Genomic DNA, 63,538 nt, shown 5'->3' on the forward strand with positions numbered 1-63,538 from the left:
GCCACTGTAAGATCCCCAGTTTGCGGGTTTGTAATAGCAGTAACAAATCTTTGGGATGTCCCCTTTATAACCATTGTTGCCAACAAGCGACAGGTCTTATTTCCCTACTGAAAATATTTGAATTTAGAAAATACTAAGTCTCGCTTGGCTTGAGATAGCAGGAAATCGTTTAAAATTTGGTTTGGCCTGTGTGTAATGGTTTAAGGAATCATCTGTCTGAGAGGGAAGATTATCCTGCAGAGCCCTAGATAAGGAGTCAGGCAAGGTTTTGTATTTAGCATTTGACTGTCTTTTCTATCTAGAACTAAATCAATTATATGGCCTCTAAGATCTGCATTAGAAGCACCCCAAAACAGAGTGGGTCTGTCCCAGGAGTCAAGATTGTCATCTAGATAATTCATCCATTTCTGTATAAGAAATTCACAAAATTTGCCATATTGATAGAGATAGCTCGTAAAGCACGAAAATCGAATTCCACCGGACTGTATGGATCTGACTAATGACAAAGATACCAGGGCATGGTCAGAGACCCAGATATTATGAATATCTGCCTTTTGGATATGGGCAACCAACGAATCATTGATTACAATAGCATCTATACGTGACCAGGCGTGATGTACCCCTGAATAAAAATTAAAAGTCTTATCTGTGGGGTTCAAAAGATGCCAAACATCTGTGAGCTGGAGAGTGGATTTAAGAGACTTAGCTTGTCTCCAAGAAGTATCCAAGATCGGGTGGGGCGGCTGCCTATTCAAGAAGAGGGTCATTTACTGAATTAAAGTCCCCGCCTACTATAAGGGGAAAATTGGAGCGTTGTGCCAATAAGTGAGTGAGATCTTGCAGAAATTCAGTGGTAGCATTATCAGGGGCATAAACATTAACTAGAGTATAATTAGCTCCCCATATTTCCACATCCAGAATTATGTACTGTCCATTGGGCCATTGGGGTCAGTCACAGTCTGCAAATCAGTATAGTGCAGGTCTTTGTGAAACTAAATGTCCACACCACGAGCTTTCCTCTGAAAATCGGCAGAGATGCATTGTCCCAACCAAGGAGCCCTAAGTGAAGATCCACTGCCCAAGGCCCAGTGAGTTTCTTGGAGAAATATAATTTGAGGTCGAAAACATTTTAAATGGGTGACCACTCGTTTGCGTTTAAAAGGAGAATTCCAGGAGACCAACTTAAAGTGTGCATCTGTGGAGGTAGCATCTGCGGGTGATGACATCATATGATTGTCAGCCAAAACCTATGCGAGGGTAAGAACAGAAAACTAGAATACACATTTGAATTGCCAACCCCCCATACCAGCGAGTAGGGGGAATTGGGCAAAAAGAGTCAGTATAAAAAAATCTCATGAGACCCAAATAGAAAGGGGGGGAGAGGAGTTATGGAGAGGAGTGAGCATTACACATAAGGAGAGAGGAGTGAGCATTACACATAAGAAAAAAAACACATATTGCTTTAAACCACTTTATCTATATTTTCCTAACCATAATAAAAACCAGGCGAGCACCATTTTTTTTTCATAAATTTTTTATTGAGACAATATGCATTTATAATACAAGACATATTTTTGTGTCTTACAACATTCAATGTAAAATCTTACATAACAAATATAATTCCAAAACAATTTCCATTTGTATAATTTACAATTACACATTTTAAAATATTTCTTTCAAATTGATAAACAAATCTTCAGCTTTGTCTTTTGCATTTATATTTTATTATAATAAACTAGTACAACATTATTGATCTGGAGAGAGAAACAACCAAACCATCTTCTCAAATAATATTAATAGGAGGATCATCTACCACTAATCTTGTGAGATACCATGTGGTATTTTTAAAACTAAAGTGTATTTGTTTTCTTGTGGTAACTGAAAGTGTGTCTATATATATTTCCCATAATGTAAAGAAACGTTCCACCGTTTTTTCTTTTTGTATCATGGTCTCTATCCAATCCATTTTAAAAATAAAATATAATTTTGTCATGAATAGAGACCATTGGGGAGGTGAGCTATCCAACCATCCCTGTAGTATGGTTTTCCTACCTGTCGCACTCATAATCAATGGTGATTTCTTGCTATCTGAGGTTATACGTTGTTCTGGGTCAAAAACCCCCAATATCGCCCACTCAGGAGTAAAAGGGACATAATTTATAAAATTTGTCTCTACATATCTTCTTATCTGATGCCAATTTTTTTTTACTATTGGGCACGCCCATAGACAATGAAATATGTCTGCTTCTTCCTGTTGGCATCGTGGGCATAAATGATTATCGGATGATCCCATTTTGAAACGTCTAATTGGGGATAAATAGACATTGTGATAAATATTTATAAAGAATTCAGTATACATACTGGCTGGCAAAGTTCTGGCGAGCACCATTTTAATCAATGGTGATTGCTGAGAATAATATAACAGAAAATAAAATACAAAAATTCATCCAGAGTGACTCTTTATAGAGAAACATAGCCATCAAAGTTACATTGTGTTGAAACGTAAACAGTAAGCAGTAGAAATCAACGATGTGGTGATCTACCATGACCCTAGCATGCAGGTAACGTGTGTTTGAGCCTGAGTAGAATCAGTGAAGAAAAATGTACGACCATTATCCTGGATCCTAAGTTTAACCGGATACATTAGGGCATATCTTGTATTGCTATCATGTAGTAATTTACACACATTTGAAAACTGCCTACTTTTTTGGGATACTGAAGCTGAAAAATCCTGGACGATTAAGACATGTGTACCATCAACAGTAAAATGAGGAAGTTTACGGTAAGCACATAATACATGTTCCTTCATACAGAAATAAAGAAATGTTGCTATGACCTGTCGAAGCTGGATTATTGGCTGAGACAAGATCAGTTTAAAATTGAATCACAGCGACACCATCTTGCGACTGGCCGCAAGATGCCATTTTGCAAATGGCCGCCTAAGCACCATTTTAGATAAACTACATGTGGCGATAATACTATTAGTATCATGCGATTGCATCTGTGACCATCGCCATAAGTTACAGCGATTCACCAAAAGCCCATTTCATGACTTTACGTAGTTTCGGTGCTCTGGATATAATTCCTTTGCACCGAAACTACGTCATGACTTTACGTAGTTTCGGTGCTCTGGATAAAAGCCCATTTCATGACTTTACGTAGTTTCGGTGCTCGAATACACACCTTACATTAGCAGGCTTCCTGCAATAAAATTCCTTCAAAGCCAAGAGTGTTATCTTAGGTTTGGGTCTTGTAGCTGGGCTAATTTGCATTCACACAAGAGTCTGGGAGAACAAAGGATTTTACTTTTGAGCCTGGGAAAGGTTGGGGGCTGCTGAGAGAAAGGGGTGTGTGTAGAACTATAGGGCTCAGCATTCCACACTGCTAGGTGCTAGGTGTTCACTTAGTTTAAGTAAGATTTAAATGCACCATTTCTCATACACACATTAATATGCACAATTGCGCTGGTAACTAGTCGCATATTAGCGAATGCATAAGATCCTATATGAAAACGCTGTTTAGTAGCTAAATGCGCATGCATCTGTCCCCAGTTAATTAGCGTCTTTATATCAAACCCCGTATACTCACACATTACATATTCACATACAAGGTTCCATAAGCTCTAAGGTATAAGATTTAAGTTTGTTCATTTAGTATAAATGCTGTGAAATAAAGATTATTTGGTAACTAGGGTTTTATACATGCTAAGTAAGCCGTGTTTGGTTTTGTACTGATGCGTACTCTTTCAACAGAATTCCGGTATTATCAGTGTGGAGATCGCATCATGCATTCTCGACTTATGGACCACAAGCAACAAAATGTATATGATATGAATAACTGTTAGGATGTTACATGGGGCGGGAAGCCCAAGACCCCCAGTTGTTAGAGGCTAGGTTGGGTCTATTTGAATCAGCCTGTTAAACGCTCTGTAACAGATGTTTACCCCTTGGGAACCAATGGCATTAGCAACAAACGTCTCTATTGTTTTGTCTATTCCTGGGGGGTATAAATATGTGTGCTCCAACACTGGGTTTTAGTCTTCTTGCTGAATGCTGATTGACAAAGGGGTTTCTTGCTGATGCCTAACATCTGGTCCGGAAGCGCTGCGTATGTATACTGTACTTGGGTCTGTATAATTCCTTTGCGCCAAATTGTGTCTGGATCAATAGCGTGTAACTGACTGTACTTTTACATGAATAATACTTGTGCTTTGGAACCACAGATTCCAGGTCTTAAGTCTTTATTTACTGTATGACTGCATACGCAAATTAGCGTCATTCTTAGAGGTTTATAGGTAGGATATTAGAAGGTATATGCAGGGGTATAGCGAGGTTCTAATTCAGTATCGTTAGACCAGTCTAGGTTTAGTAGCTGCATCTGGTTGGTCTGGGCCAATACAGTGTGCTCGTTCAATATGAGGGAGTAATGAGGCGGCAGAGATATTTAAAGCTCCGATGACAGCAGTAGAGAGGAACGACAATAATTGTGATTCTCAGATATTTTCAGGTATGCCTAAGAAACGGAGGTTACTCCTCCTATGTCTTTTTTCTAAGTCATCAATTTCAGCTTGTAAAGCCTGAATAGAGGCCGTCTGGTCATCAGATGAATTTTGAAGAATATGAACCTGGTCCTCTGAGTCACTAACTCTCTGTTCCAGGGAATTTAATCTAGAAGAATTAGTATAAATTTTGGCTAAAGCCACATCAACATGGTTTGAATATTCTCAAGATTCTTCTCAATCTGCGGCATAATAATCTTGGAGATTTCTTGTGCCATTTCAGGAAGGACCAGGAGGAGCCTCCTCAATCTGGGTGTCCACCTCCGAGGTGTTTACTGATGAAGGACAAGGAGGAGAAGGGGGTTAGATTTCCCCGCTGGTTTGTTAGCTCTACTCATTCTAGTAGCAGCAGAGGATTGCGATGATCTGTTGGACAAATTCTTATGGACGTATTTGTCCATACCCCTATTTCCATACCTCCAGGGAAAGTAAGGCTATTGCAGTGAATTACTGTATACAAGAGAGAAATTACCCTTTGTTGGAGAATACGGCTATTTTTTAGAGTGTAACAAAGAAATACTGTGGAGCTACTCAAAATATAGAAAAAATGCTACATTTTGAAAATATTGCTAGTACCTCAAAAAATGGCAGAGCCAGTACACTTCATATACAAAATTATATTGGACACAGATAAATCTGGTTACAGGCATATCAGATAATAGAAAACAATGAATGCAATTCAACTCAATAAAAAAATAGCAATTATCACCAAGATGCCACCTATCACCACTAGGTGGGGATATTAGGCAACCAACAAGAAAAATATATGGCACTCAAACAGGTAATTATAAAGAAGAACACTACAGTATATGCAAAACTAAAATATGTAATGCATGTCACTAAACATTAAACTAATATAATCTCTATTAACAAAAAAAAGGAATTGCACCTCTTTGTGGACAACAATATATGGGAAGCAGTCAGGAAGCCGACAGACGAAATCCCGACCGCCGTCTTCCCGACTGTCTAATCCAGGCAAGGCACTAATGACTTACGCTGGGAGCCTGACCGAATGAAGATAAGCCGGGCGCCAGGAGCAGACACCCCCGGGGGGGAGGGTTAGGCTTTAGGGCTCCCGGGGTGACTTAGGGTTAGGCACCCCCCGGGAGAGTTAGGTTTAGGCTAGGGGAAGGCGTGGTTATGGTTAGGCACCCCCGGGGGATGTTAGGGTTAGGCACCCCCGGGGGGAGGTTAGGTTAGGCACCCCCCCGGGAGACTTAGGTTTAGGCTGCGGGGACGGGGTGGGTTAGGTTTGGGCACTTAGAGAGGGGTTAGGGTTAGGCACTGGGGGAAGTTAGGTTTAGGCACCCCTAAGGGAAGGTTAGGGTTACTTACCTTTAGAAGCAGTCGGTATTTCCTCCCCTGCCATGCTAGCGTTGTCGGGATTACATACCGATTCCCAATATATAAGCATAAGCTTTCAACTGGCAGTAACACTAATAATATATTAGTTGCAATATATTACAATTATTAAGATAAATGCAACCTCCACCACCATATGGGAAGTAGTAGTATGTGGACACCTGGCAGGAGCAGAAGGGCTGAGGGACATCAGGAACAGTTCTCGTGAGTGTGGTGAGAAGTATTCACAGGTGTAGTTCTTTAACCACTTAACTGATGATTTTTTTTCCCAAAAACCGTTCAGAAATTGCCCTTTTTTTAAATTTAATTAGGTGTAAAAAGTACTTTTTAAAGTATATTTAAATATTTTATTTAAAAAAATATATACCTAGGGCAGTGGTCAGGGAACAGGGGTAAATTACCCCATTTGGGGTAAAAATGAAATTCCTGGGGGTAATGCACGGACAGCTGGGCATGCATATGAATCATCCAGGAATGGAGGTCACTGGCGCCATGTGCAGCGGGTGCGCCGCTGCACCCGGCATCAGTGACCTTCAGCCCGAAACCGCAGGGAGACTCTAAGCCGGACGCCCAGTGAGATGTTATTACCAGCTAGCGCCCGCTGCTCCTTCCCTGCAGCGCCGTGTTAGCCGGAGGCTGGAGTTCTCTTCTGAACTCCAGCTTCTGGCTCTCTCCATCCATGACGTCTCTCCCATAGTTCCGAGGAGCAAGCGGGCGGACAGGAATGCAGCGGATGCAGGAGCGGGGATTAAGGTAAATGTTTTTTTTGTTTTTTTTTAACAAGCGGCACTACAGGGGCATAACTATGGGGGCACTGCTACAGGGGCATAACTATGAGGGCACTGCTACAGGGGCATAACTATGAGGGCACTGCTACAGGGGCATAACAATGGGGGCACTGCTACAGGGGCATAACTATGGGGGCACTGCTACAGGGGCATTATATGGGGGCACTACTATAGGATTTCCTTCCTTTCAAATCAAGGGGGTAAAAGGTAAAAATATTTTGGGGTAAAAAGTAAAAAAGTTCCCTGACCCCTGACCTAGGGGATCTTTTGCATACCCTCCAACCCCTCTGTCCATAGTCCCCCTTTGTAATTTACTGTCCCACCCCACATGACGGAGTGGGAACAGAGCAGCAGCCACGGCTGTTGCAAATGTAAGTGACAGCCGCACCGGGGGAATGAGGCGGTGGGGGTGCCGCCAGGATAGAACAGGCAGCTGCGCTGGGAGAGGGGTCATGTAGGCTGCCCGATCACTACTGGCCACAGTGATTGGGAAACAGCTGCAGCCACGCAGCTGCTGCTTCGATTGAAGACACAACTGCCTGCGCCTGTGCACGGAGGTGGTTCCGCTGGGTGTCCGAGCACTGTAACCAGCAGTGATCGGGACATATAGGAGGGGAAGCCGCAGGTATGGGATCAGCAGGTCCCTCTGACATAGGCGGCTGTGAGAAGATTATCTTCCTGTAGCCACCTAGTGGGCGTTTCTGACTGGTCATCACCATGGCGACCATGTCAGTTCTAGATAAGGCTGGTGTGGGTGTTAAGGTGCCCACACACATAGTGACTTTTTACACGATTTATACTCACGAGCACGATGCCGATGCGCGTCCCCGCTAGTCGTATATCGCATCTTCTGATCTGCCGTGCTGTATGGCAGATTAGCCAACCATGAACCCGATGGACGCCGATCGTGAGGATTTTTTTCCTCACGATGAATCGTACGATTCATCACACAATGCGGAATTTGACTGACAGAAGCCTGGACACGCCCCATCGCCATCTTGTGCAGCATCGTGTATGGAGTAAGACAGTCGCACTTTGGGAGCCTGCACACTGAAGTCTTGTTTTGTTGTATATTTGGCGAGTATTTGAACAGTTTGCAACCACTCTGACCACCAATATGTGCTCCCCACTGCCCACCAATGTGTGCCCCCAGGCAATAAATGCATGACCCAGCCACCGCCCGCCGTATTGAGGCGGGCGGTGGCTGGGTCATGCATTAAGCTCCCCCACTGCCCACCAATGTGTGCCCCCAGGTAATAAATGCATGACCCAGCCACCGCCCGCCGTATTGAGGCAGGCGGTGGCTGGGTCATGCATTAAGCTCCCCACTGCTTACCAATGTGTGCCCCCAGGTAATAAATGCATGACCCAGCCACCGCCCGCCGTATTGAGGCGGGCGGTGGCTGGGTCATGCATTAAGCTCCCCCACTGCCTACCAATGTGTGCCCCCAGGTAATAAATGCATGACCCAGCCACCGCCCGCCGTATTGAGGTGGGCGGTGGCTGGGTCATGCATTAAGCTCCCCCACTGCCCACCAATGTGTGTAATACCTCAAATAAATAAATAAACACATTTTTTACTAAAAAAAACACCATACATTACATTTAAAAACACACATTATTTAAAGCTGGGGGTCTTCTACCTTTCGGTCTCCAGCTGTTGTGGAACTACAGATCCCAGGATGACCTGCCACCCACCTTTGAAACTGGTTTTAGGGCATCCTGGGATCTGTAGTTCTACCACAACGACAGGCCCAAAGGTGGAAAACCCATACTGTCAAACAAAGAAAAACATTACATTACCAAGCAATAAACACATAACATTCCTGTAAAAGAAAACATGATTAGAATACCATAACAAACCTTTAAAAACCTGTAAAAAATAAAATATGAAAACATTAAAAATGTGAACTATAACAACATTACATTTTAGAAAACTATATACACAAATATTAAAATGTCCTTTTTTTTCTTATTCATAGATAATGTCCATGGATTCAGAACGTGAATTCGTTACAGGATTCATTGAAATCCTGCACTCGAAAGACTGTCTGTGGAAGATCAGTTCTCGGACGTACCACAATAAGTCGCAGAAGTTGGCCACACTCGAGGAACTGTTGGTGTATACCAAAAAATACATATCTGATGCAGACCTGAAAACTGTACGGCAAAAGATACAAAATCTCAGGACAGTATACATCAAAGAAAAAAAGAAGGTGGATGACTCCAAAAAATCAGGAGCGGCTACAGATGAAATATATACTCCTGCGCTGTGGTACTACCAAATTATGTCATTCATCAGTGAACAAGAGCCTCAAAGGGAATCAATCATCTTGATGTCTGAGCGTGAGGGAGATGAGGAGGTTGCAGAAGTCTTGGTAAGTAGTGACACAAGTTTAAACCAAAATCCTTAATGTTTTTGTTGTTAAATCCCAAATGTCCAATTTAGTCAGTAGTTCACAGACAGTCCTCCTGCCATGGTACAGCACCTGGTCCATTGAAATAGGCCATGTACTCCTCCCTCACTTCTTTGGCACGTGCGGTGGATGTTGTTGTAGTTGTTGGTGCAGACACAGATGTCAAATGTCCAACGTCCTCCAGGGGTCCTACATCTTCTGGTCTAGCTGGGGCTGGTCCTCGTTGAGATTTTCTTCGCAGAAAGTTGTGCAGCACACAGCACGCCATCACGACCCAGTCTATCTTCTCCACATGTAGATTGATGGTGGTGTGGAAAATGCGGAAGCGGTTGCTCATTATTCCAAACGCATTTTCCACAATGCGCCGTGCCCGGGATAGACGGTAGTTGTTTATCCTTTTCTCTCTGGTCAGGCCCCTGTGTGCAAATGGCTTCATCACATGTTCATGTAATGCAAAAGCCTCATCTGCAACAATAATTTAGGCCGTGCTTTGTCTCGTCCAGTGAGGGCAGGTTGAGGGTTTTGTTGGCGAGTCTCTGGTAGAAAGCCGTCTTTTTGAAGGACCCAGCCTTCCGAAGCACGGCCATTCTTGCCGACATCCACAAACAGAAATTCGTAGTTGGCATTCACCACTGCCATGAGAACGATGCTTAAGAATCCTTTGTAGTTGTAGTAATATGATCCGGTGTTGGCAGGTGGGTTGATGCGGATGTGTTTCCCATCGATGGCTCCTCCGCAGTTAGGGAAATTCCAACGTTGTTCAAAATTTTCCGCGATGCTGGTCCACTCCTCCACGGTGTTAGGAAACTGTAAAAATAGTAAAAAAGATGTTAAAACATGACTATAATATTTTTTATATCTTTTATTCCTATATATAGGCTCCCACCCAAGACCCTGATTTAACATCAACACCGGACCTCAGTCTGCTCGGTGGCGACAGTGATCCGGAGAATAGCACACAAGTGGAAAGTCAAGTTCCACCTGGACCCTCATCTTCGCAACAACCCCAAAAAAAGAAAAAAAAAGGCAGAAAGGAGAATTTTACAGAATGAGAGGACCATTTTTTACAAAACGCAGAACGGCTGCTGCAGAAACCCCCAGATGCAATTGATGATTTCACAGCTCATGTGAACAGCACATTGAGAAATCTGGATGCAGATATCCAAAGAAATTTTTTAAGGTTAAACTACGACCTCTTGAGTCGCTGTATGAGCAAAAATATCTCAAATTCGACATACATTGCAGATCCAATGCTATTTTCCCCTGCCCCAAATAGGTATGTCCGCCCCCCCCCTGCCCAGTTAGATATTACTCCCCCACCAAGCACCCCAAGCACCAGCACCACCTTGTATAATGCTCTGCTGGATGCAGCAGATGAGTCGCCCCAATATACACAGATGTACATTTTTTCTATATTGTAATATCACCAAATTTTATGAATTCCAATAGGTGCTTGCTGCATGGGATAGGGTGGTGATGACGCCATTTGAACAAGATCACTACGCACATGGCACAAGTACACATAGCTGGAAGCCGGGGCCACAATGTGTACTTGTGCCATGTGTGTATTGGCCTGTTCAAACTGGCGTCTGACCCACCCTATCACATACAGCTGGCTACCTATTGGGATTCATAAAATTTGGTGATATTTAATTTAGTTGTTTATTTGTCTTGCTTTTAATGTCACCAAATTTTATGAATTCCAATCGGTGCTTGCTGCATGGGATAGGGTGGTGATGACGCCATTTGAACAAGGTCACTACGCACATGGCACAAGTACACATAGCTGGAAGCCGGGGCCACAATGTGTACTTGTGCCATGTGTGTATTGGCCTGTTCAAACTGGCGTCTGACCCACCCTATCACATACAGCCGGCTACCTATTTGGATTCATAAAATTTGGTTATAATGTTCTTTTGTAAAGTTGTAATAAAAAAGTATTTTGCACACACTTTAGTGCACACTTTCAGTTGCCTGCAGGTCAGTGCACATTGGCCCTCATTCAGACCCACTCGCAAGCGGCTGTCCGCTCGCAAGTGGGTCGATGTTGTGGACTGCGCATGCGCACGACAGCGGGAGCTCCATCGTGCGCATGCGCCAGACGCGACGAGCGAAGGATTTTCCTTCGCTCGTTGTTTCTGATCAAAGGGGGCGTGCTGTCGATGTTGATTGACAGCACGCCCCCTTTGGTGGGCGTGCCGGGGGCGTGTCTCCCTGACGGGGGCGTTCCCACGGGAACGCCTACCGTCAGAAGCCGGCCCACTGACATCACTAGTGATGTCAGTGGGAGTGATTTTGGCTCTGATAGAGCCAAAATCACTCCGAGCCTTGTGGTCGAAAACCCCGACCACAGGCTTTTGCACGCAGTTTCGATGGTCGCGATGGTCAAGACCATCGCGGCCATCAAACTGCACGCTCGTATAGGCTGTGGGTGGTGACCCACAGCTATACGAGCGTCCAGGAGGACGCTCCATTCTCATGGAGGGCGGCCCTCATTCAGAGCGTGCGCTCTGCTCAGAGCGTACGGCTCTGAATGAGGGCCTTTGTACTTAATGAAGGCTATTTTTTTTCTTTGTTTTAGAAAAAAATAAAAAATAAATTTTTCTTTACTCAAGAAACCAATGTGTGGTGTTTTTTTTTAACTTACCTTGCAATAGTGGTACTGTAGCACTTGTACGATGGCTTTGCAGGTCACCGGAATGATGACGCCCAAGGACTGAGGTGAGATGAGTGTCCCAAACTTTAGGTCTTCCAGTGACCTTCCTGTAGCCAGATATCTCAGGGTAGCCACCAGTCTGTCTTCAGCAGGGATTGCCCTCCGCCACCTTGTGTCCTGTCTCTTGATGTGGGGGGTCACCAGATGCAGCAATTCTTGGAAGCTGGCGTCATCCATGCGCAGGTAGTTCCGATAGTCCTCCGGGTTGTTCTCCTTGATCTCTATCAGCAGGGACATGTGAGAGCGGGTATCCCTTTGTAGCAGCCACTCCTTGGTCCAGCATGCTCTCGTCCTTCTTCGCTGGGCCCTCTTCCTAATCTCCCGGACCCCGGCTTCAGCGGCCAACACTTTATACTGATTGGGATGCATCAGTAGAGAATTCAGGAACAGGATAGAATGCAGGTAGGTAGCACACACTTGCAGGTAGTATAAACTTTGTATAAGGCAAGCCAAATACAAAGAGCACAGTAGCAATGTACAGGATTCAGCAGGAATACACCTAGCCTCCAGTGGCGTAACTATAAATTTTGCTCCCCCATGCCAAAAAAGTTTCAGGCGCCCCCCCCCCCTCCCCCCCAGCCCACAGATCAAACACACCCAAAGACAATGTTTAAGGTGTGTGGCCACATGATACAGCAACGTGCCTTACACATTATGACACACTAAGTAATGCCACTTATTATCCGGTGTGCCACACCGGAATGCCCCTTACAACACATTATGCCACACCGGAATGCCCCTTACAACACATTATGCCACACGGCAATGCCCCTTACACATGCCACACAATAATGCCACGTATAACACATAATGACATACAGTAAGGCCCTTATAACAAATTTATGCCATGCTGTCATGCCCCTATTTCACATTATGCCACACTGTAATGCCACATACAACACATTATGCCACACAGTAATGCCACATACAACACATTATGCCACACAGTAATGCCCCTTACACAATTATGCCACACAGTAATGCCCCTAATAGCACATTGTGCACACAGTAATGCCAAATACACATTATGCCAAACAGTAATGCCCACTACATCCCACCCTGACAGATCTGCTTCACCAACCCTCCTCTCCGCTAAAGCCAGTCTGTCACCTCAGCTCAAGACAGGTTGCACAGTTAGTGCCCCTTATACAGTGCCCCCTGTAGTTGTACCCCAAAATGCATTGCCCCCTATACTAGTGCCCCTTATGCAATGCCCTGTGTAATAGTGGACCCTTATGCAATGTCCCCTGTAGTAGTGCCCATTATGCAAGGCCGCCTGTAGTTATGCCATTAAAGTAGTGCCCCCTGTAGTTGTGCCCCATATGCAATACCCCCTATACTAGTGCCCCTTATGCAATGCCCCCTGTAATAGTGCCCCTTATGCAATGCCCCCTATAGTAGTGCCCATTATGCAGGGCCCCCTGTAGTTGTGCCATTAAAGTAGTACCCCCTGTAGTTGTGCCCCATATGCAATGCCCCCTATACTAGTGCCCCTTATGCAATGCCCCCTGTAATAGTGACAAATTATGCAGGGCCCCCTGTAATTGTGCCCATTAAAGTAGTGCACCCTGTAGTTGTGCCCATATGCAGTGCCCCCTGTAGTTGTGCCCCTTCTAGTAGTGCCCCATGTAGTTGTGCCCATTTTAGTAGTGCCTCCTGTAGTTGTGCCCAGTAGTTGCCCCCTGTAGTTGCCCCAGTAGTGAGCCCCCTGTGGTTGCCCCCAGTAGTGAGCCCCCTGTAGTTGCCCCCAGTAGCTGTCCCCTGTAGTTGCCCCCAGTAGTGAGCCCCCTGTGGTTGCCCCCAGTAGTGAGCCCCCTGTAGTTGCCCCCAGTAGTGAGCCCCCTGTGGTTGCCCCCAGTAGTGAGCCCCCTGTAGTTGCCCCAGTATTGAGCCCCCTGTGGTTGCCCCCAGTACTGAGCCCCCAGTAGTGAGCCCCCAGTAGTTGCACCTAGTTGCCCCCTGTAGTTAGCCCCCCCGCGCGTGCGCACACACACACACAAAAAAAATACCACTTACCTTTATCCCGTCCATCCCCGGCGTCCGCTCCTCGGCACTATGGGAGTGACGTCATGACGTCACTCCCATAGTGCTCTGCGGGACCCGGAAGACGGAGCTCACTCCTGAGCTCCGTCCCTGGTGTCTGCTCCTCTGCACTATGGGAGTGACGTCATGACGTCACTCCCATAGTGCCCTGCGGGACCCGGAAGACGGAGGGAGCTCCGTCCTCCGGCTGCCGCTGGGGGTCTGAATAGGAGCCGGGCGCCCGCTGGTAACACACTCAGCGGGCGCCCGGCAGATGGAGGGTGCAGGGGGTGTGACCACACCCCCTGCACCCTCCTTAGTGACGGGAGTTCCGCCACTGAGTGGCGTAACCACTGCCCCCGTCGCCCCCAAGCTACCCAGCGCCTCCAAGCCACTGCGGGGGCTGCGGGGGCAGTAGTTACGCCACTGCTAGCCTCAACTAGTAGCAGAGCAGAATGTACACAGAGTTTAGGGTGCCTGCATTTTTTATACTTCCAAGCTAGCCCCTCCCATTGTTATGACTATTTAAATTTCCCTCCAATAGTCAAGAGCCTGTTTTTTGTTTTTTTTTAACTCACGATTTGTTATGTCCAATCTCACGATGCGTACGATCCGATAGATCGTGAGATCGTAAGACAGATTGGGTGTCTTTTTTCCCAAATCGTGATCACGACGGCAAGGGAGCTCCCGTGAAAGTTCATGAGGAAATTGGCCATAAAATCGTATCGTGAGCACATCGGTATATGTGTGGGCACCTTTACTGTTACACCCATGTCAGGCAAGTGGTTAAGCGTCTCAAGTGCCCAAGTGTTCCTTATGTTTTAAAGCTCAATTCAAGCTGGGCTAGGACTATGTATAGAAAAAGGAGAGGAATGGGAGGGGTAACGGCCTCTGTTTCCCAAAATGCCCATTATAACACATTATGCCACACGCAGTAATGCCCTGTATAACACATTATGCCACATGCAGTAATGCCCTGTATAACACATTAAGCCACATGCAGTAATGGTCTTTATAACACATTATGCCACATGCAGTAATGCCCTGTATAACACAATATGCCATACACAGTAAGAACCTGTATAACACATTATGCCACACGCAGTAATGTCCTGTATAATACCTTTTGCCACACACAGATATTCCCTTTATAATACAGTATCCCCAATTCAAATTACACCACACATTAGTCCCTTATTCATGTTATGACACACAGTAGTGCCCCTTTTACACAAAGCCAAAATTAGTGCCCCTTATACACAAGGCCCACAGTAGTAGTGCCCCTAATACAATGCCCACAGTAGTGGTGCCCCTTATAGAATGCTCACAGCAGTGGTACCCCTTACACAATGGCCCCGGTAGTGGTGTCCCCCATGCAGTGCCCTGATTAGTAGTGCCTGCAGTGGTAATGCCCCCAGTGTTAATGCCCCCAATAGTAGTGCCCACAGTAGTAATGCCCCTTATAGTAGTGCCCAAAGTGGTAATGCCCCCTATAGTAGTGCCCACAGTTGTAATGCCCCCATTAGTAATGCCCCCTATAGTAGTGCTTCCAGTAGTAATGCCCCCTTTATTAATGCCCCCCTATAGCCATGCCCCCAGTAGTAATGCCCCCCTATAGCCATGCCCCCCAGTAGTAATGCCCCCCTATAGCCATGCCCCCAATACTAATGCCCCCAATAGTAATGCCCCCTATAGCCATGCCCCAGGAGTAATGCCCCCTTTAGCCATGCCCCCAGTAGTAATGCCCCTATAGTAATCACCCCATAGCCACCCTATAGCCCTGCCTCCTATAGCCATGCCCCCAGTAGTAATGCCCCCCTATAGCCATACCCCTGTAGTAATGCCCCCTATAGCCATGCCCCGTAGTAATGCCCCTATAGCCATGCCCCCATGCCTCCCTTCTGAAAAAAAAATAAAAATACAATTAAAATGCAAAACACAATACTTACCTTAGGCCCGCTCCTGTGTCCGCTGCCATCCGGTCCGACCGCGGCTCCACCACGGATCTACGGGAGAGACGTCATGACGTGTGGCCGCTGATGGGCGGGGGAGTAGAGAGGCCAGAATCTCTGTAGGCTGACTGAGATTTCCTGGCCTTTTTACTCATCTGCGGCGGCCGGCTTGTGTAACCTTATGGTCACTCACTCGGCCAAAGGGATCGCTGATGATTGATGCTGCGTCCTTGGACACAGTTCAGATCAGTAATGCTTGCAGGTGGCGTGACACCTCCTGCTGCATTACCATATTACAGCTGCTAACTTCTTAGCAATTGTGATAGCATATCCGTCCGCAGCTGAATCATTCCTGTTCAGTTTGGGAGCTATACTGATTTCTGTTCTGTAAGTCAATCTGCTCCTGATATACCCCATTCTAAACGGTATGAGAATACACCTGCCTGCACTGCCATTTACTCCTAAATTGCATAGTTATACTTGAGGACAGGGTCCAGTCTTCAACCCAGGCAACGCCGGGTATCCCAGCTAGTACAGAATACAGTAAACTAACAAGCGGCTTTTTCTCTTATGTATAATTTGTTTTTTACAAACATCCAGAATCTGTAACTTTCTAAACAAAGCCTGCACTGCCACCTATGGGTGTACAGCTGTAACTGTGCATGTCTAACCGAACAGCTGGGAGGGAGGGACATACAGGAAGCAATGTAGCAGGATGGTAAATGAAACTAAAGTCTGGTATAAAAGCAACAGCTCACACTCCGCTTTCCTGGCAACTTGAAACCTCCACACGGACCCTGCTCCTGTACAAGCTTTGGATAAGGACAGATTGGAGTTTTTGAAATCTACAATATCTTAGGTTAGTGCTGTATCCAGTTGATTGACTTTAGAGGACTATGGCCCTCATTCAGAGCCGCACGTTAACAACAGTACGCTCGTTGCGTTCCGATGTTGACTAACCACACATGCGTCGGTGTTACACTGCGCATGTGCGTACGGCAGATTGCGAGTTTTTTTTCTCTCGTTCCTAAAATAGCGTACAGGAAGTGACATGTCAAATGTGATTGACAGAACAGGGCGTTTTTGGGTGTTGACGGGGGTGGAGATGAAAAAACGCAGGCGTGGCGAGGCGTTTTTGGGGCGTACATACATTAGCAGATGCGAACGTCAAATGTGTTCGGACCGTCTCATACGTCACTGGAACATCCGCTTTCCCTTCAAAATGCTCGCACAGCTTAGGGTCAGGATTACTCGACCACATTGGCGATGGCCTTCTCCTCCGTCCCGGGACTCAACGATGGTGCTGCGATTAATCGCGGCTGGTCAGTAAAGTAATTAGTGTTGGATTGAAAACCGGCTTGGTATGTGTTTGGAAAGCAGTTTATTGGGATAGCACAAAAGCGTACGCAGGTGGAAATCAGAGCTGCTAATGTCATGATTACACAATCAATTAGCGTACATTTTTGGGGTTTTATTTTGGCCACAATTTGTTGGTTATGGCCTATTGTAACAATAATGTCATCATGTTTTAATTAGCTCCCCTTTTTTTTGGTTTACTGTGGAATTTGCATCGCTATGTGATTTTTTAAACGTTCCTTAAAGAGGCCTTTTTTTTTTTTTAAGAGGGTCAGTTTTTGCCTTTAGGGCCAGGATTAAATGTAACCCATTTGTACAATAATGTCACAATACAATCTCATTTTTTTGTTTTTAATTTATTGTTTAAACACAAACAAATTGGCCTAATATTTTGTTGCCTTTTTTTGTGGCAAAGATATTTGTTAAAAAAAAAAAAAAAACCATAACTGCTAACATAAGCGTAAATACAAAATTTAAAAACATTTCACAAGAAAGGAGAGGGAAGTTTTGACCAGAAAGGAATATGAGCCAAGCACAGAAGGAGTGTGGGAAAAGTCGCCATTGCTGTCACCGTTTTCTCGCCCGTTTGGCTGGGTGAGGGTGGGCGCCAGACCGGGTCCGGGATGCCATCGGGCTGGCCTGTCCAGAGGCAGATGTTGTGGCCTCTGGACTAGGCACAGGGCTAGGCACATTTGGAGGATTGGCTGATGTTGAGGATCCGGATGTTCCGGCAGGAAGGGAGGTCGGCTCCACCATGTGCTGGCGAACGAGCTGCTCCAGGGCATCGGCGATGCGGATGTTGGCCCTGGTATTTTCCGCCAGGGCCTGACCAATGGTCACGTTGGCCGCAGCATTTTGCTCCAGGGCCTCAGCCACCCGTATCAGACTGGCGTCCATCCTCTGCAGAATCTCCGTATGGCAATCCGATTTAAAATTGAGTTCTGTGAGGAGGCCCACTGCCTGCGAGGGGGCACGCCCTGGACTGGCTTCTGCAGGGTCCTCAGCCGGATGTACTGGTTCCTCCCCTGCAGAGCCAGCAGAAATTCTGCGGCCAAGGCTCCCCTCTGGAGCAGACTCATCCGCCTCTGTCTCTGTTAGGAAAATTGCGAAAAGACTCACATTAGAATCTACATATTGGCACAATAGCATTTCAGAGTTGGTGACATCACAAGACTTACCTTGGCCAACATGAGGAGCCGCAAAGTCTGGCATGTCCGTATCCATGTTGGACACGCCAAACACCTCCACAGCCTGCACACACCCCTGTGCCAGCTCTTCTAAGTCTGTCAACTCCAATGACACAGGGGTGGGACCCCCACCTGTCCCCCTTGCATGCCTAGCCCTGTCGGCAAGTTTTTGCTTGAGACGATATTTGAAGTCTGCCCATCTGTGGAATGAAATTGGACCCATTATCCTTTTTTTTACAATGGGGTTTGTTTATAAGATGGGAAAGTGTTTACTTACCGCCGTTTGACATCCCGGGCTAGACGGACATAATCACCCACCCTATTGACAGCAACGGCGACCTCCTCCCACATTCTCCACTTCTGGCTTTGGCTCATATTCCTGGCTGCCTGGGGCAGGATGTCAACGCACTTCTGGATCAAAACCTCCATCTCCTTGCTTGTGAAATGTGGCTGCCTTTTTTTTTTGGCAGCTTTGGCGGGTTGACTGGGGCCAGCAGTCTCTTCCATGTCATCCTCCTCACCTATTTGGGTAAATATGCAGATTTAGCCACTTCACAACTTGACCAATATATTTGTTTTAAAATAATCATTGAGACAAAATGCATGAAGGCCTTACCGCCGGATTTTTGGCCATTGTTTCCCTGGTCTGAAGCCATGTCTCTGCTTCCAGAATGAAATCAACCAGAAATTCAATGTGATTTCGTGACGTATTTATACATGCGTCCTTTGTTTGCGGCCGCATCATTGATTGTGCGTCCCTATGATTCATCCTTAATTTGTGCGGGAAAATAAACACTATTTATGGCTTGGTGTGTGTGGAGTCGAGGTGGGGTTGTTGGATTGTTGGCGGTTAAGTTGTTTGGATTTGGTTGTTTGCGGTTGGAGGATTTGGCAGAGTTGGTTTTTTGTTTGGTTTTGCTACAGTTGTTTTGTTTTTCCGTTCGCATTTTTTTGCTTTTTTCCACATCCTTTCCTGATTTGGTAAGTTTTGTGCAGTCTAATTTGTGGCCAATTGGTGTCTACTTCTGTTTTTTGGTTAGCTAATTTTTTTTAACACTAATTTCATCTTTTTTAGTTTGTTTTGGTTTTCGGACCCAAAGACCTTTTTTTTGGAAATCTTATATATTCGAGTTGGGTAAGTCCATTTTTTGTCTTGCATTTGCGAACTAATTAACGCATTTTTGACTGTTGGTGTAGTGACTTGCATTTGCGAACTAATTAACGCATTTTTGGCGGCTTATTCATCATGTAAACCAGTTTTGCTTTTCCCTTTTCCATTTTTGGGGTCCATTTGAACCCTATTTGACGTACGGTGTGCAATGTCGTTTTCATCGATGGCCAAATGTGTGTTTCGCCTATTTTATGTGTTGGCTTGCAACAATTTGAAAAACAAAAATTCACCCTCTAAATTTTTGATGTCTCATTTTTGGCTTTTTTACAGTTTATACGTATCATGACAATACCCCGGCATGTAAGCAGCTATGGATGGTATCAGAAAGCTAAGTTGTTTTTTGTTACTTTTGGGGTGGCTCAAAAGCCTTACATTGTAAACTTTGAATTTCAGGTAGATCTGGGGCGAATTGTTCTGGCCCTGCTCCCGGAAGACGACCAACCTCAAACTCGTCCCAGGCGTAGGCATCGTAGGCATGCAAGGCCCCAGATATTTCGAACACGTGTCACCCTTTTTGGAATGCCCGATGATGAGGTTTTAAGACGCTACCGTCTACCTCCCAAAATCATCATAGACACTCTCTCATTAATAGAAAGTGATCTTGAGCGGCAAATTGACAGTCCAACAGCAATACCACCACTGACGCAATTTATGGCGGTGTTACATTTCTGTGCCTCAGGATCGTTTCAAACAACGGTGGGAATAGTGGCGGGCATCTCCCAATCCTCCTTTTCCCGGATCCTGAGGGCAGTGATGGAGGCACTTTTCAAGCACCTCCATCATTTTATTAAAATGCCTTTGGATATGGGTGCCCTTAGTGTGGCCAAGGCCAATTTTTACCAAATAGCTGGCTTCCCACACATCATAGGGGTTGTGGATGGTACTCACATACCACTTCAGCCTCCAGCACGGCTGGAGGCAATATTTAGAAACCGTATACACTATCACTCCCTGAATGTAATGGTGGTATGTGAGGCCTCCCTCCAGATCCTGTCCCTGAATGCTAAATTACCCGGAAGTGCTCATGACTCCTTCGTCATCCGGCAATCAGGGATATGGCAGAAATTAACCAACCTACAAGCTGGTGATGCGTGGCTTCTGGGTAAGTGGAGACCTTTAGTACATAACAATGTTAAGCTTGATACACAGTGTTCCTGATGTGGTCTATTTTTGTTCACAGGAGATAGTGGATACCCTTGCATGTCCTGGCTGCTCACTCCTTATTTGGCTCCCACACCAGGGCCACAAAGTGCGTATAATTCCGCACTTACAGCCAACAGGCAAGTGGTGGAGCGCTGTATCGGCCTTTTAAAAGGCCGATTCAGATGCCTCCACCGCTCTGGTGGCGAGCTCATGTATGTGCCGGATATGGTGTCGAAAATTGTGGTCCTGTGTGGGATATTTCACAACATTGCCATAAGGAGTGGTGTCCCAATGCAGCCAGAGGATGCCTTACCTGAGGATGGCCCCCCCGAGGTTGGTCGAAGGTCAGTATGTGGGGGGCCATACGCGATGATGTGGTGGCCAGATTTTTTAGGTAAGTTTGAACAAAACTCCAGTGTTTATACCTAATGTGTTTGTGTTTGTTTGCGAACATCTAATTTTTATTTTTTTTTCTCACCATCTTCTGTTTGTTCACATAATCTTTGGCACTCCAACGCTCACTACTTCCTGCTACCCTTACCAAACCTGGATCTGGTCCTTTTGGGCATATATTCTGGAACCCATATCGCAACGCCATGTTTGTGGAATCATGTTGGCATGGTCCTTCGTCAACCAGTTCTTGATTTTTTGTTTTTATTTAATTATTTCTTGGTATGTGTTGTATTTGAATTTATCACTGTGTTCTTTTTTTGGGAGTGACCACTTTGTTTTCTCTGTTATGTTGTGAATAAATGTTTGGAGAGTGAAATGGTCTTCCTTTTTTGGGACGTTAACAGCAAGTGTAACCAGGTTAACACAAGTTACATTTGACTAAGGGGTAAACCAGTACTGACGCCAGTTGAGCTAAACTGAAATATGTTTTCAGCTTCCCAATCCACACCAAAAGGAAGCCTGGCCCAACCTTGGGATTTGTAAGATTGGCCTAAGCAGCTTGCGCACCAAGTAGGAACCTGGAAAATGTAGAAATATGTAATTGACACTACACCCAAAAAGGGAAATGACATTGTTACTGTTATGTGTTTCTTGTGTCTGTTTGACATACAAAGACAAAACACAATCTAACTTTTAAAAAAGGGAAATCCTTGCAGGAACAGTCTACTTATGTCATGCTAAACTATCTTGGTTTGGGTTTTTAAAAATGAGCCATAACAAAAATAAAAAAACTACTTCCGAAGGAGGCCAGACAGCCGGTCGAGGGCCACCAGAATGCCGATGACATGTTGGCGCATCTGCCCCACAACATCCGCCACCTCTTGCCGACGCCTCTGTTCCTCTGTGGGTGAGAAAAGTGTGTGGGTTAATACAACAATAGGGAATCCACATAAAAAAAAAAAACACAACCAAATCACTCCTAAACCCAAACCAAAAAAAAAAAGGGGGGGCTGGCAAAAATACAAGGCCTAGGTACAAATTCCCACAGGTATGATATGTGTATGTTTAAATCACCAGGAAGAGGTAAAGGCAAACCTTCACAATCACCAAAAGTCAAGCCACAAAAACACGAAGAAAGGCACGACACATGATTACATACAAACAGTTTGTGCTTTAAAAAAAAAAAAAAAAAAAACATACCGGGAGACAAAACGGGAGCTCCGGAAAAACCTCCATGATCCTCCTCGGAGGATCCGTCATTACCCAAAGAATGGGGAGGAGTTATGATGGACTATGGGGAGGGGGTAATTGGAAGAGGGGTGGGTGGAGGAGAGGGGGAAGTGGGACGGAGGGGAAGGAGGCCCGACATTTCCGGGAGAGGGTCTGGGAAGGATGGGGAGGAGTGGGGAATAGGGGAAAGATTTGGGGTGGAGTGTTGGCTGGGGGTTGGGGATAGTGGCCGGGAACGCCGTCTGGACGGACGGTGACGGCGGAGTCTTGGCTGTCCCCCTAAAATATGTCAAAGAAATTGCGGTTAGTTTATGGACAAATCCGGGCAACCAAACTAAAAAAAAAATAAAAAAAAATAAAAAATAAGCTAAATAGCAGTAGAATGAATAAATCAGAAATAGAGGGGAAACATGCACACGCAGATATGAGTACAAATAATAAATAGAACAGACAGGAAAACATGCACACGCAGATATGAGTACAAATAATAAATAGAACAGACAGGAAAACATGCACACGCAGTTTGCCCCACAAACACAAACATTAAAACCACAATACATAACACTTACTTGCCAGGATCTGCATGCGAAAGCATGCCAGCAAGCGGGGCGTTCGCCGTTGCAGGTCGGACCACCTGCGCTCCAGCTGCCCGATGTTGCGGCGTGAGCCGAAGGACCGCAGGCAGGACCGTGCCTCCGCATACGCGGAGCGCTTCTGCCGGTTGGTCATGGGTTGAGGTTGGCTGGTGATCCGGCGATCCATGACCTCCGTAAGCACCAGCAGCTCGCGCCTGGTGAATGCGGAGGCTCTCATGATGGCAATGGTGTTTTTCTTAAAAATCATTTTTGATAAAGTGTGTAAAAATTTTCTGATTGGCTAATGTATTTTGGAAATTAACAGGAGCAATTTTATTGGTTAGTGTATGAGTCATGTGTTCGACAGGGCCAGAAATCTCTGGAGAGTTATGATAGGCTTGATGCAGTGACATGCGTAAGCAAATTTAAATAAAGAAATGAACCCAGGGAAATATGCGGGGATCCACAGCAATAGTACAATTGTTTAATTGTGGTTCACATGTTTTTTGAACAATAAAAGCGAATGTTTCATCCGTACGTATTCTGCGGGTAAACACAAACACGGACAAGAGTAAAGTTTCTTGCATTGTGTTGAAAAAAACAAACAATTAAGCTAATTGATACATTGATTGGCATGATACGATTGATGGAGGTAGGCAGAATAAAGGAGCAGGTAATCGACATCTGACAAGGCCACTTCCTGTTTATACTTGTGCGTGCGTTCCTTTCAAGCCATTTCGGGGATGTACGCTCGCTATTTCGTACGCTCGTTAGTTAGAGGAGGGGTCGTCAGAGTTTTGGGAGGCATTTTAGATGCGAACGAAAATACGAGCGAGCCATTGAATTTAAATATTTTTGTACGTACGCCTAACGTACGTGCGCCCGCTTGCGAGTGGGTCTGAATGAGGGCCTATGGCCCTGATTCAGAGCCGTACGCTCTGAGCAGAGCGCACGCTCTGAATTAGGGCCGTCCTCCATAACTATGGAGCGTCCCCATGGACGCTCGTATAGCTGTGGGTCACCACCCACAGCCTATACGAGCGTGCAGTATGATGGCCGCGATGGTCGTGACCATCGCGACCATCGAAACTGCGTAGAAAAGCCTGCGGTTGAGTTTCTCAACCGCAAGGCTCGGAGTGATTTTGGCTCTATCAGAGCCAAAATCACTCCCACTGACATCACTAGTGATGTCAGTGGGCCAGCTTTTGACGGGAGGCGTTCCCTTGCAAACGCCCCCATCAGGGAGGCACGCCCCCGGCACGCCCAGCAAAGGGGGCGTGCTGTCAGTCACCATCGACAGCACGCCCCCTTTGAAGAGACACAACGAGCGAAGGGAAATCCTTCGCTCGTCGCGTCTGGCGCATGCGCACGACGGAGCTCCCTACGTCGTGCGCATGCTCAGTGCATACCATCGACCCACTTGCGAGCGGACAGCCGCTCGCGAGTGGGTCTGAATCAGGCCCTATATGTTTCTATACATACAATTCAGGAACAGATGTTGTACATCAGTATCCAGGGCTCCACAAACATTACGTAGGGACTAAGGGCGATGTTTGCAATCTGCTCATGCGTACGCATCGCAGTGCGCGTGCGCAAACCAGTGCGAGCGATCGGGAAGTGTCTGCTCGCTGCGCATAGACTGCACGGCTGAATGAGTGACAGTAGAAGCCATTTGTGGGTGGTGATGGGGCTGGGCGCTCGAAATGGGGGAGTGGAGGTGCGAATGCAGGCGTGTCTGAGCATCTTAACGCCGTTTCAGAGGCGTGCATAATTAAGAGGCAGCGTCATTGTACACGTCACTTGGCTGAATTTTACACTGAAGTGGTCGCAGAGCATGCGGTAGGGTATAGTCAACCTCAAGTGCTGCATATGCATCCGATGTTACCGATGGTTGCATACACTTCCTGGAGATGACGTGCGCAAGTGGGCGTCTTAAGACAGGCTGGTGGGTGTCTGCATACACAGAGCGATCGCACGCCAAGACATAGTGGGCCTGCTAATCCCTTGCCGTGCGATCGCCTGCCTTGACAAATTTGCATACGCATCTAGCGAGCGGGTCTGAATCGAGCCCTAAGTATGGGTTGGGTACAGGATTCCGAGGTCAGAATGCCAACAGCGGCATCCCTACAGCCAGAATCCAGACAAAATTTTGTGTTACAACCCTTACTCTCCCCCTAACCTTAACCCACCCCTCCCACAGCCTAACCCTCCCATCCCACAGCCTAACCCTCCCCTCCCGCAGCCTAACCTTAACCCACCCCTGTTTCACTCACTAAGACAAAATGCAGTTTCTGTCTTTACTTGCCGCTTAGGGGTATATTTACTAAAGTGAGAGTATTTAGAATTGGAGATGTTCTACTCAACATTTAACTAGCACCTTCTAGAAGATAATAGCTAGAATTAGGGGTGTGCACCGGCCACTTTTCGTGTTTTGTGTTTTGGTTTTGGATCTGGATCTTTCTTCGTGTTTTGGATCTGGATTGGTTTTGCCAAAACCACCCTTCCGTGTTTTGGGTTCTGGGTTTCGTGTTTTGGATCTATATTTTTTTTTTTAAAAAGCATAAAAACAGATAAAATCACAGAATTTGTGGGTTTTTCTGCTCCTATGCTATTATTAACCTCAATAACCTTAATTTCCACTCATTTCCAGTCTATTCTGAACACCTCACACCTCACAATAGTGTTTTTATATCCAAAAGGTTGCACCGAGGTAGCTGGATGACTATGCTAAGAGATACGAGAGGGCGGCACAAACACGTGGTCCATCTAGGAGTGACACTGCAGTGGCAGACAGGATGGCAGTTTGAAAAACTAGGCCCCAAACTGTACATAATTAAAAGGAAAAAAAGAGGTGAAAGATGGAATTGTCCTTGGGCCCTTCCACCCACCCTTATGTTGTATAAACACTTTAACAAACCAAACATTTCAGTGCTAGGGTCTGCCACACGACTGTGGCTGAAATTATTGGTTCGTTTGGGCCCCCACAAAACAAGCTGGCAATTAATCTGTCCCTGCACAAACTGGCTCTACGGAGGCAAGATGTCGTCCTCATCCTCCTCATCCACCGATTCCTCATCCTCTTCAGTGTTGTGTACATCCTCATCCTCACAGAGTATTAATTCGTCCCCGCTGGAATCCACAACCACAGGTCCCTCTGTACGTTCTGGAGGCTGCTCTCCCTGGAAGAGTTGATAATTCATTTTATGAACATCATCTTCTCCACATTTTGTGGAAGCAACCTCCTACGCCTTTCGCTGACAAGGTTCCCGGCTGCACTAAACACTCTTTCGGAGTACACACTGGAGGGGGGGCAACTCAGGTAAGATAGAGCCAGTTTGTACAGGGACCTCCAAATTGCTTCTTTTTCCTGCCAGTACAGGTACGGACTGTCTGACATGCCTACTTGGATGCTGTCACCGATGTAATCCTTTAACAGACAGACGCACGCTTGTCGCTGCTGCTTTAAGGATGCAGGTGCGGCTACAGCCCACACATTTCACAAAGACAGAAAAAAAAAGAATTTTTTTATTGTTTGTGGAGCGCACTTTGAGGGTTACACCACCCTTTAACAGATAGACGCACGCTTGTCGCTGCTGCTTTAAGGATGCAGGTGCGGCTACAGCCCACACATTTCACAAAGACAGAAAAAAAAAGAAGAATATTTTTATTGTTTGTGGAGCACACTTTGAGGGTTACACCACCCTTTAACAGACAGACGCACGCTTGTCGCTGCTGTTTTAAGGATGCAGGTGCGGCTACAGCCCACACATTTCACAAAGACAGAAAAAAAAGAATATTTTTATTGTTTGTGGAGCGCACTTTGAGGGTTACACCACCCTTTAACAGACAGACGCACGCTTGTCGCTGCTGCTTTGAGGATGCAAGTGTGGCTACAGCCCACACAATTCACAAAGACAGAAAAAAAATATTTTTTTTTATTGTTTGTGGAGCGCACTTTGAGGGTTACACCACCCTTTAACAGACAGATGCACGCTTGTCGCTGCTGCTTTGAGGATGCAAGTGTGGCTACAGCCCACACAATTCACAAAGACAGAAAAAAAAAGAATTTTTTTATTGTTTGTGGAGCGCACTTTGAGGGTTACACCACCCTTTAACAGACAGACGCACGCTTGTTGCTGCTGTTTTAAGGATGCAGGTGCGGCTACAGCCCACACATTTCACAAAGACAGAAAAAAAAAGAAGAATATTTTTATTGTTTGTGGAGCACACTTTGAGGGTGTCACCACCCTTTAACAGACAGACGCACGCTTGTTGCTGCTGCTTTAAGGATGCAGGTGCGGCTACAGCCCACACATTTCACAAAGACAGAAAAAAAAAGAAGAATATTTTTATTGTTTGTGGAGCACACTTTGAGGGTGTCACCACCCTTTAACAGACAGACGCACGCTTGTCGCTGCTGCTTTAAGGATGCAGGTGCGGCTACAGCCCACACATTTCACAAAGACAGAAAAAAAAAGAAGAATATTTTTATTGTTTGTGGAGCACACTTTGAGGGTGTCACCACCCTTTAACAGACAGACGCACGCTTGTCGCTGCTGCTTTAAGGATGCAGGTGCGGCTACAGCCCACACATTTCACAAAGACAGAAAAAAAAAGAAGAATATTTTTATTGTTTGTGGAGCACACTTTGAGGGTTACACCACCCTTTAACAGACAGACGCACGCTTGTCGCTGCTGCTTTAAGGATGCAGGTGCGGCTACAGCCCACACATTTCACAAAGACAGAAAAAAAAAGAAGAATATTTTTATTGTTTGTGGAGCACACTTTGAGGGTTACACCACCCTTTAACAGACAGACGCACGCTTGTCGCTGCTGCTTTGAGGACAGTATCATATGCAGTGACAGTAGAATTGTCAGAAATTGTTGGCACGTCCTTCAGTCCGGACCAGATGTCCAAACCGGCCCATGACTTAGGACAAAGGCGCACGCTTGGCGCTGCTACTGTGTTGATGCACGTGTGGCTACATTGCACACAAGTCACAAACACATAAAAAAAAGTTTTTTTTGTTTGTGGAGCGCACTTTGAGGGTTACACCACCCTTTAACAGACAGACGCACGCTTGTCGCTGCTGCTTTGAGGATGCAGGTGGAATCTAGACGGGATTTGGAACCGGGGACACACTACCTCCATCAATTGTCTAAATCCCACTGCACTAATGGCGGATACCGGAAGCACGTCTAACACCAACATAGCAGTCAAGGCCTCGGTTATACGTTTTGCTTCAGGATGACTGCTGTCGTACTTCATCCTCATCGCTAGGGACTGTTGGAGGGTCAATTGTTTAGTAAAAGTAGTGGTGTTCATACTTCCTCTCTGGGATGATGAACAACTCCCAGCAGCAGCAACTGCACTAGGAGGAAGTGGTTCTTGATCTCTCCCTATTTAATTTTATCGGAGAAAGTTTGGTCCTCCATTTATGTTATATTGATATATACGTGCGGCTAAGGCGCACACAAACACAGAGTAGTGCACTTTGTGGGTTCCACCACCCTTTAAGAAATGAGCCAGCCGGCTCTTTACTTATGGGACACAGGCGCACGCTTGGCGCTGCTCCATTGTTGATGCACGTGCAGCCACAGTGCACACAATTCACAAACACAGAAAAAAAATATTTTTTTATTTGGTTTGGAGTGTACTTTGGGGGTTACAGCACCCTTTAACGGTCAAGCCAGCCGGCCCTTTACTTATGACACAGGCGCACGCTTGGCACTACTTTGTTGATGCACGTGCGGCTACTGCACACACAATTCACAAACACAGAAAATATTTTTTTTATTTGGTTTGGAGTATACTTTGGGGGTTACAGCACCCTTTAACGGTCAAGCCAGCCGGCCCTTTACTTATGACACAGGCGCACGCTTGGCACTACTTTGTTGATGCACGTGCGGCTACTGCGCACACAATTCACAAACACAGAAAATATTTTTTATTTGGTTTGGAGTGTACTTTGGGGGTTACAGAACCCTTTAACGGTCAAGCCAGCCGGCCCTTTACTTATGACACAGGCGCACGCTTGGCACTACTTTGTTGATGCACGTGCGGCTACTGTGCACACAATTCACAAACACAGAATAAATATTTTTTTTTTTTAGCACTTGGGGGGAGCACCCCTGACGGACAGAGCACCCCCTGGACAACACTACAGCACCCATTTAGGACTGGGACACTGCACAGGACTTTGGAGTGGACACAGCCCCTAGGACAACTGACTGCACAACACAGTCCAGCCAGCCCCTATGGACTTTGAAGTAGTGGACACTGCCCCTATGGACAACAGTAGCACAGCACAACACAGCCAGCCCCTATGGACTTTGAAGTAGTGGACACAGCCCCTATGGACAACAGCAGCACAGCGCAGCACAGCACAGCACAACATTACTCTGCACTACACTACACTACACTACACAGCCCAGCCAGCCCTAACTCCCACCCTCCCTCTTCACTGTCCACAGCCGAGTGAGAAAATGGCACCGACGCGGGTACCTTATATAGGATCCAAAACCCGCGAGACCCGGAAGGCGGGATGATGACGTTTTGCCTCGTTTTCAGATCCGAGTCAGGCGGGAAAAGTCGAGCCTGACTCGGATCGGCCTCGGATCGGGGGGGCTCGGGGGGGGTTCGGATTTCAGAAATCCGAACCCGCTCACCCCTAGCTAGAATCTGATTGGTTGCTATGGGCAATATCTCCACTTCTAAAAACTCTCACTTTAGTAAATATACCCCTTAGGGCCTGATTCATAGTTGGACACAATGCTGTCTGCATACGGATCTGGTGATGTATAGTAGGATCACCCCTCAGAGCCTGCATAAGGAATTTAGGACAATTTCACGCAGGTCAGCATAGCGCGCATACAGGGGCGTTTTAAGAGAGTTGGGGCGCCATGTGCAGCCTCCGTTTGGGCCCCCTCCTCTCTGTCAGCGCACTGAGGACCTCACTCAGACCCGCTTGCTAGATGCGATCGCTGGCATCCAGCGTATGCAAATTTGTCAAAGTGACGGCATGGGAAGCGATCGCTCGCCAAGGCATAAGCACGCCCACTTTGGCTGTGTGAGCGTTCGCTCTGTGTATGCAGACACCCATTAGCATATGTAGAGATGCCCACTAGTGCACGTCATCTCCAGGAAGTGTTTTAAAACATTGGTACATCGAGCACCATCGGTAGTGATCGCAGCGCTTGTGATTGCCTTACCCTGCCGCAAGCACTGCGAGGACTACAGTGTAAAAAACAGGCATGTGACGTGTACTATGACGCTGCCTGTTAATTATGCACGCCTTACAAATAGCGTTGAAACACCCAGGCACGTCTGCATTCGCACCTCCACTCCCCCGTTATTAGTGTCCTGCCCCAGTTACCACCCACAAACGGCCTCTCCTGTCACTCATTACACTGGGCTGTCTTTGCTGGGTGAGCGAGCAGCCTGTGATCGCACAGAGTAGTTTGCGCACACGCAGATCAAAGCGTGCGCATGTGTGTTCGCAAACCATCTGGCCGCTTGCGAGCGCACAGCGCTAGCGAGCCGGTCTGAATGAGGTCCTGAGCGCGGTAGATTGTGGCTTCATGCCAGAATCTATTGCGCATGTGCGGTTCTCCAGGAAAATGGCATCCGTGCTGGTCACCGAGAAAATGACCGCCGCCATTTTTAACAGTGATTTTTTTGCTGAATCCGCAGAAAGGTAAGTATTATTAACTATGGGGGCAGGGTGTGCGGTGTGTGGGCCCCCCCGGACCCAGGGGCCCATGTGCACTGCACACCTTGCACCCATTATAAAGACGCCTATGTGCGCATGTCAGCCATATATTTACTGAACTTGCCACTGAGTGGGTGTTACTGAGTGGCAACAGGGCCCAGTGTGTAGGGCATGTTGATGGAATTGCAGGCTATTCAGAGATGAGTGTATGCAGAGATCCATCCGCTTCGTCTCCTGTACCGTGGATAGGTCTGGTGCAAATGCGTTCTACTGACAGCTACTTTCCCCAGCCGATGGATGGAGGAGGTCCGGTTGCACTGTGTCTGTATACAGACGGAAATCCGCATTTGTTTCCGAATGTGTGAACATCATCAACTGTGGCCACTTAGGGGCTGATTCTGAGTCACACGCAAAGTGGCTGTATTTGCGGGCAGCCGCAGAAGCCTGACTTACTGCCTTATGCTAATATAAGAATCCATAGGGCTAATACTGAGGAGATTCCTACGTCTTCAAACGGGAAGCTGCGCCGCCCGTTGATTTTATGCCCGCCTTCACAACCGTCATCACTAATATTGGCACTTTTCACCGGCCCCAGGCTAGGTGACAAAGATCTGTCAGAAATTGCCTTTCCTTCCCTGTACGCATGAATCAGATTTGCATGGAGCTTTACAAACCGGCCCAAAGACACTCCCACATATCATGGTGGTTCTGTGCACTCGCATTGCTGCCTTCCAGCTGCCACTCAATAATGCCCAATATCACAGAAAGACAGATCTCGCCATCTGCGCCTACACACAGTGATCCCTCCGATTCAGAATCAGGCCCTTAGTATACAAAGATTTAGACAGGAAAGATCCGTCCCATTTACACTATTGCCCATAGTGATCTAACAAATGTAGAGCAGATAAAGTACTGGTCAGTGCTTAAAGCATCTTAAACAGCAATCTATCACTCCCGCTGGGGTAAGCTACAGACCGTGTCAGCGCATCCAGGGCTCAATTCAGACCTGGTCGCTAGATGCGTTCGCTCGTTCCCAGCGTATGCAAATTCAGCTAAGTGACGGCAAGACAGGCGAACGCACGGCAAGCCATAAGCACGCCCACTATGTCTGGCTGTGTGAACGCTTTGTGTATGCAGAAGCCCACCAGCCTGTCTCAAGACGCAAACTAGCGCACGTCATCTCCAGGAAGTGTATGCAACCATCGGTACATCGGGTACCATCGGAGGCGAATGCAGCACTTGAGGTAGACTATACCATATCTCAAGAGCTGCGATCACTTCAGTGTGAAATACAGCCAGGTGACGTGTACTATGACGCTGCCTGTTAATTATGCACGCCTCTGAAACAGCGTTATTTCGGTCAGGCACGCCTGCGTTCACATCTACACTCCCCCCATTTCTAGTGGCCTGCTTCTGTTACCATCCACAAACGGCCTCTCCTGTCACTCACTCTGCTGGGCTGTCTATGCTGGGCGAGCGTACGCTTCCTGATCGCTCTGACTAGTTTGCGCACTGCGATGCTTACACATGTGCACAATGCGAAAATCAGCCACCCAACCGCAACTGCTGGCCTGCAGGGCCCCTCAAACAAACCTAAGCCCAAGTAATTATTAACCAATCCCTTGCCCCCCTCTCGACTCCCCTGACCTTTCCCTCATGATTTATTTAAGCCACCAACGAGGCCCAGGGTATGGCTCAATATATTAATTTCCTCATCTATATTGCAAGAGAGACACAGATAACTACATCAGTTTGTTTTTATAGGCATGTTTTGAGCAATACCTACAGTGTCTCTCCTTTGAATAAAATATTCCACTGTGCATAAAATACTCCGAGCCCTGTCCCAGCCCAAGAAGCATGTATGATAAGGACAAAAGCATTTTCACTACACACAGTTGTGTGACAGCTTTCACTGTTCATTAAATGTAGCTTTTCGGTCATCCAAACAATAATAAGAGCAATAAACAGTTTCTGAAATGTTTGATTCCCTGGTAAATAACTACTACTAATGTATTCTAAGGAATAATACATGGATACTGTTCAGTACATATAATACAGCAGCCCATGGGCCTTATTTATCAACAAGTATTATCACTCAAAACTAGTGATAAAACTCGCTGCGTGTGGTAATGGTGCTCCAGCCAATCAGCTCCCAACTATCATCTGTTTGAAAAATGACAGTTGGGAGCTGATTGGCTGGAGCACCGTTTATCAGACGCAACGAGTTTTATCACTTATTGTGAATGATCAAGCTCGTTGATAAATGATCTATATTTTGATAAATGAATAATATCATTGCATGTAGTGATTCCTTTCCATTTCCAGCTCTCTGTAGGCTTCAAACATGAGCTCCCAGAAGCCTCGTATTCTCATTTGGCTCTTCAACCAGATTGACAGCCCAGAGTATCCAGGTTTGGAATGGGTTAACAGCGAACGAACACAGTTCCGGGTACCTTGGAAGCATGGAAGTAGGCATGACCGGTCTGATAAAGAGATTAAAATTTTTGAGGTAAAGCTGGGGGTTTTTTTGGTCAGAATTACAATTGGGTTCGAGATTAATATATTTATTAGTTACAATTTATGTGTCTATTAGACAAATCCAAACGTTTCATATACATTCTGTCATGATAATTTTGATAAATCTGCCAAGGAGTGGGCCAAACCATGCTGCCACTTAATGAGGAGGCACCTGGAATGTCTCATATTTGCTTATTACAGTAGCACATTGCTAGGTTCCCTGTGGATCTCTATGAGGACACATTTGGCTAGTTGGAGGTGGGGTGCTGACTGTGTAAATTGTCCTTTCCCCCTGCGATGTAATTTAATTAATTGCAGCAGTGCGTAGAGGGGGCTGGATTTGCTGAGCATTAAATCACTTTGCCCCCTGTCCCGTCCGCCCATTTCACTAGGAAGTGAGTAGGATGTAGGAGGATTCCCCACTCTTCCGGAAGTCCATGGGAAAGTTGAGGACTCTCCCAGACGTTCCGGGATAGTGGGCAAGTATATGCGAGGCATGAGGAAAAACCACCGGTGTTGCTGATATTTTAATATATTCCTGCGCTTGTATCAATGCAAGATGAGCACAGAAATAAGTAACATGTTACTATATCTTCCTGTGTATTACTCTGCTTTGTGACTACTTCTAAGCCGTACTTGCCACCTTTATGTTTCTCCTTTCCGGGAGAAGCCCAGAGAGGAGAAACGCCATGTTCTTATTATATTATTATAGATTGATCACATTGTCCTCTTCCTAACATGCTTTTCCCACACCCGTACACTTTCTTCATGACCACACCGCAGTCTGGTTCCACTCATTTGCCCTCCTCCCTTAGTTCCTCCCTGTGTACTACTTTTTCCTTGATTCTACCTCTTTCCCCCTCAGTTCTATCTTGTCGCTGACCAAGTATTCCATTTGCCATGTCCCCCTTTACTTGTTCCCCTTTACATGTGTTCTTGTTATTTTCTTGCTAACATATGAATCAAGTCCTTTCTGTAAACCATTTCCACCAATGTTGTGTTTTTGTTTGACACATTTGAACTGTACTAGTTTATTGATTGGTTTACTAACTAAAGCAGAGACAACATTGAGAAAGTTAGCGAACACCGTACCTTGGTACAGCCATTGCTTAGTCTAGACAGATGTGACTGTGTCAGTTGCCACAGAAGAGAGGAAAATATCATTACAATCAATTTGGGCACTAATTGTCCTTACTTATCATGTTAACAGGCCTGGGCTATTGCCAGCAGACGTTATAACCCCTTGAAGGATGAACCTGACCCAAAACGGTGGAAGAGGAATTTTCGTTCGGCTTTGGATCGAAAGGACGGCATCTGTATGATCCAGGATCACAGCTTAGAAACTGTCAATCCTCACAAAATATACGAGATCACCGGAGGAACCAGTGGATGTAAGAACACGTCACAGGCGGATCTGTTAAGGGACATATTATATTGACAGGTGTAAATATGACTTGTTTTTTAACTTCCAAAATGTACTAAGGGGAACCTGAGAGCTCGAAAGCGGGTCGATGTTGGACCAGTGCGCATGCGTACGAGGGAGCCGGCTCCGTCGTGCGCATGCGCGAGACCCGTTTAGCGAAGGCCAAGCCGTCGCTGTGGGTCTCGTACCAAAGGGGGCGTGCTGTCGATGGTGAGTGACAGCACACCCCCTTTGGTGGGCGTGCCGGGGGCGTCGCTGCCCAGACGGAGGCGTTCCCATGGGAACGCCTACCGTCTGGGGCCGGCCCCACTGACATCACAAGTGATGTCAGTGGGAGTGGTTTTGGCTCTGATAGAGCCAAAAGCACTCCAGGGCTTGCGGCAACGAGACCCTACCGCAAGGGTCTCGTCGCAAGCCCGATGGTTGCGATGGTCTTGACCATCGCGACCATCTTTTTGGCCGCTCGCTATAGCTGTGGGTGGTCACCCACAGCTATGCGAGCGGCCAGAAGGCCGCTCTAAATATTAAGAGGGACGACCCTGATTCAGAGCGAGCGCTCTGTCAGAGTGTCCGGCTCTGAATCAGGGCCTCTGTTTTATAGTTTTAGTGGTGGAGCCCACTCGGAAACGCCTCTGCCTTTACATAACAATGCTGGATAACGAAAAAAATCCAACCTGTCCCACAGCGGTGCACATCAGCTTTGGACCTTATGTAGCTTCATAGTTACCTATGGTAACGTCTCTGGCATTTGCCACATTTTTAGCCAAAACGATCATGAAGGGAGAAAGCAGAAGGATGCTTGCAGTAATTAGCTTTTATATAAAGCATCTCTCAGGTATTGGGGCACTTTGGTTCTGCCTATGAGGAGGAGGCATATAACACATCTATCCCTTTCCATCAGCTCCTGAAGAACAGTACGCCAGCAGTGGTGTCACTCCAACCCTCCAGCAGACCGGATCCTGCAGCCAACAAGTTGCCGGGCCAATGGTGAGTTTGTCTTTTATATGATGTCTAGAAGCAGAAAGAAACTACAACATGAGCAATTAACGTTGGTTTGTGAATTCAGCTGTATGACACTGCATACATAACAACATACTGTATATGTGTGTCGTCTCTTTGCTCAGCCTCCGCATGCAGCCTTCTCAGAGGATCTGGACCTGACAGCATTGTGCCAGGATGAAACTGGTAAACGTTTATTATAGCAGGGGCCAGGGCCGGATTACTGTTTGTGTGGGGTCCCTAACAATAAAAAAGTCTCCTAATGATATACTGGGGATGTTAGTAAAAAGAATAGTGTGTAAATTCTCCCAGCATTACAATGTGTTGAACACACTGTAGTGCCCCCAGTTCACATTATGCCACAGTGCCTCCCACACTAATGATATAGCTATGTGTGGAGGCTACAGGGGTGTGGAGGCCGTGTGTGTGTGTTGGGGAGGGGGGACCCTGGGCGACTGCCCTGGCCATCCTATTGTTAACCCTGCACTTGCTGGGGCCTCTGCCGCTGCTAGGACTATGACCTCAGTGGAGTGGTCTAGTCTGTCTTTGTGCTTTATTAACTGTGATTTTCCTGTGGGTTATTTATGCACAAAATCTTAACTTTGTTCAGTAGTCCTAAAAAGTGTAATATGACAACCGAGCTGCACAACACTGGTAGATTTGCATTAAATACCATCCAAACACATTGTATTCCAACTTAATATAATTAAACTTCCACATACACCTATCTTCAAATTGCGCCAAACAGCCCTCATGAAAAAAATGCAACTAATCCACGCCATGCGTCTTTTCCTCTCGCTATTTTACTGAAGTTGCATTTTTTCCTTCTGCTAATGCGATAAAGCACAAGGCACGCATACACATTACACTGCCAGTGTATATACCTGCAATAGCAGTATGAAAAAGATACTAAGGGGTAAATTTACTAAAGTGAGAGTTTTTATAAGTGAGTTTTAAAAGTGATGTTGCCCATAGCAACCAATCAGATTCTACTTAACATTTAACTAGCACCTTCTAAAAGATAATAGCTAGAATCTGATTGGTTGCTATGGGCAACATCACTTTTAAAACTCATTTCTAAAAACTCTCACTTTATTAAATTTACCCCTAATAATCTAAGAAAAAAGGCAGGAGATCTGGGACCAATATGACTGAGCTGCGCCATACATCCCGCCATGCAGCATTGTGCCTATTTACACTGAATGATTGAGAGAAAATAGCAATTCGTACATCCCCAGTACGCTACAAGTCTGTTATTGTGTAGCTGCAGTGCAAAAAAGATGCAAAAATGCGAAATTACATGGCACAAAGTATAAGGAGCCCATACATTCCCCGATCCAATTCCCCAATGATCTGCAAAGATATTACAAATCCTCGACTTACCGATTCTGACCATTTTTGGGTTGGATCGGCAAATCAAGGATTTCCAACATGTTGGATTTTGCCGATTTTTCTTTTTTACATTATAATTGGCAAAACACATAGTTGCGCCGACTGATTGTTGATGTATGGGCTTGAGTCGTGTCAAGCATCTTCCTACATACAGTGTAGAAATGTTAGGTGAGTGAGGACACATCTGTACAAACGCATTAGTAAGGATTACTAAAGATGGCCGGACATCATCAATCACAAATATACCATTGACCAGTTCTGCATTTTTTTCCCCTGATTAATGATTCTACAATCCACCAATATGTTCCCATACATTGAATGAAAAAGGTCTACAAATCACTGTCAAATTTCGTCAAAGATCGGATCTGCAAATCACGGAAGTGCCCATACATCATCTCAAAGGCCGTCATTTCACTAGTCACGTGTAAAGAAAAAATCGTCAAGAACTGCTACGTACCTTCAAATCGGCTAATCATTACCATACACTAGCAGTCTACAGCCCCGATTGGTCTCCAAAATCCAACATGTTGGACAACTTGATTCACCGATTCTGATAGTTTTTTGGTCGAAATGAGCGATTGGCGAAACCAATAAATTTTACAAAAAAAATAATTAATTGCTGATTTATGGGCCCCTTTAAGCCCATACAAATATGATCGATCATTCCCTGCCAAAAAAAGGTTATAAAACCCACATGACCTACAAGAAATCTATAGTATAAATATCCCCACTGGCACATAGCAATGTTGTATACCAGTGGTTTGCATTGCTAACTCTCAGTTGGGTAGTATTCTAACCAGGTCATCATCTGTGAAGAATTTGTATGTTTTCCCCAAGTTTATGTGGCTTTTCTCCCACAGTACAAAAATATACTGGTAGCAGACATCCATTAGGGAATTTAGGCTCCCTGCTAGGGCCCACTGAGCACTTAGAGTCCTAGATTACTTGATCCCGTAGGATCAGGTTAATATTAGTGTCAGGACTGATGTGTCTGGAACCTTCAGAATGTCATTATGCTTTATTTATTGCTCTATCTGCCTCTTGGACCCTTTTCCTGTCCGTCTGCTAGTAACTGCACCAGGTAAACTTATGACGTCTAGGTTCCATCAAGTCCCATATACCTTTTGGGTTCTATATTAACTCCTACCACTAATGTTAATGTAAGGGGCTTTTCTGTGGCCTGTGCCATCACGCCCCCTGAGAGCATGGTGTCATGATGTCATTTTGAGGGGGCCGGGATGGCAGTGGCGGTAAATACAGCAATGTCCGCAGCATCCTCAGTATGCTCCAGGGGGTGTAAGAGCTGCAGGGTGCCTGTCTGTAGCGATTCTGGCTGCAGGGTGCCGTTCCAGGCATCCGTGTAGCCAGATGCAGGGGCTGTGGGTGAGCGGTGGTACTGCCCACAGGCCTCTGCGACGGCACGGCTCCCAAAAATCCACTCAAACTGTACAGCGGAGAGGAGGCCATAATCAGGCCCACCAAGAGGCCCGCCCGGCCCGGGCAAAAGGTGGCGTGGACTACTTTTGGGAGGCATGGCCACACCCCCTTAGGTTAAAGAAAATAAATGTTTTGCAGCACCGAGAAGTGGCGCCATGCGCTGGCGAGGGGGGTGCTGTGAGCCCCCTTAGCCCGGCGCATAACCAGTGGAGGGTGCGATCAGCTTGACCACTCCCCCAACAGGCATAGGAGACTGCTGTGGCTGCTTCTTAGCAGCTGCGAGCAGTCTCCCAGTGCAGCCCAGCACTCAGCAGCGTGTGCTGGGCTGCTGTGATGTAAGAAGGAGGGACCGGTGCCGGGTCCTTCCAGCAACTTCGGGCAATTAGTATCCGCTCCCCCCCTCACGGCGCCCCTGGCCACAATGACACGATTGTGCCGCCACGCCCTCCGTACCACCCACTTTTCCGGCCTCTACGCTCCCTCTCTACCAACCTGGAGGAGGGGCATGACAGTCGGTACGTATGAGATAAAGTAGTGCAGTAATAGATATAGTAGTATGAAATGCTGATATCCTTGGACTCCTGGCTTTATAATCCAAGTCAGGAGTCCACTGCTAACTTATCCTTAATTATGAGACATTTTTTCCATTGTTTTTCAGATTTGTACCGTTCTCCCGCAGACTTGCACGCCACCATAGATGAAATTGATCTAAATAAAATTTCATTTACTGAGCAAATTTGTACCAATGCTGTCTCATCACCCCAAGTAAATGTATATGGTGCTGCTGTCTGCTATGATGGTAACTACCCTGTGCACAGTGACCTTCCCCATTTGCCAGAACAAGTACAAGCAGGTGGGTTGTAATTTGGTGTAAAGTAAAAGATTATTCACACATTGGATTTATTCTTGTCAAGGCCTATCTGATTCTGGATTACACATTAGGGCGATGCCTTCAAATGTAACAGAAGAAATTACATGACAAAAAATAATCCTGCGTCCCTTTGTGTTTTCATTAGGGCTCCAATGTTTCTCGCGTTTACCCTAGACAGTCCCTTTGTATCCCATACAGGACCTATAAATCCCATTATCTCATATTTTTAGCTCCTGATAAGCCAAAATAATCAGAATAACTCTTTGACCTTAATTTTGGACATAAAAAGGAAGAATGGGGAGATTTCAATGACCTGAGCAGTCTTCATGTCCTGTGGGTCTCCTGGTTTTTTATATAAAAATGTTGGGAGTTGTGGTCACACGGCCATTCTATTTACTATGGTAGACAATAAACAATGTTCTGTTTTTATGAATGATATATAATCCTTGTGTTGTGATGTCTGCGCGGACCTTATATATAACATCTTGTGCTCTCATTTGAGTTTCTAAAACAGCATACAAGTTTAGGAATGTTTTTGAAAGGACAGAGAGGTTCAGGAAGATAGGGATCAAAATATGTTTTTTTAAGCCTAATTCCATTTTTCATTTCTTTAACTGCAAATAAATTTAGTAGACTCTAAGGGGTAGATGTACTAAGCCTTAAGAGAGAAAAGTATCAACCAATCAGCTCCTAACTGTCATTTTTTAAACCGTATAATGCATAGTGTCAGGGTAACCACCATATATTACAAAGTATCGCAGTGCCCGCCGTATAATGCATAGACTGTCAGGGTGACCACCATATAATACAGAGGCTCGCAGTACCACCATGTAATACAGAGTGTTGCAATGCCTGCCCTATAATGCAGAGAGTGTTGCTGTGCCCGCCATATAATGCAGAGAGTGTCGCAGTGCCTATCATATAATACAGAGTGTCGTAGTGCCAGCAATATAATACAGAGTGTCGGAGTGCCCGCCGTATAATGCGGAGAGTGTCGCAGTGCCTGCCCTATAATGCAGAGAGTGTCACAGTACCCACCGTATAATGTACAGAGGCCCTGATTCAGACCCGCTCGGCATATCCAACGAAGGTAAGCTGGGCAGCAGGTGGGGAGGGAGGGTTAGGTTAGGGGCTCCTGGTGGGGGGGACTGGGCTAGGCACACCCCCCTGGAGGGTTAGGCTAGGGGAAAGGGGGGTTAGGGTTAGGCACCCCCGGGGGGAGGCTAGGGTTAGGCACCCCCTGGGAGACTTAGGTTTAGGCTGCGGGGATGGGGGGGGTTAGGTTTAGTCACTTAGAGGGTGTTAGGCACTAGGGGGGGAGGTTAGGCACCCCTAAAGATGGGTTAAGGATAGGGGGGGCAGGGTTAGTTGTACTTACCTAAATCACCTGTCGGGATCTTCACTCCTGCTGGTCTTCTGGCGTTAGGGATTTGAACCCCATGCGGCCGGCGGTCATTCATGCTGATTCCATGTGTATAGTCATTATGAAAGAAACTCTCAGTGCTGCATCTTCTAAACATCGGCTCCAGACAGAGCCCGAAGTACATTGCACGAGAACGTTTTTCATGTTCACAAATTCTTCTAATTACATTTTTTTTTTCATATATTACAGGTGAACAAGTTCAACCACAACCGGTGCAGGACCCTGGGAATCTTAAAGAAAGAATACTTAAACATTTCTCGGAGAACACGTTTGGTGAGAATCCGTAACAATTGGGAAATTGCTTCAAATAAATGGGTTTTTTTTATTTTTTTAAAAAGACTAAAAACAAATACCCTACGTTGAACATCTAGATAAGGTGCCAAAGCCAACATGAGCATATTCACCAAATTGTTGTCTAAAAAGTACAGTCGTACAAATGAGTTCTATACATAACTTACATACTGCGGAATGTCTCTCTCTCTCATTCAGACCCGGACGCTAAGCCGCGATCGCTCGCTATGGGCAATTGTCGCCCGTCTGCACATGCATCGAAGTGCGCGAGCCAATCACTGCGATCAGGAATCGTGCGCTCGTAGCACAAAGACTGAGCGCTACCTTGAGTGACAGAATGTGCCGTTTGTGGTTGATAACAGGGGAAGGTGCTTGTGAACGGGGGAGTGGTGGTGTGAACGCAGGCGTGGGCATCAAAACTGAGTTTTATGGGTGTTCATAATTAGCATGGAAGCGTCATTATACACGTCACTTGGTTGTATTTCAGCCTGCAGTGATCGCAGTGCTTGTGGTGGGGTAGGGGCTACCTCAAGCGCTGCGTGCAGCTCCGATGGCTCTCGATGTTACCGATTAATCATACACTTCCCGGAGATGACGTGTGTTAAGAAAGGAAAGTGGGCGTCTTTAGACACCTGCGTTCGCTCATTGACGTCGCTCTATAAGAAATAGAGGGCGATTGCAGAATTTGCATAACCGTCCCCTTTTGGCCGCCAGCGATCGCGGCTTAGCATCCGGGTCTGAATCAGGCCCTCTGTCTCTGTCTCTCTCTCGGTCTCTGTCTCTCGTTTCCTCCCACATTCCAAAACACATACTGGTAGGTTAATTGGCTTCTGACACGTGTGTGCGTGTGTCTCAAATACAAGCCAGCAAAAACATTCAAAGCCACCACATTGAATTGACTTCTGTGGCTGTGAATCTTCTTTTTGCCTTTCCCTGGCACTGGAAAATTCATTATCTGTTCCATTAGGATTTATCACACTGAAAATGGGACTCTCTCATATAAATATGACTCGAGTACACTATTATATGGTTGTTGTTTGTTTTTTATTTTTTAGTTACATGTTATATGTGATTAACTGAAAATAAATCACCTCTTGAAAGTGTTGTAAGAACACGCTACAGCACTGAGAGGGGATTATTATCGGCAAACTTCTATTGAATTGCAAGGTGTGAAGTGTTATCTACTCATTTTCCCTTAGTGGCAATAATCAGGTGCGTGTGTGTGTGTGTGGTTTTTAAATGATGTTTATGGTCTTGAGCAGAGGTTCCCAAACGCGGTCCTCAAGGCACCCCAACTGTTCAGGTTTTAGAGATATCCATCTTTGAGCACAGGTGGTTACATTAAATTGACTGAGGTACTAATTAAGTCACTTGTGGTCAAGCATGGATATCCTTGAAACCTGGACTGTTAGGGTGCCTTGAGGACCGAGCTTGGGAACCTCTGTGACTATTTTTGTGATCTTAAAGATAGTGTATCCAAACTGAACTGAAGAAAATCTGGCTGAATTTCACCAAAATGGTCTAAATAGTGATCTAATAATTTGTCAGAGAAAATGAGTGATGTACTAATGACCTGTATAACATTCATTAATTTGTGAATCCCAGTGGTTCTCAACCTCAACCCTTAATTTTTCTGAACATGTCATGTTTTAAGGATCTCTGTCTGTAGAAGCAGGTGGGAGCCGGCAAAACAGATTAACTTGTCTGTGCATAATTACAGTAATCCACAAAACATGACCTGTTGGTATTTGAGTACTGAAGTTGAGAACACCTGATACCTTATTTATATGGCACCACAAGAGATCCGCACTGCATTACAAAGTACATAAACAGAAACAGTATGAAGAAAACAAGAAAGGAGTGACTTACAGTACAGTACAGAACATTGCAGGACATGGGTAAGGGAATCAGTATGCGGCCGGAGGTTCAAATCCCGGCAGCGGCAGCCAGACACAGGTGGAAATTCCAAACGTCAGAAGGTATAAACTAACCTATTCTACCCCCTAACCCTAACCCTAACCCTAACCCTCCCTTAGGGGTGCCTAACACTAACCTCCCCCCCACAGCTAATGCGAGCGGCCAGGATGATGGTCGCGATGGTCAAGAACATCGCGACCATCGGGCTTGTGACGAGACCCTTGTGGTAGGGTCTCGCCCATCGCAAGCCCCAGAGAGCTTTCGGCTCTAACAGAATTTTAAACCAATAATGGATCTTAATAGTGAGGCAAACCTTATTGGATAAAAGAAGTTTAACTATAAGGTACATATTGGACCCAAAATCTCCTTTTTCATTTCTACATCGCATCAATCATGTGATGTAAACATAAGGTCACGTGGTATAACTAAATCACGTGATCCCTTGTCCATCAATACGAGAACAGCCCCCTCCGCCCTATATTGCGGCGTACAAATAAAACAGGGGCAAGAGATCACCACCTACCACTAAACTTCATTAATCCACATATAGAGCGGCGTACATCGGCTCCAGTCCGCGTCCTTCTCTCATACGTATATTGCGTTCTGAGAGTTCTGGGTGACACGTGACTATAGTAAGTCACGTGACCACTCTCACATCAATACACCATACGTGGAGCATCATACAGCGTCATCAATCAACGTCCCCTTCACATTTGCATCTCGCGCATTGTGGATTCAGGGCAGCCTATGAATGTATTATGTCACCTGACCGCTCTAGTAGTTAGGGTATGCCCTTAATAAAAATGTCGGGTTTAACACTCGATAACGAGAGGGTTCATATCCACTTATATATACAAATATTTCTGGCTATTTAGACATATACTATATAGGAGCAAAAGTCGCTAACATGACCAGAGATTTGGGACCAATAAATAATCTTATGATTATCTCAATCTTAGTAGCAATTGCTTTAATAGCAGATCATATAACATATATGTCTATAAAAATAGCAGAGAATAAACATAATACTCTTAAATATATTCAAATTAATATTACTATCATTACACACAGATGAAAAAATACTATTATTTATTCTTTATTCCTTAAGAAATATTTGCTCTATTTATTTAGAAAAAACATGAATATCTCATATAATAGAACATAGATATTTTTATGATATTAAAATCAGTTGTACCCATATATCAAAGATATACATTCCATCACATGACTACATCATTTAGTTATCATTATTAAAACGAGTATGACACATTGTCCCTAATAGCCACTATAAACAAATATTATGAGATCCTACTTAATTGGGTCCATGACTATATCCTAACCCTCTAGACTAAATTAGACCTCATCCTAATTTAATGTTTTATTGAAAAAGAAAACCATATTAGTTAGGTCAGAGAGAGCATCATTACTAAAATTATAATCTATAAAACAATATTCAACTCTACAGACTCATTCAAACCATTTGGATGCAATGTATCTAATTTAAACATCCAAAAGATTTCTTGGATACAAAGACGTTTAAATCTGTCTCCTCCTCTTTTAGTAGCTGATATATGTTCTAGTCCAATTATTGTGAAACATGTTGGATCTCCATTGTGTTTTACATCATAATGCTTGGAAACACTGTGTTTGGGGTTCCTATTCAAGATGTTTCTACGATGTTCCATGAATCTAGTTTTAATTTTTCGGGTAGTCCTCCCTACATAGCGTAAGTTGCAGCCACATGTCAATAAGTAAATACAAAATTCTGTATTGCAATTTATAAAACTTCTGATGTTAATCCACTCTTCATTCCCACTAGCCAAAACTTTAATGGATTTTCTTGCGTGCTGACACGTGGTACATCTATTACCTCCACACTTATAAAAACCACAAGTGGGTTTCAACCATGATAAATTAGAATCAGCAGCATTGTTCTTTTTATTATTAGATGTTATAGATTTTAAATGGCTAGGTGCCAGGATATTTTTCAATTATTTATTTTTCTTGAAAATAAAAGTAGGTTTAATGGGTATGCAGCCCTGTAATATGTTATCCTGTCTGAGAATATTGTAGTTATTTAATATTATCTGTTTTATCTTTGCGTGTTGGCTGTTATATGTTGTAATAAATGTCAAGTGATTGTCCATATGTTCTGTCTTAGTTGGAGTGTCTTTTGTTCTTTTCTGTAAAAGACTCTCTCTAGACCTTAATCTGGTTTCGTTTAATGCTTTTTGAACAATAAAGTCAGGGTATCCCCTAACTAAGAAGGATTGGGACATATCTTTGGCTTGGCTCTCAAAAGTAGCTATGTCTGTACAATTCCTTCTTAATCGTAGAAATTGGCCCTTAGGAACATTTCTCTTCCACGCAGCACTATGTTCACTTTTGTAGTGGAGATATGTGTTTGTTCCAACTATTTTATTATAGTTGGATGTATGGATATTACCATCCTTTATCTCCAAGGTTATATCAAGAAAATTAATTAAAGAAGAATGATAAGTGTATGTGAACTGTAAATTATAATTATTTGTGTTAAGTGACGTGACAAACATTTGTGCTGTTTCTAAATCACCATCCCAAATAATAAATAAATCATCAATATACCGGCCATAGAGGACCAGATGTCCGCTGAGCTCGCCTCCCCACACATGATGGTCCTCAAAGTGACCCATGTACAGGTTGGCATAGCTCGGCGCAAACCTGGTCCCCATTGCCGTTCCCATTACCTGTAAATAGTGAGTATCCATAAACAAAAAGTAATTGTGACGTAGTATAAAGGAAATAGAATCCACCAGAAATTGAACATGTTTCTCAGATAAATCATTGTCCGACTTTAGTTTCTCTTCTATAATCTTTAAACCCATCTCATGTGGTATATTTGAATAGAGACTTTGTACATCTAGAGTAAGAAATGCATATGACTCTTTCCACTCCAGATTATTGATTAAATTCAAAAAGTGAGTGGTGTCTTTGATATGTGATTTCAACTGAGAAACTCGCGGTTGTAAATAAGTGTCAACATAGTGAGAAAGATTAGAAGAAAGGGATCCTATACCCGAAATTATAGGACGGCCCGGTGGTGCAGTGAGGGATTTGTGTATTTTGGGAAGGTGATAAAAAATAGGAATAATAGGGTGTTCAATCAAAATAAATCTATATTCTTCTCTAGATATAATCCCATCTTCGAGTGCTGCATCAAGGAGATTTACCAAAATAGGGAGATAAAGTTTTGTGGGGTCTGATGTTAATTTACAATAGAAATTAGAATTACTTAACTGGCGAAAGGCCTCAGATATATAATCATCTGTATTCTATATCACCCTCCCTTATCTGCCTCTTTTATTACTATTTGTGTATCTTCGGTCAATCTACGTAATGCTCTTTTTTCCCATTTGTTCAGATTTGATTTACGTTGATATGTGGAGGGAGAATGTTCAAGATTACATAATTGTTTAAAACTGTCTAACGTGGTTTTGTAAAAACTTTCAATACTAGCACTTTTATATTTCAAAATCCTTTTATTTTAGTGGTTCTCAAACTCTGTCCTCAAGACCCCAAACAGTGCATGTTTTCCAAAATAATTAGCTCCACCTGTGGATCTTTTAAAATGTGTCAGTGAGTAATGAATACACCTGTGCACCTGCTGGGTGACCTGGAAAACGTGACCTGTGTGGGGTCCTGAGGACCGAGTTTGAGAACCACTAAAATAAAAGGATTTTTTTCCGTAATTTAATCAATAGATTTCAGATGAGTAACTTTTGCACAGATAGGCATACATCACGGATAAGGAATGTAACAAGAACTTTGTGGACTCTAAAGCAGTACTTCCCAATTCCAGTTCTCTAGACCCATAGGTGGTGCTAATTATTTCACCTCTGATTCTGTGAGGAGACCTGGAAAACGTGAACTGTTAGTGCTCCCTGCACTGGTCTAGAGCAGGGTTTCTCAACTCCAGTCCTCAAATACCACCAACAGGTCATGTTTTTTGGATGTCTTTAATCATGCACAGATGAGTTAATCTATTTTGCTGGGTCAGTAATTATCCCAGGAATCCCCAAAAAATGGCTTGTTGAGAAAACTTGAGGTCTCTCAAACTCAGTCCTCAGGACCCCACACAGTTCACGTTTTCCAGGTCACCCAGCAGGTGCACAGGTGTGTTCCTTACTCACTGACACATTTTAAAAGAGCCACAGGTGGAGATAATCATTTCACTTGTGATTCTGTGAGGAGACCTGCAAAACATGCACTGTTTAGGATCCGGAGGACCAAGTTTGAGAACTTGTGTTCTAGAGCAAAGTTAGAATAGATTGCCAAGGATTCTCGAGGGAGGGACATTCTCTCATCTCCTTCCTCACCTACCTTAACAGTCCGCTTAACTATGTGCCACTCAACTCACAGGTTAGTGACATCACAGATCCCTTCCATTCACCTCTGAGCAGAATTACATCCAGGAACCCTAGATTGTCAGCTCACGTGCATTCTGGGGCTCCAAATGCCTTGAACTGTCTGTGATCACACAGCAGGGAGATCATTAAGGTCCCTGCAGACTCCGGACACCGCGCTATTCTTCTCAAAGCACAGATAGCATGGATGAGCAGAGCCCGGAGCAGCACAGTAGGTGTAAGAGATGGCATCGCATGGTGGCCAGGGAATTGTGCCATTGGCTGTGGCGTATGACCTTTAACTTGAACCTATAGTTTTAAATGCTAGAGTATAGTTACTTGCTTATTAAATTGAACTGTAACTATAACTAGGGGAGATGTATCAAACCTTCGAGAGAGATGAAGTGGAGATGTTGCCTATAGCAACCAACCAGCTCCTACCTATCATTTATCTGACAGTCTATAAAATGACAGAAGCTGATTGGTGGCTGTGGGCAACTTCTCCACTCTCGTGAAGGTTTGATACATCTCCCCCTTTGTGGGTTATGTGCTGAGAATATTAACTTGGTGGCTTTAGTGTTCACACTGAAGGTTAGCACATAATCCTATATATGATGTGTTTATTACGCGCATTGCACAGTACAGCAGAAATGTTTGGTGTCTCTCTTTGCTACAGAAACTGATTTTGAGGTCAACATTTTTTACCGAGGGACCCAGGTTGGAAGCACCTTGGTGAAAAACCCACATGGTTTCTACATCACCTCTGGGCAACAGTCCATTCCAGGCAGCTATTTAGACCACGTGGCTTTGCCGCAACCTGCAACGTCAGTCCGCGATCAGCAGCTGGTTCAGGCACTTGACTATATTCTGACAAAGCTGGAACAAGGAACGCTGGTAGAAGTCCAAGGGGGCTTAATCTGTGCCAAAAGGTCAGGCCAATGCCGAAGCTACTGGAGTATGACCGATACACCTACAACAAACAGTCCCAATAAAATAGAGAAAACCAGCCACTCTGTTTTGTATGGTGTGCAGCAGTTTATTACAGGTAATCACTTAAAAGTATTCCATTTTCTACTACTTAACAAAAGTCTGTAATGACTAGAGAGAGCTTTTCATGACTGCCACAAAACAGTAATAGTAACACACGAGGCATATGCATATATAAGCCACTACACACCACACCAGAGACAGGTCATAGCTTGTCACAGAGCCAGCGCTTCCTCCAACACAAACTACACACTCTACCTGTATACTGTATACACCCTTAAAGTAAAAACACCAAGCTGCCAACTGCAGGTGAGCAGTAATGTGTGCAGGATTGTTGGGTGTGTGGTGGATTGAGGTGGGATTTGCATACTAGCCTACATTCCTAATTAGGACCATGCCCCAACTCTCCCAAAGCATGTCCTTTTATTGTGGGTGTGTTCATGCCCATTGTGGGGGTAACTACACCTCTTTTGTACAGTTGTTAGGGACTGAGGCAATTGGAAACATTTATGTTCAGGGGTGTTGTTTGGGATTAGTGGGGAGATGTATCATCTCTTCTAAACAGAACAAGTGTAGGTGTCGCCCATAGCATCCAATGAAAGCTAGAATCTGTTTGGTTGCTATGGGCAATACCTCCACTTGTTTTTAGAATGTTTGACAAATCTCCCCCTTGTTGTTAGAGGGGTTGGTCCTATTCTTAGCTTTTTGTTTTAGCAGTAAGATAATAACATAAAGCGCAGTAACAAATTCAGTGTTTCCTGGCTAAGTAATGTATTACAACGCAGCATGGCGTTGTTCCTCGCATCCTCCCACAGCAGGTGGGACGGCCACTCGCGATCGGGCGTACACAATTATTATTATTATACTTTATTTATATGGTGACACAAGTGTTCCGCAACTCCTTACAAAGTACATAAATAAGTGAACAAGAAACCAGTGACTTATAGTACAATATAATGCAGGACGGATTTTTATATACTGTACATTGCTGCATTAGCGATCATAATACTCAAATAAGCAACCAAGTGTTAAGTGCCCTAGTGGGGAGTAGATGAAAGTGTAAGTAAGGAGAAGCACAAGAGAGTAGCGGGCCCTGCTCGTGAGAACTTACATTCTGATGGGGAGGGGCAGACAAACAGGTGTGACACAGATGGGGTAGACCTGAAGGAAGGAGCATGTAGCAGTGGGTTAGGATGAGAGCTGGAAGGCTCTGATAAAGTAGCGGGTCTTGAGAGCCTGTTTAAAGATTTGTAGAGAGTCTGACGGGGAGAGGGAGAGAGTTCCAGAGGTATGGAGCAGCACTGCCAAAATCTTGGAGGCGGAAGTGGGAGGAAGTAATTAGTTGGCAGGAGAGGTGGCCTGCATTTGTAGGATGAAGAAGGTGGACAGGAGAGTGAAGGGAGATGAGATCAGAGATGTAAATGAGATAGGAATGGGTGAGGGCTTTGTAAGCGAGCGTGAGAAGCTTGAATTCGGTTGTGAAAGGGAAGGGGAGCGAGTGGAGTGCTTGTAGGAGAGGGGAGGCAGATGTAGAATGTTTGGAGAGGAAGATGAGCCTAGCAGAAGCTTTGAGGACAGAATGGAGCGGAGAGAGGTGGGAGTCAGGGAGGCCAGGTAGGAGGAGGTTACATTAATACATTCTGGAGATGATGAGGGTTTTAGTAGTATCCTGAGTGAGAGAGGGTCTGAGCTTGGAAATATTTTTTAGATGGAGACGGCAGGACTGCCAGAGGTGCTGAATGTGTGGTTTGAAGGAGAGGGAGGAGTCCAGGATAACTCTAAGACAGCGCACTTTGGGGCTAGAGGAGGTAGATGTGCCGTCAATTGATAAAGAAATTGTGAGAACAGAGGTTATTCGGGACGGTGGGAAGATGATCAGCTCAGTCTTGGATATATTAAGTTTAAGAGAGCGCTGTGACATCCAGTAAGGAATAGAGGAGAGACAGTTGGAGATATGAGTGAGAAGAGGGGGGAAAGGTCAGGGGCAGTCAAAAGAGCTGAGGAGTTCACATAGACAGGCTGAATAGAGGGAGAATAGGAGCAGAATCTTGGGGAACATCTACTTTAAGTGGAGAGGGGGGGAGGAGTCTTGAGAGGAGACAGATAAGGAACGTCCAGAAAGATAGGAGGATAGCCAGGAGAGAGCAGTGTCATGTAGACCAAAGGAGTGAACGATTTGCAGGAGGAGATGGTGGTCCACAGTGTCAAAAGCAGCAGAGAGGTTGAGGAGAAAGAGCAGAAAGTAATGGCCCTTGGATTTGGCAGCAAGGAGGTCATTGCATACTTTCATGAGGGTTTCAGTGGAATGGAGAGAACGGAAGCCAGATTGAAATGGATCAAGGAAGGAGTGGGAGGAAAGAAAGGCGGTGAGGCGGTTGTAAACAATACGCTCATGGAGTTTGGAGAGATAAGGGAGGAAAGAAATTTGGCAGTAGTGATGCACATGATATATCGTTCCAATTTGCATCAGAATGATATATCGTGCGAGGGAACGCCTAGTGCTGTGGTTCTCAAACTCGGTCCTCAGGACCCCACACAGGTCACGTTTTCAGAGTCACCCAGCAGGTACACAGGTGTAGTTATTACTCACTGACACATTTTAAAAGATTCACGAGGTGGAGTAATTATTTCACTTGTGATTCTGTGAGGAGACCTGGAAAACATGCTTTGTTTGGGGTCTGAGAACCTGTGGCCTACTCAGCTTTACTCTTGCTGATACCTAGCACCGTCCAGCAGGTGCACATTTTTGAAGGTTTATTTTCTTGGAAGCAGTTAGTTCTCCTTTAACTTATTCACCAGCTGAAATGTGCCATACAACGGTCAGATTACCTTGGCGTATAGCTCTGCTCTGTGAAAGTGACATTTCCCCATCTTGCTTCCTGTCAGAACTGATTGAATTTATGGAACATAGGAGGAAAGAATCTCCACAATATAAGATATGGATTTGTCTTGGAGAAAAGTGGCCAGATAGCATCCCATGGAACAAGAAATACATTATGGTGCAGGTAAGTCATTATGGGGGGAAATGTATCAAGTCTTGACAGGTGGAGACGTTGACCTCTTGGGATTTAATCATAGAGAATAGAATTGTAGTTTAGGACTAGGCGTCATTTCGCTGTCCCTCTGATGGCGTTGTGCACAGACATAGGGGGTTAGTAACAAAATCCTCCAAACAGACCCCAAAACACCAAAATCATGTCATTTTACACTGGATTGAGCAATTGATAATAGCGGAGCTGCTGGAGAGTGAGTACTGCACCAATTTGTGACTTGCATGATTTTACTCTGCGCATACTCAGAAAGCAAACGCACGCACAAGCGCCATGCAGACCTGCCCACATTGTGCCGGTATTAAGCCTTAGAGGTGGAGCGTGGATGGGAAGGGGCGTTCTCACAGTCCAGTAAGGTTCACGCAATTGCGACCTGTACAGATCAGAAATTATGCACATATAGGTGGAGCATACTTTGAACCTGTATAGAGCAAGTGCAGATACACACTGATCATGTGCATGTAGGACCGGACTGGCCATCTGACATAGGGCCTCAGGACTGGCTCGGGGAGTGTGGCTGCTGCTGCACAGGGTGAAAGTCACCTTCCCGACTCTGGAGGTGTCCTCGCCATCAGCCGGAGTTCATGGTATGAATGAAGGGGTGGCGTCAATGCAGCACCCAGCGCACATGATGGGCCGGTAATTCTCCCGGTGCTCTGTTCAGCCAGGATACTGAGAGACAGGGGTGTGCTGTGAAACTTAACCACGCCCATTTTGCACGTGCGCGCCTATGGCATGCACACTGGGGGAACTGCCAGGGCTGATCTGCAGCCCCAGTCCATCCCTGTGTGCATGGCTCTGAGTATGGGTGTAAAAACGCTACTTATCCATGCATTTGTTTTTTAAATTTATGTGTATTTTGGTACTAACATTGCATCAGCGGCTGTGTGTACACCTAGTGATGCTTACGTGTTTTATTTAATGTCCCACCTTGTATGACTCACCTCACACCATGTATGCAATGCATGTGTCAGATTAGTGTCCGTTCTCCATCCCTATGTAGATCACACCCGTGGTGATGCGGCTGCTGCATGAGCTCAGTTATAGCACCGGAGCTTCCTCACTAACCGACAGCGACATCAATCTGGAAATCTCTGACTCTCTGTCCAGCACAAATGACGTGTTGTCACTTCTGAGAGAGATTGAAATGATGGACTGGGCCTAGACCATTAGTGCTTGCTAGGGGTTGTAAGTCAAAATACTAATGATGGCAGTTGTGCCTGCGTACAGGCATTGCGCTTAAAAATGTGTTTATCTTTCTTCTTTATATATAAACTAGCTGGAGTACCTGACGTTGATTTTAAGAATGTTTGTTTACACATCATCCTCCAACCAACCTCTCCTTAGGCAGGCTTCACGAAAAGTATGACAAACTTCTCCATCAACAGTCCTAAGGTTCTTCGAAGGAAGTAGGACCTGTAACAGTGTAAAGCAAACTTCGGAGATAGAAGCATTCAAAATTTGTAGGATGTACAGTGTAAACACGGCCAAGAGCTTCTGTTGCTCTGATACCAGGATGACCATCTACAGCGACTCCCTGTTTTCTGCGCAGAAAAACTTTTGGAGAAGCATTCCATGTGTAATATTTTGGCAGCTCACGGAACAGCAGGGTCCTTGCAAAGTCATCATTTTGACACATTTGGAAGAAAGAAGTAAATGTTGTTGCATCATTTGGTGTAGTCAGAGAGCTGAGAAAACTTTAGCAGGCTTTGCCAGCAATCTTCGATAATAAACATTAAGATCATGACAAAACATGACAACACAAAACGCTTGTTCTGAGGCCCTACCCATATGCCGTGAGGCCCCACAATGAGCGTCCAGCGAAAATTGTGGTTTTAAATTAATTAAAAATGAACAGTAATTAATTTCGATTTAAAATTTTTTTAGATGCCTCCGCCGTGTTTTAATACGCTCGTATGTAAAATGTCATGATCTTCGCTTGTAAACTGTGTATTTGTATAGAAAGACAGAAGTACAGAAGGACAAATTTTCGCTTTGATATAGTAGAGAAGATAGAAAAGAAAAAATAGTAAATAAGCTAAATCCTTTTCTAATTCCGTCCCTGACCTGTAGAGGGTGAATGCTATGAAAAAATTGTGGTTTTTCATTAATTAAAAATTACCAGTAATTAATTTAGATGTAAAAAAAAATTTTTGCCTCCGCCGTGTTTTAATACGCTTGTATGTAAAATTTACGATCGTGGTTTGTAAACTGTGGATTTGTATAGAATGACAGAAGGACGAATTTTCGCTTATATAGTAGATACATTAAATGTCTGAGTGCAAATCTCCCTATTGATGTCTACTATGTATTTTATGGAGATTAGAGCGAAGGATGAGTAAATATTTTGTGTGTCTGGGATCACCATTCTATGGTTCGGCCACTAGGTTTAGGAATTTTAATAATATATACAGATAATATCATGGTTTGTTTTATTACTGCCGTACTATATATAGGCATATCTTCAAAGGACGCACCTACAGGCTTCTTGGGCCATTTACCATCAGAGTAGAGGAGTTGTCCCGTGCTGCCTATTCTAAAAAGAAAAAACTGCATTGCTGAGTGTATCTCCCACCCATATCATGCCATCTCCAGCTAAATCATGCCACTTCATCCAAATAATGCCACCTCCAGCCACATCATGTCACTCTAGCCACACTATGCCACTTCCAGCCATATCATGCCAGCTTCAGCCACATGCCACTCCCAGCCATATTATGCCACCCCCAGTCACATCATGTCACCACCAGCCACATGATGCCACATCAGGCCACCCCACAGCCACATCATGTCACCCCGTGCCACATCATGTGACTCCAGCTACATCGGTATGTAGTCTGGAAGCCGACTGTCTAAATGCCGACTGCCAGCTTCCAGACTCTCTAATCCCAGCGTGGTACTAATGACAGGCGTCAAAAACTTGACGCCTGTCATTAAACATACGCCGGAAGACCGATGCCCGGTATACCGAACGAAGGTAAGCCGGGCGCGGACAGCCGCGGGGGGGGGGGTTAGGTTTAGGGCTCCCTGGGGGACTTAGGGCTAGGCACCCCCCCGGAGGGTTAGGTTTAGGCTAGGGGAAGGGGGGGTTAGGGTTAGGCACCCCCCCAGGGGACTTAGGTTTAGGCACTTAGGGGGGAGGTTAGGGTTAGGCACCCCTAAGGGAGGGTTAGGGGGTAGAATTAGGTTAGCGATACTTACCTTAGGGACGATCGGGTTCTTCACCCTTGCTAGGCTGTGGCCGGCGGTAATACCTACTACACCCCAGTTACATCATGTCACCACCGGCCACATCATGTCATGACCCAGCCACATCAGGCCACCCAATCCACATTGTCATACCTAGCCACATCATGCCACATCATGCCACCCCATCTACATCTTATCACCCCGTCACATCATGCCACCCCCAGCCACATTATGTCAATACTTTTTCTCATAATAGCAATGGCGATATTTACAGATATTTACTATTATATTTACCAGAGAGTGTTGCTTTGTGTCTAAATAGCTTACAGAGCAAACTTAAGTGTGGCAGCGGAACACAGCAGCTTTTCTCCAGTCTGGAGAAAAGAGACGAGGGACAACATTTACTAATGGCGGGGGTTTGGTGGCGGTTTTGCAGCGGTTTCTAAATGTCTGTTCTATTCTATTCTAAAATGTGTTTTGACGGCGGTTTTGGCCTTAGTAAATCTGCGTATAGCAAAACTGCTACCAAACTGCCGGGGTTTAGAACCCGCCACTTAGTAAATTTTGGCCAAACAGTCTTGAAAGATAGTAATAACATAATTTTTCGGGACTAAGAGTCTGACATCTCACAATCTCCATCATGGAATGGGGTATGGAAGGAACCATACAGCTTGATCATTAGGACTGTCCCCGATGATTGGACAGTGATAAGTAAAACATTTTTCAGAGGTTAATAAAAATAAAACAAAACAAAAAAAAACACTTGAGCTGGGCTAAAGGTCAGGCCCAGCTACTTAGTACCTAACCCTCCTCCTTGGTCCACCTGTGAGTACTTATATTAGGTCATGACCACCCATCCAAGAGAGTGGGTTATCTGTCTTATAAAATTATCTCCTGCTAGTGTTAAGAAGCTAATTACACTGTTTGTTGTGGTTGATACTGAAGGGTCCTCAAGTAAGTTTTGTTCATTTTCTTTGACGATATACCTATTCCACCATAATTATTCATTTTTTGTTTGCTGAGGACTGACTGGCTGTGATGTATGTTGTAAGTCTGCCATTCTCTCACAATGGAGTCTATTCACTAAACCTTGGAGGGAAGTAAAATGGAGAAAGGTAAGTCCAAGAATTTATCTGTGAAATTTCCAAATAGTTGGAATTTTACAATGGTATTCTAAATGGTCTTCAGAATGCTTCTGATATGTATATGGACACAAGATTTCAGGGGTCTATTTACTAAGCCTTGGATGGAGATAAAGTGAACAGAGATAAAGTACCAGCCAACCAGCTCCTGTCATTTTTCAAACACACCCTGTAACATGGCAGTTAGGAGCTGATTGGCTGGGACTTACAGTCAGGTGCATAAATATTGGGACATTGACAGAATTTTCATATTTTGGCCTCTATTCACCACCACAATGGCTTTGAAATGAAATAAACAAGATGTGATTTAACTGCAGACTTTCAGATTTAATTTAAGGATAATTTCATCCAAATCAGGTGAACGGTGTAGGAATTACAACGGTTTCTATATGCGCCTCCCACTTTTTAAGGGGCCAAAAGTAATGGGACAAACTAAACAATCCTAAATCTAACTTTCACTTTTTAATACTTTGTTGCAAATCCTTTGCAGGCAATTACAGCCTGAAGTCTGGAACGCATAGACATCACCAGACGCTGGGTTTCATCCCTGGTGATGCTCTGCCAGGCCTCTTCTGCAAATGTCTTCAGTTCCTGCTTGTTCTTGTTTTCCCTTCAGTTTTGTCTTCATCAAGTGAAATGCATGCTCAATCAGATTCAGGTCAGGGGATTAACTTGGCCATTGCATAACATTCCACTTTTTAGCCTTAAAAAACTCTTTGGTTGCTTTTGCAGTATGCTTCGGGTCATTGTCCATCTGCACTGTGAAGCGCCGTCCAATGAGTTCTGAAGCATTTGACTGAATATGAGCATATAATATTGCCCGAAACACTTCAGAATTCATTCTGCTGCTTTTTTCAGCAGTCGCATCATCAATAAATACAAGGGAACCAGTTCCATTGGCATCCATACATGCCCATGCCATGACACTACCACCACCATGCTTCACTGATGAGGTGGTATGTTTTGGATCATGAGCAGTTCCTTTCCTTCTCCATACTCTTCTCTTCCCATCACTCTGGTACAAGTTGATCTTTGTCTCATCTGTCCATAGGATGTTGTTCCAGAACTGTAATGGCTTTTTTTTTTTTTTAAACTTTATTCAGGACTTATTATTTCCCAAAGGAAAACAACATATGTTTCAATATCAATAAAATTTCAGTGTTTTTGACTACCTCACATCTTTATACATGTCATAATATTTCCCATTCAGGGTTTCCTTTACATAGTACAAATATAGGAACATGGTCGTCTTTCACCCTCCTTCTTTCCATTTTCCCCTTGTATATTGCTACATCTCGTCTATATTAATTGGAATATCTCCCATTAATGATCTTGTTTCATACCATTGAGTCGATTGGAAACACTTGTATATCTGTATTTTTAAATCTATTGTTAGGGAATTTATATAACCTTCCCACATAGAAAAAAACAAATGTATTTTCTTCTCTTTGTTTATCATTGTTTCCAGCCACTCCATACAAAAAACATAATACATTTTAGCCTTGAATATAGACATATTCGGTGGTTCTTTTTGCGTCCACATTTGCAAGATACATTTTCTAGCCACTGCTGATATTATCAATAATAATGTTTTACAATTCATTGTTAGTTTCGTGACTCCAGAATAGATTCCCAACACTGCCCACTCTGGCGAAACCAACAAATCATCCAATAGATATGTTATCGAAAATTGATATACCTGCTCCCAAAAATTAGCAATAGAAGGACAATATCACATACAATGCATAAATGTTGCTCTTTCCATCCCACACTTTAGACAACTCCCAGTCTCGTCTAGTCCCATCAGAACCCTTCTGTTTGGAGAAATAGATCCTTTATGATAAATATTAAGAAACATTTCTTTGTACATTGATGAAGACATTACCCGTGCCGAAAAATCAAGTGTTTCTAATATCGTGTCGATTGTTAAGTGAGAGAAAATTTGTGTCCATGAGGATATTCCTCTTGAAGATTTCACCAACTCTAAAGGTATATATAACACCCTATAATGTAGTGAAATAATTTTTTTTACCCTTCATTGGGTTACCCAATAGTGTCTAAAGAATTCATCCAATCCTGTATTCTCAGTTCCCTCAGCACTGAGCTTATATAGTGTTGTGCCTGATATATTGCAAAAAACTGTTATCTTGGTATTGAGATTTTTTCTAATATTCCCTGTGTATTTAATAAAGACCTATTAGATATGTATACCAGTGCTTTAATGTTCCTTATCCCCTTTGTACTCCAATCATTGAAAGGTGTGATTGCTTTTCCTTCCTGGAATTTTATATTCTGTACTAGTGGTAAAAATAGTGAATAATTACTTTTTAACCCTCTCTTTTTCCTAATAAATTGCCATACCCTCCATGCCGTTACAAGAACTGGATTATAAAAAGATATATTAGAAATTTCTGATTTACGACTATGTAAAAATGATATCAAGTGTTGTTCTGGTAGGAAATGTTGATCAATCTCTGTATCTGTATACATATCTGTTTGATGTATCCAATCTCGAATAAATCTTAGTATTCCAGCATGACTATAGTTTTTTAAATCTGGGAAATTCACTCCCCCATTTTTTGGAGTTTGCTGCAGTTTAATTAAACTCATCCTCGCTCTCTTCCCTTGCCAAATAAATTTCCTAAAGGTTGAGTAAATAATTTTTTTGTCTTTTGTAGTTAACAGTATGGGTAACATTTGTAAAGGATATAATATTTTTGGGAATGTCATCATTTTAACTAAATGTATTCTTCCCATATATGATATTAGATGTTTCCAATTATCCATCTCACTCAATGCTTCCCATATTACTAGTGGCATATTTACTTCATATAAGTCTTTAATATTTTTGGGTAACTGTATGCCAAGATATTTTAATGATTTTTGTACCCGTTATCGGCAAAGAATTACTCCATCGAGGACAAACTTGTGGACCTAAAAACATAGCCTGCGATTTATTTTGATTAATCACAAATCCTGAAACCTTGCCATATTCCTCCAGTTTTAGTAAAATTGATATTAATGTAGATTCAGGTGACGATACATATAGTAACAAATCGTCTGCAAATGCTGTTATTTTTATTTCTTTTTTTCCCATTTCTATCTCTTTAAACTTCTTCCATGATTGTAAAAATCTCAACAGGGGGTCCAATGCGATATTAAACAATAATGGAGATAAGGGGCATCCCTGCCTCGTCCCTCTTGTCATTATCATTGGAGGTCCCCGTTCTCCATTTATAATTATATATGTAACCGGGTTTAAATACATATATTTGAAAATTCCAGAGAATGCCCGACCAAATTCTCTCATCTCAAATATCTGTAGCAAATAACTCCATGACACAGTGTCAAATGCTTTCTCAGCATCCAAGCTGAGAAGCATATCTGTCACCTTTTTTGGATTAAGTGAGGCCTTTATAATTGCTGCCAGTTTACAGAAAATCGATTGTGTGAATCCCAACTAATGTGGTATTATAATGTGGGATATTATCACCTGGAGATGGTTTGCGATTATTTTAGACAGTATTTTAAAATCCTGATTTAGCAATGTTATAGGTCGGTATGACTCCACCAATTCTAAATCTTTTCCTGCCTTCGGTATCATGATCGTATGAGCTTCGTTAAAATTTGGGAAATTAGCACCTACTTTATATATCTCATTATACAGAGATGTCAATATGGGCACCATATGCGTTTTTAATATTTTATAATACTCTCCTGCGAATCCATCAGGTCCCGGTGATTTATTATTTTGTAACTGGGATATAACTAAAGCTACTTCTGTTTCTTCAATATCTCTATTTAGAAAATCTCTCTGATCTGGAGAAATCTTTGGTAAATTTGCCTCCCTTAAAAGTCTATTTTGTAATTGGTGGTCCACATTTTTAGCTGTATATAATTTTTTATAATATGAATTAAATTGTATCAAGATATCTTTTGTACCGTATACCTTATGATTTCCTTTCAGGTCTTTTATTACTATAATATCTTGTTTCTTTTTTTGTATTTTTGCCATATTGGCAAATAACTTCCCAGCTTTATTCCCCCATCTATAATACCTATTTGCCATATAATCTGCCTTTAGTTGTACCTTTGTCAATAAAAAGCTTTCCATCAACTGGCGTTGTTGTCTATACCTCATCAAGTTGTCCTCGGTAGGCTCTATTGTATATTTATAATATGCTTCTTTCATATTTTTATGAAAAGAATCATATTTCACTTGATATTCTCATTTCTTTTGGGCTTGATATCCTATAATATACCCTCTGATCACCGCTTTTGATGTTGCCCAACACAACGCTGGCTCTTTTACGTGTTCAAGATTATTACCCATGTACTCCAGCCACTTAGTATTTAAGTATTGGCAGAAATGTTCAGAATGGATCAATACCAATGGGAAACGCCAAAATCTTATAGCACTTCTGGGAATTTTAGTATAGAATTGTATAGATATGGGAGCAAGATCTGATACCAGAATGTCGTGTATCTCTGCTGTAGGTGTCTTTACTAATACTTGACTAGAAATCAAGAAGTAATCAATTCTTGAAAAAGATCTATGAACATGAGAATGAAAAGTGTATACCTTATTTCCTGGGTTCAATATACGCCATACATCATGTAAATCATGCATATTGACCAATAAATGTAGTCCTCCATCTCCTATATTACTTAACGTATTTTTAACATTGCATCGATCCATCTTAAAATCAGCCACCCCATTAAAGTCCCCTCCCACTATTAACTCATTATTTGTTCTTCGCATCAACAAATTTGAGATATGTTTAAAAAATCCCATCTTATTGCTGTTGGGTGCATATATATTTAACAAAGTATAAGGTTCCCCTCTAATTAGCACATCCAACAGTATATACTCCGCCTTTACATCTATTATAGAATTTGTAATAGAATATTGTAATCTTTTATTAAAAATGATAGCCACTCCTCTTTTCTTTGTTATATATGGTGCCGAGATACATTCTTGTATCCAAGAGTCCCGTAGTGTCATATTTTGAGATTTAGCGCAATGGGTCTCTTGAACAAATACTATATCGGGTGAGAGTGACTTCAGATGTGTGGCTACTCTTTTCCTTTTTAGTGGGGAATTTAAACCCTGGAAGTTCCATGCGATTACCTGTACCCCATTCTGGATACCTTTCATCCTATTTCCCAGACCCAACATTCTTTTATAACCCTACACCTTTTCGCCGACCATGTTCCTTTACATTCACATGTACAATATTTAATACATATTTTAAACACTGAATTTATTTTCCTTAAAATTATCCAAGCCCCTCCTTTTTTCAAATTTTCTCTCCACTGTGGTCCACCAAAATCTATAAAATCTATACCAACCTCAATATCAATATGGGGCCCTCCAATGTAAATACCAATATAGTGCTTTTTAATTATTTCACCCTCCTTTCTCCTTATTCTTATCTCTATTTGAGAACTCCCACTAGTGAGGGAGAAGAAGAAAAAAAAAAACATTCCCTAGTAACAAATGCAATAGTGATAAAATTCATCTTATATGTTTACCTATTGCTCCTATATGGGGAGCTACTATTTAACATCAAAGATACAGCAAAATCCTCTGCTTGTTTTGGATTTTCAAAAAGATGAACTATTCCCTCCACTATGATTTTAAGTTTGGCTGGAAACAGTAACATAAACTTATAATGGTTTTCAAATATAATTTTACACACTGTGGAAAATTCCCTCCGCCTCTGTGCCACTGATACTGAGAAATCCTGGAATATCAAGATCTTTTGGTCCCTTATTAGCACCCTATCCTTTTTTTGGCATGTTCTTAAAACTGTTTCTTTATCACGTGAGTTTAGATATTTAGCTAAATCAGGTCTAGGACGACTATCCATGTCACCTCTTTCTGGGCCCAATCTATGTGCTCTTTCTATTATTATAGGAGATTCTTTAATTGGGATCCCCAATTCTTGATTCAAATCTATCTATAGATAATTAATTAATTCTGGGCCTTTCACTCCCTCCGGTATCTCTATAAATCTCAAATTACCCCTGCGACTTCTATTTTCTAACTCATCAATTTTTTCAATTAGGTTTTTTATCACTTTCTCCTGTTTCTCTGTTTGGGATTGGGTTCCCATTATAGAGTCTTCCAGATCACTCACTCTCTGCTCTAAGGCCCCAATTCTCTGAGTGTTAGATTCAATCTGTAATACCATCACATTTAAAGTATCTCTAAATTCCTGAAATTTTTGCTCCATTAAGGGTTTGATTACTATCAACATTTCTTGAGCTGTTTCTGCTGCTGCTGAAGGAGCATTTAAGGAGACTTGAGATGTTGTCCCTAATGGGGGCACTCCATGCTGCAGGGGGGAGGCTGGTGCAAGACCCAAACTACTACGTGAATTTGAAGGTGAGTTAGGTTTACTTTGTAAATTTTTTGACCCTACTGGCTTGCTTTTCCCCATGTTTTTTACAGGTGTTTGTTCAAGATATTTCTGCATTCCCTACAAGATAATTTCAAAGATAATAACGTGGTAAAAATTAAAAAAAAGAAAAGAAAAGAAAAAACAACCCCACTCTGAATATCTTAACTTAAGAGTTCCAGTAATGTCATTTATGATGTAATTTCAATAGAATCAGTCATATTTCTCAAAGTACCTTCAATTTCTCACTCTTGTCTTCTGCATTTAACATCCAGCTATAGGAATAAAGAAACCACAAAAGTCCTGCATCAAAAAAGATATTTCTCACTAGCAGGCCACTGTGATCTCTATCCATCCAAGCCCACCCCTTGCACCAAGGCCTTTCACTGGATCTACTGCCCTCTCCCTGTAGCTAAGGGACCAGGAGGTATCTCTCACAAACTGGCCACTCTCGCAGGGTCTCGCCAACTCCTATCTCTTGTAGTCTTCTCCGCTACCGTCCTGCTTCCCCTCTCTCCAGAGCTCTGCCAAAAGCTTGTCACGCACTTGCACCCCTTCGTTGCCACTGCTATCACTGCCCCACTCTCTCTGGGGCTCAGGCTCAAAATCCGGGCTTCTCATCAGCTCACTCACCCTCCTTTGCTGCCGATTTAACTGCCTCTACTGGGGCTCAGGGTCCGGCGAGTATACGCCAGTACTTGGTCCCTCCGCACACACCTCTTTCCTGCCGACCGACTGCCGCAATTGCCACTGCACCGCTCTCTCTGGGGACTCGGGGTCCAGCAAGTGTCCAGCGGGTGCCCACCAATGGATCTTCCCTCACGCTCACCCCTTTGCAGCCAGCTCAACTTCCACTGCTGAGACTCCGGGTCCGGAGAGTGTACGCCGACAGCTGATGCCTTCACATGCACTACTTCACTGCCAGCCGACCGCTGTCACCTCCGCTGCCCCACTCTCTCTGGAGCTCAGAGTCCGGGGATATCTGCCGGGAGCTGGTCGTTCTCATGGACTCTTGCCGACAACTGTCCCGTATATTCCCCATTCACTGCCGTGCGCCTCCCGCCATCAGGCGTTCTCTTGCCCACGCCTCTCCTGGGGAACTCAGGAGCTCTCTAAAACGCGCCCTCCTCAGAGGCACACCCACCGGAACTCCTGTAATGGCCTTTTTAGACATTTGGCAAACTCTAATCTGGTCTTCCTGTTTTTGAGGCTCACCAATGGTTTACATCTTGTGGTGAACCCTCTATATTCACTCTTGCAAAGTCTTCTCTTGATTGTTGACTTTGACACATATACACCCACCTCCTGGAGAGTGTTGTTGATTTGGCCAACTGTTGTGAAGGGGTTTTTCTTCACCAGGGCAATAATTCTTCTGTCATCCACCACAGTTGTTTTCCGTGGTCTTCCGGGTCTTTTGGTGTTGCTGAGCTCTCCGGTGCGTTCTTTCTTAAGAATGTTCCAAACAGTTGATTTGGCCACACCTAATGTTTTTGCTATCTCTCTGATGGGTTTGTTTTGATTTTTCAGCCTA

At 44.2% G+C, this 63,538-nt stretch overlaps 1 protein-coding gene across 2 annotated transcripts; it reads left to right on the top strand.

Moving 5' to 3' along the window:
• The first annotated feature begins 16,529 nt into the window (after positions 1-16,529).
• On the top strand, positions 16,530-53,483 carry LOC148535484 (interferon regulatory factor 3-like). Of its 2 annotated transcripts, none has more exons than XM_088462581.1 (10): positions 16,530-16,674; positions 32,909-33,092; positions 34,311-34,491; positions 35,425-35,510; positions 35,648-35,708; positions 39,010-39,204; positions 40,835-40,918; positions 47,912-48,280; positions 51,109-51,227; positions 52,552-53,483. In XM_088462581.1, the coding sequence occupies exons 2-10, from the start codon at positions 32,928-32,930 to the stop codon at positions 52,639-52,641; spliced, it is 1,350 nt and encodes a 449-aa protein (XP_088318707.1). In that variant the 5' UTR covers positions 16,530-16,674; positions 32,909-32,927; the 3' UTR covers positions 52,642-53,483. The 2 variants fall into 2 exon arrangements, with proteins under 2 accessions (XP_088318707.1, XP_088318706.1); XM_088462580.1 differs by having other exon boundaries at positions 52,276-52,639.
• Positions 53,484-63,538: the final 10,055 nt, after the last annotated feature.

The sequence above is a fragment of the Taudactylus pleione genome, unplaced genomic scaffold, assembly GCF_031769625.1.
Source record: "Taudactylus pleione unplaced genomic scaffold, aTauple2 ptg000051l, whole genome shotgun sequence".
NCBI classification, from domain to species: domain Eukaryota; kingdom Metazoa; phylum Chordata; class Amphibia; order Anura; family Myobatrachidae; genus Taudactylus; species Taudactylus pleione.

Coding starts and splice junctions, on each gene's coding strand:
- LOC148535484 (XM_088462580.1), top strand. CDS start 32,928: ATGAGCTCCCAGAAGCCTCGTATTCTCATTTGGCTCTTCAACCAGATT. Junction 35,511..35,647: donor AACAAGTTGCCGGGCCAATG/GTGAGTTTGTCT, acceptor CTCTTTGCTCAG/CCTCCGCATGCAGCCTTCTC. Junction 48,281..51,108: donor TGTGCAGCAGTTTATTACAG/GTAATCACTTAA, acceptor GCTTCCTGTCAG/AACTGATTGAATTTATGGAA.